The sequence below is a fragment of the Vanellus vanellus genome (assembly GCF_965231255.1).
Source record: "Vanellus vanellus genome assembly, chromosome: 6".
NCBI lineage: Eukaryota > Metazoa > Chordata > Aves > Charadriiformes > Charadriidae > Vanellus > Vanellus vanellus.
This window is the reverse complement of record NC_138911.1, coordinates 68,674,948-68,747,036: the sequence shown is the minus strand read 5'-3', so window position 1 is coordinate 68,747,036 and position 72,089 is coordinate 68,674,948. Positions and strand designations below refer to the sequence as shown.

The 72,089-nt window shown below is 40.5% G+C and overlaps 2 protein-coding genes across 2 annotated transcripts in view; one reads left to right on the top strand and one right to left on the bottom strand.

The window, feature by feature from the left end:
• Positions 1-33,984: 33,984 nt before the first annotated feature.
• CDKN3 (cyclin dependent kinase inhibitor 3) lies at positions 33,985-66,721 on the top strand (the record flags this gene model as incomplete). The annotated part of the gene is made up of 9 exons (XM_082485794.1): positions 33,985-34,176; positions 59,557-59,739; positions 59,840-59,922; positions 60,450-60,505; positions 62,040-62,084; positions 63,112-63,334; positions 64,240-64,271; positions 65,175-65,278; positions 66,635-66,721. The coding sequence occupies 9 exons, from the start codon at positions 33,985-33,987 to the stop codon at positions 66,719-66,721; spliced, it is 1,005 nt and encodes a 334-aa protein (XP_082341920.1).
• A 4,382-nt stretch (positions 66,722-71,103) lies between these two features.
• The window catches only part of CNIH1 (cornichon family member 1), a 7,769-nt gene continuing 6,783 nt past the window's right edge, over positions 71,104-72,089 (bottom strand). The window contains exon 5 of the mRNA XM_082485607.1: positions 71,104-72,011. Coding sequence (XP_082341733.1) covers positions 71,984-72,011 — 28 coding nt within the window. The 3' untranslated portion in view covers positions 71,104-71,983. The remainder of the gene's footprint in view (positions 72,012-72,089) is intronic.

The window sequence follows — 72,089 nt, the reverse complement described above, 5'->3', positions numbered from 1 at the left end:
TGCAGACACACAATAGAAATCAACAGCAGTGATAAACATGGGAAACTGTCAAATTTGCCCTTCTATACTTTTAACCTGTGTTCTTGGTACCTCCTACTAGCACCAAATTAGGTCTGTCAGAACTATGAAGCCAAAGGGTTCAGAACTCTGTTCTTCCATATAATTCCCACTGCTAAATGCAGTTTCACCTGTAGGTACATTGGCCTATATGGCAATTAATTTTTGGTTCTGAGACAGCAAGAAATGAAGAACTTAATGCCAAGGCTGGCTTGGCATTAAGAGCTATTTGGTTTCTGCCTGGAATATATTAGCTACAATTTTGCCTCCTGAGCAAGGCCAGTCACTCCAGTCACTCCAAACCTATCCCCGTTGAAACGTTTACACTGTCCTAACACTGTCTGCGCTGCCTACACGTAATGCTAACTGGTTCTAAATCCAGGGAGGAGAAAGGAAGTAACCTTGAAGGAAACTCAGGGTCCCAGTCTTTTAAAGTTGACTACTGAAACAATTGCTTGCTTGTGTCTTGTACTTTGCTAACCTATTTCCATTACTTCTGTTGTTTCTGTGATACCTCAGAGGCAACAAAATCACTACACAGACCAAAAAAAAAAAAAAAAGATGGAAAACTCCTCATTCATAATAAAACTTAGACTCAGATTCTAAAATGAGCTCCACAGGAGCAGCCTCCAGGCTCTCCTGACTCCACTAAAGTCACTGGGGAGCATATGGACTTGCCCACAGAAGGATCATGGCAGATTTGAGCATATGAGCTGAGGGGGCTGATCCTGCTAACACTTCATACCAGGCATAGAGCCAGGTGCACAGAGATATTCAAACTAAATCCTAATTAAGTGTCTGAATTCCCAGTGAAATCCATGGGTAGTTAGATGCCTAAATATCAATGTGGATATTGATCCAGCTGCTTATCACTGTGAGTACACCACTGATTTCTAGAGCCAATGATGGCACTTGCCATTTTTTTCTATCTGTTTTTCTTGAATGTGAGAGAAGTAAACTCTGAGGATGACTACACTATCATTAACTGTACATACACTAGCATTTTCTCAAAGGAAAAGAATGACTCATACCTAAATATGAACCTGAGCTTGGGCAACACGGGGCAACACATCACTAGAAAGCACAAGGCTTGAAAGTTTTGGAGGTTATTTATATACTATAAAGCCTTATAAAGCAGCTAGAAGATCTAAAAGAGATTTATATACTCTGAAACATAATTACCTATATGCTTTTTGCCACGTTACCATTGAAATTAACTGATAAAAATATTTAGTGAATAAACCAAAATAAAAACATTCTGATCTCACACAAAAGGTATGCTCAGCTTCTAACAGGAAATAAGTATCCTGCACCTATTAGATCATATCTTTGCTACCCACTCAGAGCAAATGATTGATATAACAGACATGTTGAATCAAGATGCTAGTTCATTCTTTTCCTTTTCTACACAGTCACTTTCAGCCAACAGTTTTTTTTCCCCCAGAATATCTGCGATTCCTTAGATTCTTTGAGGCTATTCCCTTAATAATTGGAGGAGCTGCCTGAGCAAAAAGCTGCGGCACAATGCTTTCTCTCTGCTGTAAGAGCTCTCTGGGTCAGAGGCATACACAATCTGTCTGTGCTGCTGCAATCAAACCAGCCCAGCTTGAGAAAGTATAAACACTGTGGTGGGCAGAATAGCCAAAAGTAGGGGGCCAGGAGGGAAAACAGTCATGTTGCTGTTATTTCTTTAACAGATTAGGGCCTGATCCAGGTCCCACTGAAGTCAGCGACACAGTTCCTATCAAGTTCAACAGAAGTGATCTTTAAAAGCATGTTTTCTTGCCAAGTATCTGAATAATACAGCTGGGCCCTATAGATTTCCATGACAAAGAAAGTAATCCTTCCCCACCTCCACAGTTCTTCAGAGAAGCAGACCTCCTTTAAAAGAGCAGCATCTCCAGGAGGTGGGATCCCATTAGCATAAATATTCCTCCTGTCCCCAGTCACCTTCCTCCTCTTTGCATATTAGGACTTAAGCAGAGATTTTCAGGTTTTTTCAGATGTGGGACACACCATTAAAGAAAGTAGCTATTCTTCTCCCCTTTGTATTTACATGAGCTTTTGCTCGTCCTACTCATACCTGGAGAAAAGTAAAGGGAATCTGCAGCGTAATGACTAGAAAGTTATGTAGACGCTCACAAGCCACAGGTTTTTTAACCTTTGGTTAGCAAATCCTCTAACTTCTGGGATTCTGGCTCTCTCCCACACTGTGCACAAACACCGGGAGGCAGTTCCAAGCTCTTTGCACTTGACTGTAATAGTGCACGTGTGCCAGCCGAAGATGGGTGGGAAATGATTTAGAACATAGCTCAGAACACATAGATGTTTGAGTTTTGAGCTCACATCGGTAGCACAGCTGTTAAATGGACATTTTATACCAAGAAACTTGTCAACTGTCCAGGTGAAACCTTATTTACTATTTTATTAAATTACATACAACAATATGGAGTTCCAAGGCTTTCAAAATACAGAACTGTTTCTTGTTGCTTGTGTTCCTTTGAAACAAAGAATAAATGGGATTTCATTGAATAGTAAGTGTAATGGGAATGCCACATTTGAGGAAAAAGAACCCACATCATTAGTATCAGGAATTACATTAAGAACATAGGAATAAATTTCTTAATAGTGTAAAAGAGAGGGTTTATTAGTTTGGATTATCCCAAGGGGTGTTTGTTTCTCACAAGACTCTAGCAAATTCTTTTCCTCTTTCAACTCCCAAATCAGCATACCTTTGGGAAACACCTACTTTTCCCCCAGTTACGTTCTCCTACCCCTAATATATCCTTACCCCAAGACTGAGGAGGTTGTTCTTCCCATAAAAGGAAATACTCTGGAGGGATTTCTTTATAATAGATCCTATATTTGTTAGGACTTAGTATGGATGAAAATGAATGAAAGAAATAGAACAGCAGAAACAAAGGCAGCGCTGTTTTCTATTGCATACATGCTGGCTGCATATTCAGCATTTATTATCAATAACATTTATTCTTGACAGATTCCTGAAGTCAGTCCATGTACTGCCTTCGTATTGCACCTTACTGCACCAGGTGTTAAACAAATGTCAATCACCTGAGTGTATGCTTGAATTTATGATTTATACTGGATTTGTGTGGATAAAGAGATGGATGGATACATGAATTGTGGGCAAAGCTGTGAGAATTCACTGTGGTTTTGAAAAAATGGATGGGGAAGATAATCAGTTTTTTCAGTTAGAAAAATAATATTTGATCCACAGACTATTTTTGTACACAGACTCATGTTCTAACTAAAAATACTTTGCTCCAAGGATGCTGTTTGTTTTCTACCATTGTCAGTGTGAAAAGCCTAGATCTACAGAATCTGGGCAGATCTTACAACCAAACTATTCTGAGAAAACAAAACTTAAAACCAATATATGCAATACAGCTGTTTAGTAGTTCCCCAGGGCTTACTGGTGCTTACTGCCAGCTCTCAGCTCTTTTTGCTTTAAGCAGGGATGGCTAATTTCTTTAGATTACCTTATAGAGTATGTACATCTCTCTCCTCTCTGTGCTGTCACCCTAGATGGCTCTAACAAGTCTCCCGCTGCCACATTCTTGTTCTCAGGAAGATCTGTTAACATTTTTTACTTCTTTTGATCTCTGGACCCTTCTCCTGACACTTTTCACAGCCTCCTGAAAATGGGATTCTTGAAGTCAATAATTTGCTTATTGTCTCTCTAGTGTAAACTTAAATGTTTTTCATCTTGGAAGCTTTTTCCTTATTTGTTCTTTTCACATTTCCTACTGGATTCAAGAGATCTGGGATTTAATAATCATTCTACCAGATGAAATGAACACTAGCACCTGCCTACTGCTCAGTAACTAAGTTGCCTATCAGCAGTCTGGCATTTATATCTGATAGCTCCTTTCCTTTATACTGTATGGAGGTGCTATAACTGACAGTGGGTTTTACATGTGAAGCCATACTTAAGGATGTGACAGTAGATGAGACCTCTTCTATTCACAGGGAGTCCCACCGCGGCTGTAAGGGCCCATGCCTTCAGACCCTGTTGCAGGATGGAAGCCTAAACAAACCATCTAGCACAGTAAGGAAATACTTCTTAGCCTATTATATTCTCCCCAGCACCACCACCCCTCCAATTGGTTAAAATAGCATAGTATTCTGTACCACAAAAGACTGTAATTTGTAAGGAATGCCAAGCACTTGGAAAGTACAAGGGGACACTGAGAGTGGGGAGGTCCTACCCCATAGACACTCTGTCCCTTTCAAACCATGGGAATACAGGCTGCCTCCCTGGACGTGAAATGAAGCCTTAAGAGATGAATGCTGTTCTTAGCCTGAACAAAAATTAAAAAGATGTTTCCAAAACTGCACAGCTCTCCCTTAGCCCAGAATCTTTCTTTTAAAACAATGAAGTCTTTTATAGGTTGCATACAAAGGAGGAACATAGAAGATAAGTTTACCCTTGCTCCACAAATGAAATCTGATTATATACCAATGTTCAGCCACATGGAACAGAGACTGTCTCAACTCTAGGGACATTAGACCACAAAGTGGTACCTACCGCCACCTCCAATCCTTCGTGGCATTGAAGGAAGACTAAAGAAATAAGATGGACTGAGTCTCGACTTGATAAGAACAGGAACGATCAACACAAGGACCTCTGGACATTCAGGCATTGCCCTCACCAACTACTTGCAGGAGAACCACCATGCATGTTCGTTCAGTTTTCTGATGGTTTCCACTTGTCTCACACTATTTAGACGGTTGAACTGGTTTTAAAACAAGCAAAACCAAGTTTATTCAAGAAAAAATTCTGGTTCAGAAGACAGGTACTGTGTTTGTTTTCTGTTCTTCTGGCTATGGTAACACTACACATAGACAGCACTTTCCACAGTTCTGCTGTAGATTTTCTGTGCCTTTGCTGATTTTTTTGCTGAAACCCTCCTGCATCCTCACTGTTTCACATCAGTTGTTTCCCCCACTCATACTGTCTTCTTCCTCTACTGGACTGCCAATGGCGATAGCCACATCAGCTATGCTGCTGCTTCTGCTGTGGAGCCCTGACTGCAGCTGAGTGTTTGGGTGGACAGTGGGGAATTGGCAGTGGCTGAAGGCTAAACGCTGTAAGGACCACAAGTCAGAAGACAGATGCCTAAGACAGCTGCAAGCAATGATCAGGAGTTAAAACTTGGATATAGATTTTACATAGGTGGCACAACCATAGCAGAATTGTATCTTCCTGCTTCCACCATTCACTCTTCTTGCTGGCCTACAAGAATATCTACTGCTGAAATATTTTTTCTCAAAAATCTCCAGCTCAAAGACTTTCAAAAATTAAATGATGATTAGACAAGCAAAAATACCAAAAGAATTAATGATGTCTGCTATTACTCATTGTACCTCTCCCTCATAAGGAAAGAAAAATGGTAGTTACCACAGACACAGGTGAAATCAGTTAGTCATAGTACCTTTGAGAAATTCCATCAGATTTCATGAGCTATGCGGGTCAGGTGGGATCAGGTCACTGTTTTAGGCAGCAACCTCTGAAGAACACCTAAACTGCTGCATGTGATGCTGTTAAGCCAGTAGCTGCACACTGCTTTCTAAATCACTGCAGAGTAGATGACCCCAAATGGTATTAAAGGCAGTTGCTGACAGAGATGGTAACTTTCACATGACGTGTAAAATTCAGGTACTTAACACTTTTGGTCATTAAAATCAGAACACAACTTTTGCAGGAAAAAGAATACTAGTTGCAGTATTTCAGCCAAATTCCAACCCTTTCAGGTTATGCTATCCTGGGAGCAGGGAGGCAAGTGGCTCTCACACAGCTCTGGGAGCTTCACCTTCAGTTGTTTGGAGGCGCATGGAAAAACACCACTGCCAGAAGAACTCCAGAGAAGCTGGATGTCCACACTTCTTCCCTTTCCAAATCTAAATTCAGGAATAACATGAGGTGAGACTTCGCAGGCTGTGGAATATTGTGCTATGATCCTTGACCTTTTGGGAAATGTGAAGTCAGACAATCTGGGGTGAGCTCCGCTGGAAGGAAAGAATCCTTCACGTCATGGTATTCTTTATGTGTTCCCTGGCACTCCCCTGAACCCTGATGCAATTCACTCAACCTGCAGGAAAGTTTTTGCTCCACCTGACCAAAGAAAAAAGGGAATTTTCTTCCCAATTAGTGAGTTGGTTTAGCTTTTACTATGCAGTCAGGCAAGCATGAGAGCTGCTGCAACAGAGGAAATCGATCCACAACGTTGGGAAGAGGGGCAAGGAAGAGAAGTGAGACTGCCCCTTTTGCCTGAAGCCAGCTGTTGGACCGGTTCAGTCTTATCATGCAACTTCCCTGTTGGTCTCTCTAAAGACAGAGAAGATGGCTCAGTGCATAGATGACCTGAAGTACCACCTAGAGGGACCTCTCTTCCTCAGAGAAGAGAGTAAGCCTAGTACAATGTTCCTGACAGAATCCCTGATAGAATTAAAGCATCTCCATTAGATGAGGTAAATATGGGCCATGGTATCTATGCCTTAATTCATTCTTGCCAAAAGGTCAGTTTAGATGGACCCAGAGGGAGGACTGCATTATACATCTCCTTCGAAACAAAAATCCTACTTTTCCCTTGAATGCATGCTTTTTGCTCTTCTGACCAGGCACACCTGTTTTCTCTACTAACTCAAATTCTTGCAGCCACGTATGCCCAGGGGAAGGGGGGGAGTGTAATAAATAGCAGAAGCAAATAATTTACCCAGTAAAGAGCATTCCATGCTTTCTGTATGCAAATTCTGCACAAAAATTCTACATATATGGTGCAGAACTGCTCTGAACTGAACTCTAAAAATGTTTAATGCAAACACAGCTGTTATCAAGTGTTGCTCTTTCCAAGAGTCCATTCAGTTTGATAGTTATCACTATGCCAACGGCATTCCCAGTACAAATCTCTCTTTCTGAGACTTTAACAACTGCTTTACACATAAGAGAAGTTCGCCTCACCCTGAAACTTGGTGCTCTGGATCTCTACCAAATGTGTGTTTCTCCCTTCTAACATTATCAAGTGAGCCCGAGTCAGGTCTAACAGATACTGACTAAAGACATTTAGCTAATTTAGGTTTTTAAGAATTACAAATATTTAATTTAAAGACACATTTTATAACAACCCCGTTCAGTAAAATATTGTAGTGTCTTTGAGTACATGCTCAAATCTCACTGGTGTCAGAAGAGATATGATATGTGTGCTTAAACCACAATACCTGGTAAAATTTGCTAAAGTGTTTTGAATTGTAACAACAACTTATTCAAATATCAGCTTTTGAGGGCTGAGGTATATCAGAGAATTCCGACAAAATGTTAGTGTAGGATTTTAGTTGACTAGTTAGATTGTTATTTATATTAGCTTTTAGAAAGGGGGTATTTTTTCATATTATTCATAGGGGTATATTAATGCTCCTACAGAGGAGTTTTTTAAGAATAAAAAGTCTTTTAAATTCATTATTCTACAAAACTAAAAGGGACAGGACTACATTTATACTTCCTTCAGGGGGCTGATCATAGGATCTAGCTGGGCATTGTGCTCTTGAGAAAACATCTAAACTCAGCAGCTGGCATTTTCAAATGGCATAGGGACAGTAAGGTCAGGTCCCCAGCTGAGGTCTATTTAACTCAAATCAGGACCTGAACTGTTGGCTATAGAATATGGTTTAATATTTTATGCATGTATGTGACTTAAAAAATCTGAGCTGGAACATTCTTATTCTTTTCACTGAATGCCTACAAGGGAGATGGGAGCTTATTGCTCATTTGCATCCCTGTGTATTCCTCCATCCTCATCAAATCGATTCCCATGTAGGAAGCAGAGATGGCAGCCTTACCAGGGCTGCCATCTCTGGGATGGCAGGGATGCTGTTCTTCATCCCTTTCAGATGGGGGGATGATCTTTCAGGATCATCCTTCCCAGCACACCAACCAGCACTGCAGAGCTAATGAGGTGGGGCAGGTCATCTGCACACAAAAAAAAAACAGAATGGGGACAGACCTCCTTCTGCTCTGAAGCAAAGAGAAGCATGTGCTGCAATGTGTATTAGTCCAATGTAGCATTAGTAAAATATCTAATATCAAGTCACAAAAGAAGGTAATTCACAGAGTGTCCTAAGAGCACATATCAGAATTAGTGTTGTAAACCCCAACCTTACAGTTCAAACTCCATTTTTAGTGTGAAGTAAATGCTCCCCTACACAACTTCAAACCACGCAGGATAGCTTCTTCCTACAGCTTGTCCTCTCTGCCTCATTAGCTCACCAAGCAGCAGCATCAGAGGCAAGTGGGGGGTTACTGATGCATTGTAATTACCAACTGTCCATCAGTGGGAAAAGCAGAAGTCTCTAATTAATGTGGGCCAGTTACTTTCCTCTCTTAACGCTGCCTTTGCTGAAGCACAAGGTGGAGCTATGGTAAGGAAGTCCAATAAAAAGCCTGATGGCTATTTGCATCTCTCTGACTGGCAGTAATTTATACAGGTTTGACTCCATCTGGGCACAAATACAGCTTTGAGAAAAGGAGGAAACAAAGGCATATGGCCCTGTCCACTAGAAACCAAGTTATCAACCCCTGACTTCTAATGGTGAACAGTGATACGTGCAAAGAGTTACAGTTTAGGAGTCCTGGTCTGACCTGGAAGTGGGTTGAGTTCCTTGATGCCCTGCCCTCAGTATCACGTATGGAGACTGTGTAAAGCCCACCGCCAGGGTCTTTGGGGGTTGTGTGATTGCTTTTAGGATTCTTGAGTAGTTTGCATCAGGAACAAGGATGTGCTATAGGTTCTGACTTTGATTTCCTAAGCTTATTTGTAATCCTTTGCAAGGGGATTGTGCTGAGGGAATACAAACTGGGAAAAGCAAGTGGCTGGCAAGTGGAATTTCTGAGAATATTCCCAGGTTGAGCTTGAGGCTTATGAAGTACAAGGTAATAGTTCAGGTGGAGGAGAAAGTTTGTGGCTGAGAGGAACATCTTTCCTCAATAGACAGGTCCAAATCACTCCACAGGGACTCCCACACACTCTCTCAGAGGAATCATGGAAAAAGCATAGATAAGGAAACAAAAGATGACTGAAAACATGTCACAGCAAGGAGGAAGCCCGAAATCTTTACCCCTGGGTGTATTTAATTGTACCTAACATTGTAGATATATGAAGAGACTGCCTTGCAAGAATAAGCTGGAGGAACCAGCGAGAATTGCCACTCGCGCAAACCAGACAGACTTCAGAGGTCAAAGACACAACTCTCAACTCACCAAAGTCGATAGTCCTGTCTGAGAACTCCATGAAGGAAACTGATTAAGACAATCTGCAAGAGACAAAAGACAGACAATAGAAAAGCTAGTAGTTTTGCAGGAATGAAAGCAAATATTATTACAATGAACATGGAAGATTCCAAGTTCAGGAAGGACTTCTTTTGTTACAATCCACATTGACATCCATGACATTATAGAATGCATCATCCCAGAGGTCTTGACAGATCACACAAAAGGGTTTTTAAATGATCTTCTCAGAAAACTTTCCAAGCAAGGAAAGGAAGAATAAGTGAAAGTTTAGCTCATTAAGTAAGCAGTGAAGGAGGGGAAATATGGTTTTGTTGAGCAGTAGAATGACTTTTACAGAGAACAGGGTTTTAGTCTCACATAGAGGGTTAACAGCCTCCTGGAAGTTAGACTGAGAATCTCTTATCAAACTGTGTAAATGGAGGTTGAAAATGGGATAATCATGCTAGAAATGCCTCAATGCGTATGTAATTGGACAAGGGTTCAATCAGCAAATAGCACTGTGATTCAAGGCATTATCTAGCCTAACAATATGTCACCGCTCCTTTGCTGCAGGTTACAAAACCACTGCTCATCCAGCAAGAGATCAGCCGTTTCGTAATGCAGACATCAGCCTGAACCAGTGAGATTAGCGGTTCAGACAAGCAATTTCAGGACATGGTCAAATGGCAACTCTAAGCCAATCTAACAGTAAACTGTCACTAAAAAGGCTGGTTCACCCTTGTGCCTTGTATCTCTTGTGCCACATCTGGTGCTCATCTACCTGTATGGTGAGCTGGTTTGGAGTGCGGTTACACAAGGCAGCTATTTAGCTGCTGAAAAAGGGTGGCAGGACTGTATGGAGGGAAGTAGGGAGGACCAGAACTGCCTCTTTCAACAAAAGAAAATTTTAGATCAGCTCAACTGTATCATACAACTTTATCCTCAGATTTCCTAAAAAGAGAGGAGAAAAATCAGAATTTAGGTGGTCTGAATTAACTCTCTAGAGATTTCTCCCTAAATTATCAAAGGAACCTGATGCGATTGCATTTTAACCCTAAGAAAAAGTGAGTAATTATCAACATTTTTGCCTTCTCCAAGCTACCTCACAGCACAGTCTGATGACTACTAAAGTTTGTGAGAAGAGGGGTGGGAAAAGCAGAGGTGAGTGTAATGCTGAGGCAGTTGTGGTTTAGAGAGACTAAAACTGTTGCGAACACACTCTGATTTAATCTGGCTGATTTTTTAAGAGCTGGGGAAGAAGGAATCTTTACATTCTAGTGGTGATGAATAGCTGAGGATCATAATATCTTAAACTGGCACAACTAGACCTAGAAGACAATGTCTAAAGGCACTTTAAGGCACTGTGGTTTGAGAGAGACTAAGCTTAAAACCCTCTGTGTTGTAATAGCAGCAGAAGTAGTAAAACAGAGGTGTTAGAGACCTCCTTTTCTTTCCTTCTCTTCCTGAAGAAGAAATAATTATACGGTTGAAACTTTGGGATAAGTCACTTAACCTGAACATTAAAATCAGCAGTTACATCTCCTTCTGTACAGAAAGAAGAAAACAGAAAGCACGTGACTTTTTGCAAAGACACTTACCTGTTAGGTTGTCAGAGATCTTACAGAAGCACACGAGCCTGAATACTTCCAAACGTCTAAGTGAGCAGTAACATATGTTTGCCTACTTAGTTGTCATCAGGGTGTGACATAGCTTGCTTTCAAACCTCTGTCTGTAACGGATAGAAAGAAAAACCGTATTATCATGGATGGATCACTTGGCCATCTTAATACATATTGAAACATAACACGTAGGTTTTGCCAGAAAGATGGGAGATTGACTCGGAAAGCAGTAAGGATTCAAGAAGCAATGGACAGACACAAACACACAAACCTCTCAGATGCTGTGGCCAAAAAATAGTTCACTTGATTGTAAGATGTCTATGAAGTAGAAGCAGAGATGCAACACTGCCTCTGTACGCAGATGAGACATTGATCAGAGTAGCTGGTTAGTTCAAATGCTAATGCTTTGAAGGAGGTCAGAATATTCAAAGAAGGGCTACAAAAATATTCAGATATTGAAAAGGAAAGCTTATAGTATAAGGCTTAAGGAGTTCACTCTCTGGAGCTTAATACATGGAGAAACCTGACAACCAAGAACTTCTTGACCTAACAAAAGTATAGCAAAATCCTGTGGCTGGACGGAGTGGAGACAGGTGAACTCAATTCTAATATAAAAAGTAATTTCCTTGTAATAAGCATTATTAAATATTGGAAGATCTTAGTACAGGATTTGGCTAACTTTGTTTTTCTTACCCTTTAAGCAAGACCAGATACAGTTCTAATTTAATGCTTTAATCCAGCTTCCAGAAAACACTGTATAGCCTACAGAAAGAGGGGGCTGGAAATAGATGATCGGTGGGGTGGTCCCTTCTGCCCTGAGAGCCTATGTACAGGTAGCAGGTACTTTAAGAAAATAAACAAAGACCCGCTTTAAAAGCCAGAGTGTAAACTGATCTGACTGATGTGGTCTGATGCAACCGACTTAGCTTTATTGGATCAACTAGCAAACTTTATCGGCTTCCCAAGAGCCCCATGAAAACATTCTAGTGCTCACCCTTTCAAGACTGTTGCTTAAAAAGGACTTGAATATAAGTAAATGCAAAAAGGTAGATCAAGAGACAAGAGTTATTAGTCTTTGTGCACAACAGTGAAAATACATGGTTTATGGATGTACATTCACATATATAAAGCCAATATGATCTGTTTATAAAACCCTGCTGCTCCTGTGTAAAAGAACAAAGCTTTGAGTAACTAAGCAGCAGGGACCAGCTGCTCTTAAGTAAAACTTGACTTTGCTACAATAACCAATCGTTTACATCACTGACTTTCAACCTGTGATCAACAGACAATTTTTAAGGAGTCAGCAGAAAAACAATAAAAGACAACCTATTTGCCATGGTCTTAAACTCACTGTGCAAGAGCCTACACCTCCTCTGGGAGACTTTTCAGAGTCTGCGAGCCAAAATGTTTGGAAACCTCTAGCTTCAATTTTCAGAAGCCAACAAATGCATTTGGATGCCTTAATTTTTAACAGCATTCTTGTGATCTTTTTTTCTTTCAGGAGACAGAGCAGTAGAAATATTCAAAGTTTCCTGAAAACTACACTCCTCTGAAGAATCTTAAACACAAAAATTAAAAAAATAAAAAAAAATAAATCAGTTACTCTCTGTGTCCCAGCTAATTAATTGTCTTTGTTTGGTTTTCTTTTCTTCCTTTGTTTTTTCTAACACCTGTGAATAAATCAGAAAAGCTGTCATATCGTATCTGACAAACAAGTTACCAAAGAATGAAGGCATATGACCCCAAAAAGCAAGGTGCAAAATCTCTAACAACTGGCTCTTCTTCGGGCTGGTACATCTGCATTGTCAGCTATTCTCCAAAGAGGCAGGTTTGAAGATTTCTGCATGCACAACACACCATGTGGGCTCCTAACCTACAGTACAGCTCCTGAAAGTAGATTTTGATGGGTCAAAGCCATTTTATTGAATTAGCCCTTTATTGTTTACATTAAATCCAAGTGAGCTCACAAATACTGACTTAGCCTTCTGAAAGGCTGGATTATACCACGTGGCTCGGATGCAAAAAAAGATTAGGGTTTTTTTACTAATTACTTCCAGCATGAGGAGTGCATGGACCAGAAGAGCACTGACTTTGGAGACATTCTGCTGGGCGTTTCAGTGCAGAAATGTTTGCCATCTTTTCCTGACACAAGTAAAATGACTGCTGTTCCTTAACATAATTTGGAGAGCCACACTGTCATTAAACCCTGCATATGAGAATTGCCATGTCTGGGTCAGAGGGTAGTAACAGCCCTTTCCACTTGTTTCTGGTTGTTTTGTCCTCTCTCCCACTGTCACTGTTACTGTGAAGTACATTGCAGCATCACTTCCTCCTACTTTACATCACTCTTTCAGAAAGTAAGAGAACAGAGAAAGCTTATCTCATTATTACTAAGTGAGTTTTCATTCATTTATACTTAATCAGCTAAGTAATCCATCAATACACAAAAGTTTCCCAGACTACAAAACCCAAGGTATTTTCAGCAGTTTGAAAAATCAGAGTTGAATATAGATGTGAATATGTCGGAAACATGATATGCCAGATCACCGTCATTAATGTAAATCACAAGCGCTGCAGTAAGACAAGATGGACAAACACACAACATGCATAAGACTCTTTCACGTGTCTAAACAAACCCTCATGTTTCTCACAATCAAACAGGCACCTGCCTATGTAGAACAGACATCCAGCTTCTGGGCAGCTTTTGTGGCCAACCATGGAAATCTTTCATAGGAAAATCAAAACTATCAGGGAGTATAATATTTTGTACGGGCAAAACAGATGTACCAGAAGTGCACACAGCTTTCACTGCATAACTTTGCACACAGTGACATCACATCTTCTCACTACACAAATTACTACTTGGGGCCTGGGGTCTGTTGGTATTTGTTTCAGTGATGATACTCTGTGTAGCCTGTGAAACAGAAGAAACAGAAGGCTTAAAAGTGCCTAAAGGTTTGTGAACCGCTGATCCTACAAAAAGGACACCGTTTATTGTTTTTACATCCAGCAGCATCCAATACAACATGTTGCTTTTATGATTGTTCTTATATATTAAGCAAAATGCTTGTGCTCAAACTGTAAGTTACAGAAGGGAAGCATACGGATCTTTACACTCACACAAGCGGTGATGTGGAAGGTAAGGCTCACAAAAGGGTCTTGTTTTAAATCTTGCATTCAATAAACTGCTAGAAGAACAAAATGAAAACAAGCTATTGTGTTAATCTCCAGATTAGCCCTCATAGTCTGTCAATTTAATACTGATTAGTAAACAATGTCCATAATTAAGCTGTTGTTGGAGACACAAATGCCCCACGAGCCCGAACTAATGCGTAGTATTCAATCCTTTCACAAAGGATGGCAGATACAATTCCAGGAATGTTAATGCTGTCAAGTATCCATGATGTACATAACAAAAGAGAAGGCAGAGAGTTGAGGTAATTAAGCTCACACTAGACCTTCTCTCCAACCTGTACGTGTTTATTGACTAACTGTTATTAGGCATAGTAAATAAAATGCCACTGAGTCGGGGGAGTTGGGACCAAAAATGGTATGAAGTTTATGGGGCCGTCAAACTCTGGGTTCCCCTGGCATCAAAGCACACACATACCCTTTGCTAAGGCTAGTGACATTAATGTGCATGACAGGGGTCCATGGGGCCGTGGTCCCCTAATTGTTTAGGAGACCTTTTAGTCTGGTTGCAGACTGCATGTCTTGGTATTTGTGGAGCTAATTGCACTAAAATCCGCCAGCACAGTGTTTGCAGTGATGGGTTAACTCATTTATCCTCAGGATAATACTCAGCTCTTTGTCAACCTGGTCTCCCGCATTCACTCCTAGACTGTCACCCCAGATGCAGGAGGAGGAAGCAGGCTTCCGACAGTGCTGCGGTGGAAACTCACTGACTGCACATGTGCAAGAACATAAACATTTAAATATGAAACAATACCACTTTTCTCAGTGTTTTCATTACTGGTAACCTTTCCTTCTTTTCTCATGTGGGTCACAGAGCTAAGTCTGGAGTTTAGTCGCTGATAAACTCCGACAATTGGGACCAGCAGAGGTGCTTGGCCTGGAGTCCTCTTAGCAGTTTATTTTTCTATACTGAATCTCATGGACCTTCAGTTTTGAACTAGCCCTGCACAACAGACTCCAGACAGGGTAATGCTCTGGGTTCCCTGTAACATCCTTTTTTTCCTCCTCACTTAAGAGAAGAATAGGTAAAGTTGCACATAATTATAAGCACCTTTTATTTTGATATTAATATTTTTACATGGGGACAGCAGTGGCACTAGTCATAGTCTGAAAAGTGACATAATGCAGAAAAATATCTTTTCTTAATGTGGACTCCAAGATTTCGAAACTTCAGAGTGAGGGGAATTAAATATTCTTTTTGACATTTTTCCAGCGTTCTTGAATTATGGTATTTTCTCAGACGTCTTGTCCCATGTTTACAAACACACAAGTAACTAACAAAATCATAATTATAACAATTCAGTTAGGTGGAGCACTTCCTGTCCAAGGATCTCAAATGTTTTGGCCCACACAGAGTGAGTGTGCAAGTTTTCTGTGGGATCAATTGTATTGATAGCCCCATAGTACAGTTTGGACGTTGGCAAATTAAATCTTTTTGCCGAAGGTCAGAAAGAGTGTAAATTTGTGGTAGAACGAGGAAAAATACTCAACAGTATCTTCCCACTCTCCATCCTAGGCTACCCTGTAAATGCAGAACAGCACTGAGTGGCTTCCTATTTGGACATGTGGATTTGATTAAGGCAGGTCACAAGTTCCCAGAATTTTTGGCCAGGTGGTAACTTAGCTTCTTGGGTGTTACAGAAACACGGCACCTCTGCCATTCCTTCCTGCCACACTACAAAACCACTGCGTGCAGGGAGCAGCCCTGCCTCATCCACAGCTACAGTCTTGCTAGAGCCAGCACAGAAAGGAGAAGGGAGGACATGGGAGTGGGAATGTGCAAGTAGAGGTTAGGGGTAGCACTAGACCACAGCACACCAATTTATTTTGGCTTTAACTGCTATGGAATCACAGGCTCAGTGGAAAATGCTCCTTCTAGAAATAGTGCCAACCGGCCAGTATCCCCATCCCTTGAACAGACTCATAACTAACGTTACTGAGACGCAGCGTTTTATCCCAGGTATCAAACTCCCCTCCAACACCCAAAAGGCTTTGTTCTGTCTTTGCAAAGCCTACAAAAAAAAAAGCTACAGGTTTCTGCAGCAGTTTGTTTGGGGTGGATGCAATGGATCACGCTGGAGGCAGAAAGCGAGCCTGTTGGACAGACAAACGGGATAGCTGTAGTGCTCTCAGCGTACCTTCAGAGCGCCTGACAGTCACTCAGCCCCTGGGGAAATATGGCCTTGCCAAGGGGCTCAGCAGTCACTGTGCTACTGCTGAGCAGCACTGCACCTTTCCGAAGTTTGAGCCTTTCCAGAAAGCTGCCTGTCTGCCTCCTTTGCCCATTTCGAGCTGTCAAAACGGGACCAGGTGAGACAACAAAGCACAAATATGCAGCTCAAAGCTCACTGGATCACACAATGGTACATCAAAGGGAACAAAGACAGCAGCTGACACAGAAGGAAATTTGGGGTTGGTACTGAAGTACAGAAGTGAGACCTAGAAGGTATAATTTTTTTCCCATTTGATGCAGGAGAGTCACACCAGAGTCTGCCAGAGCTTTTACTGAGACATGCAGGAGATTAGTAGAGGAATAACCTCCTTCCCCACTTACCATCCTGCTTAGATGGGGAAAGGTTGTTTAGATGAAGACTCCAGTTCTGCTGAAGAAATCATAGTTGCCAAATAAACCCCATTTTGAGCACATTAGCAGAAAAACAGGAGTATGGATAAACTGTTGTTCCACTTCACATTTCAACCGCATCAGAATAAAACAGGAACTTCTCATTGCTCAGCAGGAAAGGAATACATGCTTATCTCTGGATTCATAAAAGAAATACAAGCTGATCTCCTATTTCACCTTATTCTTTTAATTGTCTCATCGTGCAACGTACAACCAATTTGATTACAATCTGCAGAGAACTTGGAGGTACTTATATGAGAGATGCAACAGAAGCACTCACACAGTATATTTTAGAAAAATGTTACCCCCTTTCTGTATAAGAATATGTATAGGCATATGAAAATTGCTGTCTCTTTTTCCTACTGGCCACAGCCAATAGCTAATGATTCATATGTAAAAGCAAAAATGTCATAATGCACTTAACCAGATGTGAGAAGCTGAAAATGGAGGTGTCAGTGGATAGCTGTCCTTAGCTCCTTACTGTTGCAGTAATCTCTTTCCTTAAGACCTGCAATGGAAGAGTTTGAAACTTCTCCATACCAAACAAAGACAGCCCCTTTTGGTAAGAGAATCAGTACTTTTCAAAAATAAATTGTTAGCTGGAATAGTCTCTAGACTAGCTGTAAGCTGTTTGAAAACCTGCTCTTTAACATTCACATAGAACAGAGGTGCTTTCGTACTGTCAAGTGCATCAAGAGGCAAATAATTACCTGAAGCACCCTTCACCAATACATACCACTGAGTTCCTCAAGCAAAGTCTCAGCATAAGAGCAAATTCTGCTAACAGCAGTTTTTTCTTGAGTCTTCAACCACAGAGAGCTGAAGGGAGGCTCAGGCCGAATGGAAATGTGCAAAGTTACTTACTCTACAAACATCCTCGCCTGGATCCAGCAATACCTGTGGAAAATGTGACAGCCTTCAGCCCTGTCAGTTTCCTAGGAAAATTGTTCATGGAAGTACTGTATCGCTCACAAAATTAGCAAAGGCCTGCTATTTAGATCACTTAAACTATCCCTGAAACAGGACTCAGATGAGCACCCTTGTTGGTACAGCTGGAGTGGCTGTGGCAGGCAGCAGGGCAGCGAGGACCAGCTGTAGCAGGCAGGTTGGCACTAACCTCCTTCCCCAGCTCAGCCTGCTGTGCAGTGCAGTAGCTGTCTCCATCCAGAGGAAGGCAGTCTGTTGACCAGAGTGCACCCGCGTGTAGGGAAGTCAAGCTGTGATGCTCTGCTACACAATTTCAGCGCAACCTTGGGCAAACTGCTTGGATCCAGGTCCTTCAGGGGACTGTTTTTACAGAGACTTAAGTTACTACTAGGAATTATACACTTAAATAGGTTTATGATCTTGATGAAAATTTCTCTGTGTTCCAGTTGTTCAAGTGAAAAATAAGACAGCAACCCTTCCTTGCTTCCCAGGAATGTTGCAGGTATAATGACAAGTCTCTGAGGTGCTAGTGTAAGTATCTACAGAAAGAGCCACTTAAGAAAGTTAACAAAGCTTGTATGAAAATGTCATTTGAAAAACAGAGGGTTTAGCTCAGTTTTCTGAGTTTTCATACAGTGTATGTTTGTCTGTCCCTTCCACAAACATCCTCACTTGCCAATTTCAGACATATGTGATTGGACTGAAAGAGGCTTCAGAGAAATTAGACTTCTATGTTTTCAAAAGCAGGTACCTCCCCCCATTATAGGAGAGAGAGCTTAGCACTGTGTCCCACCACTGGAAAACCCTGCACAACAAGCTCAGCCAGCCCTCACCAGGCATCAGGAACTCACAGAGCAAAGAGCCTTTATCTCTGCCCCCAAACACAGAAAAGCTTAAATCAGAAAATCCAGCTATGAGACACATCAATACAGAGACAATGATTAGTTGTTCCACTCTTTGCTGAACTTCTTGTTTAAAAATCCTTTTCACTGCTTCAGACTTTATCACTGCCTGGTGCTTGCCTCTCTTTTGTGAGCATCTACCATTTCATCTACATTTCATACAGGTTTACCAGACTGCAGAGGTAAATCTCCCCTTTTTCTTGATTCATCAGTTCAGCAGTAACAAGGAGGCTGAACTACTTGGTGTCTATGGTCTCATGTTTGCTGTGCGCTTGTCCCTGACTCCTTGCCCGGTACCACCCATATCGGAAATCCCCAGAGCGCTCTCCCACCCTGACTGACAGAGGCTCCTACGCTGTGGTCTTTAATCTGCAAAATGTCTCTACAGCCCTTCCTGGTGGGCTGTAGAGGCCATCTGCCTACGCAATGCTGCTGAGGCTTCTTTCTCCAGCTGGACTGGAACAATCCTGCTGGACTGTTGCTTAAAAAAATTGAAGTGCATTTGGCACCTTCTAGTATTGCTTCATTTGATGAGGCAAGGACACAGGTGCTACAGTTACTATTTCAATAATCTGTTGCAAAACAGAGATGAAATGGTTTCTGTGACTGTCCAACAGAGAGGATATGGTCTATGTGACTATGAATGGAAGAGTGTTTTTACACACGTGCTTCCAAAAACTGAAACATCAGGATGGCCGTTAAGATTAAGGATAAGCAGCTCCGCATGTAAGCACACAAGAGCGAGCAGAGAAACTGCCCACTATGTCAGACCTAAAATCTACGAAGTTCAGCCTTGTCCCTGGGAGGGGAAGAGTGAGAGAGTAGCAGATATTGAAGGACGAATAAAAGACACAGGCCAAATACAGTACAATTCTTCCAGCTGAACTCCAGCAGCTTCCAGCTTTTCAGCACATGAAGTTTCTGAGCAAGGGTTGCACCAATCAATCTCATGTAAAAGCCATCAAAGAACTCTGTGAGACTCTCTAATCTCTTCTTCAACTACATTTTCACTTTTTGCCTTCTTAAATTGTTGGAAGGTCTGCTGTGATAAAATATTCTGGAGCAATTCACAATTATGTTATTTGCTGAAGTTACTTAGAAAAAGGTAACTTGCCTTATTTCATATCATCCAGTAGTTTCCAAACAGCAAGTTATCTACGTACTGATCAGCTGCATTGAATCATTGGTTTTCACACTGTTAAGCCAAACCCATTTGAATAATTTTTGAATAATTTAGTTCTCCCTTTGCAAGTTAAGATCCAGCCTAACTACACCTCGCGATCTATAAACCTCTAAGAACCAACAGTTGTGGTTTGCTGTAGGTCTGCTCCCCTGATAAATCAGCTACCCATTTCTCCTACAATTGTAGAGGCAGAATTCCCAGTCTGCTCAGAAGAGTCTACTATATTGCCTACTTATCCTTCAAATCTGACTGTTCCTTATTCCCCAAATACAGGTACATGGGAGATGCCCTGAAGGAGAAAGAAGGAGGAAACACATTACCTGTAACTTTAAGCAGTTTAGTTAGAATTAGGAAATTGTAGGATATTTTTCTGTAAGCAGGTGCCCAGTCAGTTTCCTTTATGCCAATGAGAGTTTTTCTAACAATTTCAAGGGACTTTGGATCACATCACAAATGAAATGAGCTGATGCTTTTGCGTCAGTTCTCATTTGCCAGGCAACAATCATAACAGAGGCAGCAGTTACACCCTGGAAGGGTGGAGGATAGGGGTTAGAAAGCAGAGGATTCACATCACCCATCACCTCTGCTGGCAGTTCCAACTATCAGGAACTGCCATGGAAAATCATACTGCATTTGCTCCTAAAGGCAGTCCCTAAGGCAGACAGAAAGTAGGTTATAATTTGCTGCAAGAAAATTGGGCATTACTCCATCAAGAGAGAAAAAAAAAGTGATATCTTAAAGAAGATTATGAAATCAGATGCCATCTTGTGGTCAAAACCCGTGAAATTACTATGGTAGATACAATACAATACACAAAACACACAATAAATACACAGACAAAAGAGAAGAAATAAGGGCTGAAAGGATTGATGACATACTATGGACACTTTTAATCTCCAAGGCTGTAATTCTCCGTTTAGTGTGTTTCTGTCCACTGGTGTAGAATCAACTCCTCCACACTTCTGACAGTTAAACTCCATGAAAAGATACCTGTAATTATTGACATCTTCCCCAACATAAGTTTTCTGTGCAAAAAATCGCTATATGTCCTCTACAAGTTTGCCCAAGTTCTGACTGAACTGAAGCAGGAGGAAATGTAGGAGACCCTAAACAAAGAGGCCATTGAGTGCTGTCACTGCCTGATATAAAAGAGGTGCTTTTCCCATAAGACAAATGCTCCAATTAGGACATACCTGTGGACTCTAGGACCTAAATGCTTATTTGTTCGTAAACACGAGAGCTGTGAAAATGGCTGCAGAAAGGGAAACAAGGATAGTGATGATAGCAAAAGATCCAAAGGAGAATGAGAAGGCATATGTAGAGAGACTACCTAAAAATATGCTGCATGGGTTATGGAGGGAACAGAAAACACTCTGCCAGTCATAGATGGGAAGCAGGAGTTTCTTCAGGGTCCCTCTTACTTGTGTCACACTATCAAAGGCACGGAGTCGGTAGTACTGCCTTAGCACTTCTCCTATTGAGCAACCTTTTTTCAGACTCAGTCTCCATGTTTTCTTTCTCCTTTCCCAGCTGCCAACCTGCCCAAATCTCTGGTTGAAGATCATTCACTCTCACAGCAGCAAGAGCTTTACAATCTGCTATCTCACACCTTACACAACAAGCAATGTGAGATTTATGCCATTGCTAGGGAACAAGACAAAAAATTGATGATAGCTCCTCCGGAACTTGAAAATGATCATCTATCTATGCATACAAAAGCTACTTTTGGCCTTTTAGATGATTTTGGATCACCTTCCATGTCCCATATGGCGGGCTGTAACTAAATTAACCTGTTTGGTCTATTCAGAATATAAACCCACCATATGCTCTTGCCTTTACGGGCACACATTTTGAATGACTCTCATTCCTGTTTCACGGTTTTGCTAACCAGAAGTCATGTGGCCTTCCCATTGCACTGTGGGAGGATCCCGAATCCTGACTGTGCTCATCACAAATATAGAAATAAGTTTCAAACGTAAACATAGGCATCTAGTGACACTGAAAATACCTTACAGTATCAGAGACATCTGCACAGCACTGGCAGATACAACAGAGGACCTACAGGAGACCCACGCCTTCTCCAGAGTGACGGCTGCAGACCAGGTGGGATACGCTACAACATGTAAAATGGTGCTAGATGCCTAAGTTTAGGCAAATGAACTGTTCCGACCCCATGAAAACATACAGGACTATACATCTGAACATATAAAGAAACGCATTTGAGCTAGTAACAGCAGCAGTTGTGAGTAAGGGGTTAACTAGCAGCCATTATTACATTGAGGAAATTGCCCCAACAGAAGTATAATCCACATGGTAGAAGACAAGTGTTATTCACAAGTTATTAATAAAAGAGACCAAAAAGAAGGCAATGCTATACTGTTCTGTTAATCTCATAAGCCCAGATGTTCATGAAATGAAAAACAGCCCAAGTACATGACCTTTCATACTGATGTAAAGGAATGTTTAAGATATGATGGGATGTTATATATCACAGGATGTTAAAAACATCATAGAAAAGATTCAACATGGATAGCAAAAATTTAAAGAATCAAATACTTACAAAAATATATCTCTGATAAGATGCAAAAATATTAAATAAATTATACTTTTCCATAATCATAATTTCACACACTTTTATAGACACCAGCGCTTATACAATGCCAAAGTACAATAATGGCAGGAATTACTATCGCATAGGATTGTTACAGTTTCTTTCACTTTCTCTTAGTGTGAAAGAAAGTGTTCATTCATGGGAAGACGTGATGTTCTGTTCTTATGCATAATAAAATGTTACGCAAAAAGCACCCTATGTGCAAAAAGAAAAATGTCTATGGACTTTATTGCAGCCTGCTCGTGGAGTTAATTCCTGAGGTAACCAATTCATTTGGAAGCAAACTAATTTGGGGAAGTGCAATTCTGAAATAAAATTTTATCTGAATGCTGGTCGCCCTTTTCTGTTCTAGCACTGGTGCATGAGTATAAATGGAGAACGGCAGGTATTGTGGGGAGATTAGGAGGAGAAGTCTGTGTGAGCAGACAGCAAAGAATTCAGACATAATCTCTTGGTCTTCTCCCTTGTTTCTTTTCCTTTCAGATGCTTCAGTGTAAAACATGTGGTTTACACTCATCTTTGTGTAAACTTCTCTGAAGTGAGTTTCAGACAGAGGGCAGTCCCTCTGTAAGCAAAATGGACAAAGCTGAGACTCAGAACGTGTGGCAACATGTGTCTATCGTAGCTTTTTATTAATAACACCACCTGGTTGACGTGGATTCTGCAACTGCAGACCAGCACAGGCCTACTGGAAGCAATGGAATAAAGGAAAAGAAACTAACTCACCGAAAGCTAAAATTTTGTCCCCCACTCTCCACTCCCTGCATCCCCACCCTTGCTGACATTGAAAGAATCTGGCCTAGATGAGGGGAGCATGGGGCAAGTTTGGGAGGTCAGTTTACACACGGGTCAGCTTATATGTGAGTGTATACAGTATCGGGGTCTGTTTTCTATTTGCTTGTCAAATACCAACACCATAAAGAAAGGAATAGTACTAAATCCACCATTTTAACCTTACACATACCCACAATTACAGCTGAAATAACTCAGCAATTTTTGAGTTATATGAGTGCAAAGAAAGCATCTGTAACCAATCACCTATTTTTTGTTGGGTTGGGTTTTTTTGTTGGCAATTCTATATCTTAAAAATTGTGAATGCAGTTCTATATTTTAAAAAAAAAAAAACTTGTTAAAAAAAACGACACATGTGCTCTCAGGCTGAAAACACACATGCCAAATTCAGCCTGGAGAGAATTTTTACGGCTGAGTTATAAAACCCTGAAAATAGGGATTTATAATGGAAATGCTGACAGACCATTAACTACAATAATAACATAAACGGAGCAATAGAATTTCCAAGTTATCTCCTTTTTGTTTGTGTCAGCATTCCTGCACCAAGAGTCTGCACAACGCACACACAGCATTAGCAGCACATCACTTAAGAGTTCTCTCCTGCGGTGTTCACAGAACACAGAGGAGGACACAGTGGAGGAAGCAGCGAGGCATAATGCATGCAATGTATGTCTCTGGGTGCACCACATCCCTTCAACCAGCTCTAGTCATGGCCTTTTAGGATATATGTTTTGTGAGGAACCCTGCCACAAAGCAAAGGCAAGTAGCAGGATAGCAGTTCACCTGTTTTGCTCTGTGCCCTATCAACAGAAGAGCAAGCCACTGCTTGCTGATCCCACACAAAACCTTTCCCTGCCCAACATAAGCTTTCTGCATGAGTCAGAAAAGAGGGAGATGATAACTACTTATGCTGGTGCGCAAAAACAGGGCACACAAGGACTATTATAGATTATAATTGCACATTGTATGCTCTTCCTTTAAAAGCTCAAGCTATGTCTTCTCTGGAAAGATGAATATACTGAAAATATGTAAACTGTCGCGCTGCTCAAGATAATTTGTTCCCTATTACAGACAGAGACAAGTTGTTTAGAAATAAAATAAGTGATGGCTAATGCTACAGAATCTGTACATTCTTTGCCCTTACAAGAAAAAAGCTCTTAGTGGTGAAGATTTGTTTAGCCAATTGCTAGCATTTTGCTAGTTTATAACAGAGCACAAATTCCTAATGAAAACAGAATTTCAAATTATTCTGCATGGGGTTGACACTGGGAATGAAAGAGGTTGACAGATCCTCATCCAATTAGGATTTTCTCAGATTCGGGGTTTTGAAAAATACTCCAATACAATCAGCTTCTCACTTGTTCTCTGGATCGTTTGCCCTATACATCCTGAAACACCTGACATAACATAGCCAGTGTCATTATTCCCATTTTACAGATGGTTAAAGAAAGGCACAGCGGTGAAATAAATTCCTAAATATTACATATCAGATTTCTTCCAAAACCCAGGAAAAGAACCAAGTTTTCTCCTTGTTTTAGTAACGTCTGCTGCACAAAACACAGATTTCAAACTTTTTCATTTTAAGGGTAAAAAGGCTAAACATGACCCATGAGTTGACATAACTCATCTGCTTCAGAAAAACCCTGGTTCTCTCCAGAAGTGGATAGCAAGTTCCAACATCACAATTTATTTTTTTTTTCCCCACAAAAATCCTGAGTTTTATACAAAAGGAACAAGTTTAAATAAAAGAATAGCATAAAGCAGCAAACCAGTCTTTTTCTGCTAACATCATCAATTACTCCTGAGAGTCCCCTGCTACCAGCCTCTTCTGACGTTCACCAGCTCCCTCAAAGGGGAACCATTCTCTTAAAAAAACTTATTCTCTTTACTTATCTGCATCAAAGGAAAGAAAACTACTAGTGGCCGAAATGACTCAAGCTGCTTTACTAAGTACTTCTGCCACTATTGCTCTGCTTTTGTCCAACACACGTGTCTAAGCCTTGTCTTTGTTAGAAATATTTGGCATGCTGACCATCCTTTGTCCCCCTAGCATGCCTAACACACTACAAAAATGCTCCCAACGGTGCACAGGCGCTCAACGCCACTGTTTGGATTAGAGTGGTTGTAGATGACACATAGCTTTGTCTGTTGTTTACAACCCAGGATAATACAACAGACATTCAGTTGTCCCAGTGTCTCGCCAAGATTAGCACGTGGAAGAGCAGGAGCTGGCTGAAGCTAAGACTCAGCAGGACAGAGGTTAGGCTTGTGGGCAGAGGGAAATGCTCCAAGGAGCACTGCGGTTCCCTCCGAGCGAGGACACATGTTCATAGATTATCAAGAGAATCCATGTTCTGGAAGCTTTCTTGACTCCTTATTGATACTGTGTTCTCATACAACAACATCTGTGAGAAATGCTTTCTACGATCTCTGACAAGCCAGAAGTCTGTGTTACATCTATGTGATGACCTGGCCTCAGGGATAAATGCCTTCCTCACTCCCCATCTGGCTATGGCACTGCAGTCCATTGGGACTCTGAGTGTCGACATCAAGAAACCTCCAGCCGGTACCAAAGGCTGCGTGCAGCACACCTTCCTACCCACAGTAACGGAAGGCAGATTGTTTCCTTGCTATTACACTGGCTAACCATAAAATAGTCTCTTAAATTCTCACCCTTATTCTCAAGAGACCAAGTGGCCCAAAGAGAAATGGTCTAAAAGACCACTACCCCCAGCAGAGTTCCCTCCTCAAGGATCCTGCAATGGCTGACATTAAAACAAACATTATTGCTCTGGAAATAGAGCTGCCAGGCGGTAGAACATTTTCTTCTGTAGCCAAGACTGCCACAAGCATTTCCACCCTTCTGTCCAAGCCCATCCTAAATCTTTCTTTCCATAGGAAAAATGCACAGCACAACCCACCTAATAAACAACAAACCACAGGGAAGTGTCCCTCCATCAACTCCTCTCCCCTCGTTTACACAATCAGTGCACTACTGTGCTTTAAAATTGGAAAGAAGTGTTGTTATATTCTTGGCAGATAAGCACCAGAAGTGATGCAGTTAAGTGGACAACAGAGTGCTAACTTGGCAAGCTGACTGCACCAGGCAATGGCAATAGGGTGGCTATTCCCAGAGGGAAAACTTACCTCAGCAGTCTCCAGCCATGCTGGCACTGCATGGAAAAGGTTGGCATCTTGAAGCTTGACAATATGGTATTAATCACGTTCTTGTCTTATATACTCATCATCAAAATCAAACTGCAAAAACTAGAGAAACAGGAAATGCTGAATTAAGGTAACACTTCCCCCACACAAACCACCACACAGTCCTAATTCTGTCCCTGCAGCAATGCCAACCTTTGTAAATTAGACGACTTCTCAAGCTGTTTGAAGTCCTGAGCAGCCAGCTCCAAAGTAAGGAGTAAGTACATGGCTTCAAGCCACGTTTGCAATACCTCCCTGCCAATTTCTGGCTTGTACTTCATACTCCCCAGATGCAGGTTCATGAGCCATGACAAAATTTGGGGGCAAAGTGGAACAGATGCACAGAATCGTTTCTCCTGGTTTGAGGTTTCAACAGGAATGCTCCAGACAGCTTTGGTCAGGGCTGAAGAGAACAGGCAGTGCTAGGTGGTGATCAGAGCTCAGCACCTGCCCTCACCCCGCTATGCACTCTGTGGTTTCACTGCGTCATGTTGAGAAGAACAAACAGTCACTATACGCAGGCCTGGCTTTTAAAGTTACAGCACTTTCTAAGTGATTTGTAAGGTGCTATTATAAAGTTGTTTGAATTTCTGAAAAACAGGGGGGCTAGATTTTTTTTTTTAATTTAGTGCTTAATTTGGTTTGGTTATTTGTTTCATCACAAGAGATCAAAAATAATCCTGGTATTCAAAATGAGCAGTAAAGGCCATTCAAATATGTTGGAATAACCTTAAAAGCAGGTGGCTACCTTATTAAGTGTTAAATATTCAGAGTTGAAATATGAGTCTCTTTCCACCTAGGGTATGCTGTAAATGACTTCCACACTTCCACATATCCATAATAACCCATTAGCACAATAAAAAAAAAAAATTAGTTATCCCATTGAAATTAGAACAAACATGTAATAAATGCAAGAATTTCAAAGGATCAGTTTTTGTTTATGAGCCATTGTTCCAGCTGGATATCCACGGTTCCCCTAATCTAAACAAATACAGCAAAATAGAAATTATTCTTTTGAATTATTTTAACCACAGTACAGTATTTGTGGCTGGGGAGCTGGTGGGACAGAGAGTATTGGACTCACCAGGTACATGACAGAGAACCTTCAAATTTTCATTTCCTAAAGAGTTCAGAGATTCCACGGGCAGAAAAGCAGCTTTCCAGGACAGGGTACTTGCTCGAGTCTGCAACATCAATACAATTCACCTCTGAAACCCAGTTTAGTGAAGCAAACTAAGATTGCTCTTAACATTTTGATGGCATAATAGCAGGCCTCACCTCTGCATGAGCAACCCACTGCAAAATTAATTTGTTGAACTTTAACTGATTCTTCTGGAGTGAAGCATTCATTGGCCGGTGGGCTCTAAAGGGCCAAGTAGTGAAGCTTAATAACCATGCAGTCTATCAGCTTGTGTGTGTTTTAATAACCATAACAATTTTGTAGGTATTAAAAAAAAAACCAAAATAATTTTATTTTTATAACAACCTGTGGCAAGTCAAATAGGGAATAGGGCAGCCTAACGCTAAAGTAAATGTCCGTAAACTTTCACCCATACATGCAAAAAATAAAATTGTAACAATAAAAGCCATTTAGTGGTCCCCATGCATACATTTCAGCTGAAGGTAACAGTTTCTGTCACGTGTGCTTTTTCTCTAGAGTTATGTTTGGTATTTTACACTAAATTCTGGCACTATTCTTCACTTTTTAGTTGGAAACCACAATCACTTCTTCAGTGTTTTTTTTCTGCTTTCTATATTTGTGATTTGCACAAATCACAAATCTTTAATGGTGGAGAAAAAACATCTATAAAGTTAAGGCATATAATCCTGTTTGGAAAGCCCAATGCCTGTCCTGACAAGACAAATGGCTTAGATGATACCATATCTGTCCCAGCTCTCCCCAAAGCTGACCTTCCAGAAAGTGAGTCCTGGCTGCCATACATAGCAAACGGGTAGTTACTAGAAAGACAAAACCCAATTCTACAACCTGCATGAGAACAAGACTCCAGTGATGACAACAACATTGTGTCTATTCACACCAGGGTAGCATTTGGCGGTCAGATTTATCAAAATGTGTGCATTTTGTACTCAAAGGGAAAAATTTTAGAAATAGATGCAAGTCCTCTACATGACAGGTCAACATCAAGTTTCTGTTTAATGCGATACTACTCCCAGCCTTGCCACATAATATAACACCTGCTGTATAATCCAAAACTTTACTGACAAGATTGTTATCATGAACATTGTTAAAACCAACATTAGTTACAATGACTGCCGGACTGTGGGATCTCTTTCATACACATACATATACACACACACATGCAGGGGTGTGTGTGCGTATATATTCTATGTGTATTGCAGTTATCCCCATGTCTCAGCTATGAACCTCGAATTTGTAATATCACCTCTACACACTTGTAACATTTATCACTGGGGAGGAGACTGAGTCACCAATGCTTTACCAAACTGTGTCTGACTGCTTCAACCACTCCAGTAAGTATCTCCTCAAAAGTTTCCATGAACAAATCTAATTTTCATTCTGTATCTCTGGTAAACGTACAGCCCGTTCCAGGACCACCTCCTCCACCATTCAAGTGCACACAAAGATCACAAAAAGTCCTTAAACAGGACAGCTTCCTACGTACCCTCAGAGAATGTGCCCAGCTTTAGTTTTAGCTTTACCTTTTTTGTTTACCAGGAACCACACCCTGCCAGTTACTCCAACAGCATGCGGGGACATCTAGCGACCAAAGAAGATATTGCAAATAAATATATCGTTTGATCTACTCACTACACCATTTTGTTAAAATCAAAGGAGCAAAATTAAATGCTTGAAAATTAAGGAAAACCACGTTCTCTTTTTTTGTGTTGTTGAGATTTTTTCTACCCAGTAAAACAGCCAAGGCCATGTCCATTCATCCACTATCTTCACTTGGCTTAACCCTTATCAGGGATATAATGAAGGCAAATTATTTGTTCTTTAATTTCACTCTAGAAAAAGATTTTATTTTCCCAGAAGTAAGATCTCAACAGAAAAATGTTGCCTACGAAAAAGAGTTTTCTTCTTCGCACTGAACAAGCAGAATTCTGAACTCATTAAGAGCACATTCACAAGTTTTGTTTCATTACACATTTCTTATGCTTCAAATAAGACAAAAAGCAACATTCTACACCACTATCATCTTTCTTTTTCCTCCACATCTATAAATACTCTCATGGAAATGGCACTGGTAAGTAAACCCATATTTCTGACCTGCTGCATGTCTAACATTTCTTCTTTAATAACTCCATGAGCATGGCAGGCTCTTCCTATTAACTACATTACATCATCATTATCAAAGACGAAAGGAAATTAATTTTGTTTTCCAAAGACTTGGCAATAAGTCGGTCCTTTACTTCATCAGACATCTGCTGTTTTTCTACGTATGTCATTTGTGAAGCAGAGTTTTCCTTATGACTTTATTCTCCTAACAGTTTATCATGCAACGCTGTTTACCAGTGAAATAAAAGTGGAGCAGGATTTCTCATTTGCCCTGTAAAAGTGTAAAGCTAACTTAAAGCCAATATTATAAACTTATTTCAGTTTCAAATACTTTTTCTGGTTTAAAATAAAGCTCAGCAAAGACTGTCATGCAAAAATAACCTCTCATGGTCTTTGCCTGAAATTTATTACTAGTGCTGCAGTACTTTGTTTTAACAGATGGGACTTTATCAGCAAATTATATGGGCAGGCCACCAACTTCCCTCAGGAATGGAGGAGTGCTAGTATTTACTTGGGCTCTTATCTATGCACTTAAAGCCATATTCTAACCACAAAATTCTATTTTCATTTATTGATATAAAAGACAAAACACAGAGAATCTTCTGTTCTAAAGCACGCTGCGTTCCTAACCTTTGTCTTCCTCAAGTGTGTGATAGGTGGCTGCTGTCAGATATTTCACACGAGCAAATTTTTTTCTCTTTTCCCTTTTAAAGCTGAATGGACTTTGTAATTTGTTTTCTTGTTTACCATATAACCACATTAATGCCGCGCAAAAGGGGACAATTTAGATCACTTTTCAAAATATTTATTTTGCTAAATAATTTGTTGTGGTTTTGTTTGGATTTTTCCCTACATAAGTACACTGTAATTTACCCTGTAAATAGTATTCTAAAATTCTAATTTTGCTCATGGCAAGTACTTCTAAACTACAGCCACCAGTGCATCAGGAACTGGAATGTACCCAGAGAGGAGTGGCCCCCATTCCATCCCTTATGCTAGCCCCTTTGTGCTATTCCAGCGGCACAGAAGGGCTCAAAAAAACCCGTCTATTCTGAGCAGACACGGGAGAGTGCACCACAGCTCTAAATACACCACTTGCCGGGCAGTCAGAAGGGAGGGAATACAAGCGTGATGCAAAGCTGTTCACCCCACCGCCAGCCTGGCTTGCACCAGTTCCTCAGTGTAACTTCTGTGGTACACCGTGAGCTCCCGCTGATGGTCTTGCATAAGAAGCAGGTGAGGGAGAAAAACTAAATAAATAATAACTCTAGGGAAAGAACAAAATAGTAATAAGCACTGAGTGTCACACTAGCTGCCAGCTGCTCTGTCCCATTACAGAATCTGATATTTATGCTTACTTCTAATCAAGATTTAAATATATCAGAATTTCTTTCCAAAGTGCACACATCATCCTAAAATAAACTCTTTTTGAAGGAATTTTGAACATGTGCATCCTTTATCGAACACGACTCCATTCAGCAGTATACTCTGAAAGAGATGGTATTCTGAAAAATATGGCCCAAAGCTTATTTTAAGACTTTCCTAATGAAACACTGCCTAACAACAGTTTGCATTAACAAGAAGGATGCTAGGTAATTTATTTCAAATGGGAAAGAAAATTTTAATAGAAAACCATGTAAAAACTTGCAAAAAACCTACTGACATGTTTTAAGTGTTTTGTTCCAAATTATTGAAAATATCATTAAAACTAAACTATGCTTTCCTGTTCAATGTAATTCTTTCAATAGAGTTTTATTTGTATACATCTGTTACAGAGTCTATACTGCAGGACCTGATCCTGTAATGACTCCCATGTAAGTAACTGTTGTTTATTACTTAAGATGGTGTTGTACATTCCATCCACTTCTGGCATTTTATTTTGCTTATTATTTATACAGAGATGCTTTTACTGCCTTTTTTTTAAGCTATAAACAAAATAAACTGTATATGTACCTTTTAATAACAGTAATAAAACGAGTCTGAAAATACATTGGAGTATTGGTCTATATCGGACTACTGGATTTTTTTCATGAAACCCACCTATGGATATTAGAGCAATGCATTTAAGATTCATCATTCAGCCAGATGAGGCTTTTTGTTAGTAGAAAGATTCTAAGTTGACAACAACTATAAAATTCAGAATCCAGCACAGAAACAATATCTACATCATTCTGAGATACAGTTAAACAAACCATTTAACTGCAGTTAAAAGCAATTTGTCTTAGTTCTTACTCCTGATGACTTGATAGTCCTATTCTTCAATCACATACAAAGCGCTGCTAAGCAATGAGAGACCTTCCTGTAGTCAGTCAGTATTGGGTCAGATCTTGATGGCCAAGGTCTGCTTCTTTTATCCCCAGAATTAATAGCTCCTATTCCACGGGGAACTCTCCACAAAACATGGTGTTACTTACTGCAAGAAAACGTATCAGAAACTGGACCTCAAAAAAGAACTTAATAATACACTCCCAGCAGAGAAAGTTTGAAAATACACTCACTACAAAAGGAAGAGGATTTGTAAAGCAACATTGTGGAAATCTGGTAATGGTTCTGGCCCAACAATCCATATCTCAATTTCAAACAGTCCAGAGTTTGCAGATAGAGATAGAAACTAAACGGTGTGGTATGTACCACCATAAGGATAAGGGTTATTTACTAAACAATAGCTAATATCATGCTTAGAGGCAATAAATAATTGCTAGAGCTGTAATTTCTGTGAAAACAGTTAAGGTAAATTCCAAGGTATTTTAGCTGAATACTGCATTCAAATTCTGACATAGAAGGATAGGAACTCATGTGAAATGTGGACCTGGATTTAAATTTTAAACTTCTTGCCATTAAAGTTCAGGGTATATTTGGGTCACACAGCTCAATGCGGGTTTAGATCTCTACAGAATATCAAGTTTTTAAAGATACTTTTCATTTTCAGATGTGACAGTTAAAAAATCCTGGGTACAATAAACCATTTGACTTGGGGAAAAAAGTTGAGCTATAAACTGAAACCAAAGTAGCTCAACTTGGGAGTGTCCCAGCTGCAGAAAACTCTTAATTTTAAAACACTTTGATTGATCCCCAATCTCTTCGAATTACACTGCAGTAAGGACTGTGCGCCCTTCTGAAACCAGGCTATGCTTCAATTACTTCATCTGCGTATAAATTTCATTGTTATTTGAAACATATGCAAAATGCAGATACCAGTATACCCTAAAATTGATTAAATATCTACCTCATTAAAGTACAAAACCTACAGTATAAGAGGCCCTACTATGAGGGTTCACTTTGCATTAAGAATGCTAAACCTTGCCAGTGAAATACCATTCTGGATCAATCCAGTTTAGCTATACAACATCTGTATTTTAGCAGCTGGACACTTATACCACTAACACCCTCACTAAGGTTTTCACCAAGTTTCTGCTGACAGAGTAAATACAAACTGACTCCTGCAGCAAAAGTCTGCTCACCTGATTCGCTCCAGCTAGCCAAATGAGAAAGGCAAACGGCAGCCGGCCTCAGGTAAAAACTTGGAGTAAAAAGCTTCATCCCATGAGACAACATTTTTCAGAACCAAATTGGGATCAGAGTATTTCAGAACATTTTATGAATTCAAAAGTGACTTAAGGAAACATGAAAACTGACAGGCTATTAGTCCATTTTGGAGGACTATTACCTTCCAGACAATTACTTTCAACATATAATTTGAAGGTTTGGAAAACCCTTGTGCCACTTCCCATGAGGATTCACAGTCTGTTGGCAAAATATGTCTCTGCATTGTGATACTTACAACATACACAGTAATGTTTGCTGCCCTTGACAAAATACACCAGCAAGCATTCACAGACAGGAAAATTTCATACCTTTGTTCTGAGAGAGTATTAAAATAAAGCAATAATTATTTAAGTGACAGAAAAAGCATATAAACACCAAACTGGAAAGGAAAAATAGAGGTATAGTTAGTCCCATCTTGGCAAGGAAGCAAACTAGGTGAGTAGGACTCAGACATTCTGGCTGGCTGGACCATTTTTTTCTTGTCCTTTCCCTACAAGATCAGGGGTGCCCAAATAACAGGAAAGGTACTTCCTGGGGTCTCTCAGTTTTCCATGCATACTCATGCACACAGGAAAGCCTCTAAGCATCCCAGTTTACCCTTGGAAAGAAAACCGAAGTCATGGATGTGCTGCTTGATCGGTTTGAACAGCCTGTTCCCAGTTACCACCTTCTTTGCAGAGGGAGAATCAGGAGGATACAGACTGCAAGCCAGATCAACTGTTCCAGAGGTGGTAGTCTACACCTCGCTGATATTCTTCACGGGAGTTCCCTTCTGGCACCATGTACCTCATGGAATGCAAGTCCAGGAACCCCACAAAGAACACAGGAGTCATGATCATAGTTTCCACCACCCAACTGCAGAAGCCAACAGTCCATGCATTATTTGCTCCTGAGTTGCTACCTGAAAAGAAGGAGCAGGCTGCAAACTGGTTTAATTCTTTGAGTGAGCAATATGCAGCCTATGGATCACAGGTTGAGCATCCTTTTAATCAAGAACCTCTCCAGGTGTCTTTCAGCCCTAATTTGCTACTACGATTCTGTGAGAAGCAGTACAGCTCCACATTGCTGCTGCTCAAAGCCATGTCTAGAAGGTGCAAACCAGCCCTTTAGTTAAGCAAGGGGTTTGAATGTGTATTTGGTCAACAGGATGAGTTACAGTTGTATCAGGTTTAAATCAATCCCTTTTCAACAGAGCACTTGAGTATGTGATTACCTTTAAAGATGTATGTTCCTCATTAAGTTGGTGCGGTTAAGTATGCCCTTAATGATATAAGAACGAACGATAAGAATATGCTTAACTATTTTACAGATGGCAAGCTTCCCTGAACCAGGACCCTCATTAGTGTTCCCACTGAACTGACAAGAGGACTGGTCATTTTTACTACAAAGGAAATGGGATGTGGTCTTCCATAATATTTCAAGCATTAAATGCAAACACAATCTCCAGAAGGAAAGCCACTCTAATCCACATGGACGTCCAAGCTACGTTATTGTACATCTTACTTCCTGAGCTCTGCAGGCAAATGTCTTCTGAGTGTGCAAGAGGCTGTCCACATTGCTGCAGGGGCAAGATGCAAAACGTGCATTTTTGGAAGATCATTTGTAAACTTGGCATGAGGTTTGTTTTCTAAAATGCTGCTGTGAACAATTTGTCACTGACTCTAAGTCTGACAAACAAGCCCCTTCTGGCTCATTCGGATAAAGATTAGGAATGCTTCACTGCAGCTAAGGATGAAGTACAGGCTTTGAAGGCATCACTTTTACTTATGACATCCAAAAACTATGTTAAAATAACATCGCCAGTGCAATGCCAGGAATTCAAAAGCTAGGAAATGCCGAAATTAAGGTTGCCTGTTCAGACTTTGGTCAGATCTTTCCTGAGTGCACTTCTTGATACAGGTTTTCATTACGTGATCATGCACAATTTTTTTCCACCAAATCACTGCCTTATTCATTGTGAGGCAAGGGACAGCTTGAGGAAGAATTAGGGTTGTCAAGGAGATAGCTATCTGCAGAAACACTCACTCATTCAGAAAACAAGCAGTTATTCAATACTTCTTTCTATTCTTCCATTCAACATGTAGCCCCAGGCTTTATCCTATATACGGCCTTTAAACTCTGCATTTAATACAAAATTATTCATTTCCTCATAGGCATCCCTATGGTCCTATTGGCATAGCGTCCAAGTGCTTCACATAGGGTAAAAATTTTACCTTCACAACAGATATGTGAGAACAGAATTAGTAGCCTCCACTCAGATAATTTTCTTTTTCATGCTACCTCTACTTTCTTCTTCCCCCTTATTTTCTCCACTGAAGTTCTCATCAGGTGTTTCTTCCTTTTATTTGTCCTGCGTATATAGTTCAGAGACAGCACGAGCAGCAAAGAAAAGGAATTATGAGAAAACTGAGTTTATTCAGTTCAGATGAAAACTTCAGAGAATTTAGCTGCCAAACACTAACAAGCGTCTACTAAACATCTGCGAACTAAAATCTTTTGAGAACCATACAGCTTGGCCAGATTTGGGAAAATTTTTACAGGGATGCCAAGCGATCTCCCTCTGATATCAGAACAACATCCACGTCAGATTTCAAGTGTTTGTCCAAAGCATAATTTAAAAAATATTTTCAATTTTAGCAACAGCAAAAATTTATCTTTCTCTAATCTCATAAACAGTGCAGCTGGGTTTAGCTATTCCTTCCAAATAGCTGAAGACCAACAATGATTAAACCAACTGGTAACATGGTGCTATAATGTAAAGCTCCAGATAACACCACAGAGAGTGTCACTTACTTTGCATGTAATTAATGTAATGTAATGCTAGAATCACTGACAAGTACAACATAGATATCTTCCAGGTATTTTTAACAATACCAGAATTAAAAGATGAGAAGAATTGTTTGCCTACTGATACAGAGTAACTGATAACAGAGAGAAATACTGTTACTACTAACAGCAAAGCTCAGTACAGCGCATACTGGCAGCATTTCTGTACCACTGCACAAAAGATGAGCTTCATGGAGAGCCCGTAACGTGCCACGTGCTGCATCTCGGGCATCAGGTTAAATTGTAGAGAACACGCTACTGCGCTGCTTTGTGGATGAGGAATGTGTTTTACTTCTAGGAGAGTCTCTTTCAGCACAGCACCCTGTATGACCCTAGGGCCAAGTCCTACAGCTTCCCGAACCACACAATGGGAAACACCACCAGCTAGGCATGCCTTCTTACTTTAAACAGTAACACTGCATTCATACACTAAAAGAGCAGTGGGTGCTTTCTGATGTTAATGGAGTTACATCGGTACAAAATTAATATATTGGAAAAGACAAGCAAGACCTTCAGTCTTCCTCATTTGGAGCACAATCCTGAAAATCATACCATGCTATGTGTCTTTGGGCAGACCCTCGGCTGAGATCAATTGGAATAATTCCACAGAATGCATGTCAGATTATACTCGGTAAGGTTATGAGCACAGCATGCCTGAGCTAAGTTTTCCACAAAATAAATAGGGAGGCACCCACCAGACTATTCTTTATGGGTGTCCTCAGCATTTCAATTCATTTCCCTGCACTTTGGCTGGCCAGAATCTGAATCTGTTAGCCTCCCATGCATCCTATTAAGTTCATCTTTTCCTAGTCTGTTGAGAAGAGACTGGCCTGCCTGGGCTGATGATGAGAATGGACAAACCTTTGGTTTGGTGGTGGATTGGGGGGGGAGTTGTTCATTTGTTTGATTTAAACACTAACTTTTTTCATTAATGCATTTCTATTAGAGTGAATAGAGTGCTACTAATTAAAAACAGTTAAAAATGGAACAGATATCAGTGCCATATGTACTTAAAGCATTTGGGTTCTTCTGGGGATATCAATTCAGATTTAAACCAATAAAAATTTAGGAGCAAGGTTTCTTGAATTTAAGGGTAAATAATAAGGACAAGTAAGCTAAGGTACATTAGACCTTGCAGTGACTCCTGGAGCCCTGTGATACCAACAGTCTGTTTCCTCTGTTTTTCACAGAGAAAACTGAGGAAATTCACTGATGGTTTTCACCTTCAGCCTTTTGTCTCTGCAGAACTTTTATTAAAAAAATAAAGAAGGCAAAATAGTCTAATCACAGGGTGATGATTCCAAGACCTCAGTGGTCTTTGTTTCCTTTCACGTTTCATTTGTTTGGCCCATATAAATTTCCTTTCCCATTATAGCACCCTAAATTCATCAAAACATTACTGGGTCATTCTCAAGCATTACACACTTGAGAAATGGATATCAATCAAATAAAAGGACACAAATATGAGATGGTTTGGATTGATGGGACAATGTTTGTTTTAACTTAAAATTATAGTAGATAGTTAGCAAAAACTGGGCACCATTGTCTCCTAAAAGGTTAAGTCCCTAAGGGTGGCTAGCTGACCTGAAAAAATGAGGGGAATATAAGTGTAAAACACTGTCACCCATAACACATGGGTGCTGTTAACAGGCTGGCATGATGATCGATGACCGCATTAACTGCAGGCAGTGCCCATAAAGGAGGCAGGGAAGGTACTCGGTACGTTTCTTTGGGCACCTTCCAGGTGTAAGATTTCTGTGGAGCACCGATGAGATCTGACAACCACTTCCTGGCAGCTGGGATTCAACTCCATTTAGCTCGGAAGCTTCACAAAGGAAAATGCACCACAGTGCTATTTTTTTTTTCTCCTCTTCCAGCTCTTTTTGAGTGCCTACTTTTTCCCTCCCACCCCAAATTTCTGGGTCACGATGAAAATATAAAACCCAAAGAGTATTGAATAAGCCAAGAAAATATTAGAAACTTATTAAAGCTACTGGCAAAATGGTTAGTGCATTTCCCCTTCCTGAAAATGTCAAGGAAAGACAGTAATTTCTGAAAAATTTACAGGAGAAAATAATGACTTTCAATCAATACCCCCCCAATGATATAAAAAATAGATTTTCAGCATAAAGTATGTCTTTGAGGATTTAGTAAAAAATTAAAGTACATATTTTCTACATATAAAACAAAAAAGTCTACATCTTTTATCAAAAAAGAGTCAGCAGCAAATTTATGGCCAATGGCTACTGTTTGAGGCTTCCTTTTATTTTAACAGCTCAGTTTCATTATTGTCATTTTTCTGAGTAAATCCTCGTGGGCCACAGAGAACAGCAACTTTGTGACTCCTTTCACAGCAATGCAGAGAGCGATTCTGGGGGGCAGCCAGCAGGCCAGGAGGATATATGAAGGTTGTTATAATTCCTTAAGGCTCTGTGGCTTTATTAGTGGGGATTTCTGTCCACTGGCCCCCAAAGGCTATTCTTGAGTATGACTCCTCCACCCCAGGATGTGTGCCATGTGAAGGCTTAATCTTTTAGGGTAGATGCATGCAAAGGAAAATAGGAAGACTATTCTAAATGCAAAAGAAGGCGAAGCAGATAAAGCAGTGATTTTAAGTACGCTTCTCATTAGCTTAACAATTCCTTTTAAAATAAATATATTTATTTCTTATGCTTTCTTAGAAATAAGCATTTATGGGGAGGACTACAGCTGAGAGACACACTGATAGTGAAGGCAGATGCTGCTACCCAAACATATCAATCACTGCGTGACAAAGTAACCTACCCCCCCCTTAAAATTGACTATGCAATCCAATTAGTTTGATTTTAGTTTATAAATCAGCCCAAGTAAGCACAAGATTCCTGCCTTTTTCCATGTTCCATGTTTCCATGTTCTATGTTTAGCCAGGAATCAGGTCCTGCACCCAAGGCCACACATGGGGCAGGGATTTACATCGCAAGGCCCCAGCACTAAACTGTGGAAAATAGGCTTTCAGCAGCAGGAACAGCATCTGGCTTCTTGGCTTGCTCCACACACAGTTGTGCTGACAGATCTGGAGTTGCCTTTTACAGTGTCATATGGTCAGGCTGCTAATGCAATGTCCCTCCCCACTTGTCCTCCTCCATGTCGTTTTTCTTCTTTGACTCATATTTAGCTCTAAGGTAGCAGTATGCATTCATCCCTAGAGACTGATGGGCCCATATCCCCTCTATGCTTTACAGCAAACTCAGCCAAACATCCATACTGAGGCAGCTTTCTAGGCATCCCTATACTGGATTTCCTTAAGAGGGTTTTGGTACTCATCGAAAACCCAACCCAACAAAGCAATGGGCTTTCCCCAACACCTTCATATCAGAGGACCTTAATTCCAGTCCAGCGTCACTGCCACCTCATTAAGCAGACAACAGAAGTGCCAAGAAAGTGGTGTCCCAGCCCAGAACTCCAGTTTGTCACCACCTCAACGTGAGTCAGTGCCATTTTGTATTATTTCCACAGATCTCTTGTGTGTGAATCTGGGATATGGGCTGTAAACATAATTCACAAAGCAAGCTGAAGCTGTACTGATAAAGCATTTTACTTGCTCGTTTAAACATTCAGCACACCAAATACATAAAATATCTTGTATATGAACCTCTTCTTGTGTGGACAGAGCCACTCTGGAGAATAAGCCCATTTTCTTTATGTCACATGAATGAAAATTAACACTGGATGACAATCTACTGTGGACCCATTTATAGTGATTTATTGAAGCATAGGACACTAATTTCAAAACTTATTTGGTGTAATCCACCTGAGAGCCTGATCATCTGGTTAAAGATGATTTTTAAATATGATTTTTCTAACAGATTTCAGAATGTTGCTCGATGTGGCCTAATGATAAATACCTCAGCAAAAAGAAGAAAAGTCCAATTACAAAAGGGCATAAAGAATTCCTGATCAAAACTTTGGAGTGTATCCTCTACTGCTGCAAATTGGCATGAAGCAACTTACCTGGGGCAAGAATCTGGTGAGCTATTTAGAAATGATTGACCATAATTCTACAGCATCTGAAATTATTTTTCTAGAAGAACGCAAGTGTTCAGAGTTCCGCAGACTGAAATGAGTATCTCACAGGCATGATGCTGCAAGATAAAAAGTATGCTGGCTGTTTTCCAACAAGGAACTTGAGCATGTGCTTATCTTTAAGCTTACGAGCAGTTACACTGAAGTCCCATGCTTCATGCCTGAAATTAAACATTAACTCAAGTATTTGGCTGGATCAGGGCCAATGCAATTTCAAAAGCGTCAACTCCAAAAGCAGGGATTGTTTTGGGAACAGTTACTCAGGTGCACCTAGTATGAGCTCAGTTGCAGGAAGGGATGAAAACACTGTTACCTTTCTGCTTTCCAGTAATCTCAGGGCCTGATAGTCTCTCAATTAATCCGTGGTATAAATTAGAGCAGATTGAGGACTATGTGATCTTATGCTGGTTAAAATTCCAGCTGGTCTGACACTCACTGTTATGAACAATCACAGCTGATTGCCTCCATCCCACACATGCCTGAATTGTAGAGAATTGTAGAGAATCTTCAACCACAGAGATTTTTTGCAGAGCAGGACAGAGTTCTTAGTCTTGATGAGTAGACACCAAAAACTAGTCAGTCGCTAGATATCCTGGATCCATAGAGGAGCCTTGATGTCCATGACGCTAATTACCAATCAGAAAATTTTGAGAACCCCAGCTTCCTACAAATCAGGGAAAAGGAGCTTAAAGTATTATTATTTTGGTTATTTTCAAGTGTTTTACTTCGTGTTCTAGTAAAGGGAATGTTTTCAAGTTACAAAATGCCTATTAAGATTTATAAGAGAATTTTAAATGAGCCTTGTACAATGCCTTGCAAAATGTATCATTATCTCAGTCATCCAAAGTAAAAATAGAGAAAGTTCTAAAAATCTGGCACAAAGGTTTAAATTGTTTTGTCAATAACAGAGTATTTTGCAGCATTAACCTGCAACTTCAGTTATTAAAGTAAATCAAAAAGACAGGAAGTAGAGATGGAAATCAGAAAGAAGAATAAGAACTGCAAAATTAAACTGTTCTTTCACATGTGAAATTCAGTATAAAATACTTCCCTATAAATAGTTGTCAATAAACACAACTGCTGCAAATGTATTTGGTAAACGTTGAGGTCAAAGGCCTCAACTGTTTATTGCCTTGTAAACTCAAAGGCAAGTAAATTTATTGCCTGAACGAGTTTCAGAGTATTGGCCATCATAAAAACTCTGCATCCAAGGTACAAAATAGCCCATCAGCTAGCACTGCAGCTATTCCACACGTAACTCAGGGGCCACCACATGTATCGTAATTCAAAGTATCAAAGTATATTGTTGCCATGTTGAATGTATGCTACCACAGGTTAGTGCTGAACTGTCTGTCGCTACTACTAGAACTATCACTTGGCGAAATTATAAATCGTTGTGCTTTTAAAATCAACTTGCTTACTGCACTACTGTAGCAGAATGTAGCAGTACGTTTGCCTGGCACCCTTATGCAGCATTACATTTTCAGAAGTCCCTAATTGAAACTGGAGCTGCAGTGTACTAAGCACTGCACAAACACAGTAAGCAGCAGCATTTACCCCAAATGTTTGCAATCGAAGTGAAAGCTTACAGACAGATGATGGGAGAAAGGAAATATTTTCCTCTGCATGTTACAGCTGGAAGAATGGATCTCAGAATTTATGTGATTTAGGTCTTGCAGACAGAAGAATATTACTTTAACGTACCTTTTTTTCCCTAATTTTAAAAAGGTCGAATTGGTTCTATAGCATTCTATAAAATCATTAGAACCATGGTTAGTGTTTAGTGCCAAATCCTATCCTCAGATCCATTATTCATGGACTATACATCCAAGATTAATGTGTTGAGAATCTTATTCTCTTCTAGCTCCAAAACTTAAAAGGGCCAGCTCAGGAAACAAAGCGTATATATATGTTTTCTTGAACAGGGTCCTATTTAGCAAATGTTATGTTTCTGTCCTCCAGAGTTAGAGCTCAAGAATTAAACATGTTCAGTGTCCTTCCTCATGTGTTCCTTTCTCAAGTACTGTGTGACTATTAATTAATGTCAATTAACAGAGAACAGGTATCAATCTGTACAAATTGGATCAAGAGAAAATACCGAGCACAAGCTAATATGGCACATAGTATAAAATATTACACAATCTGATTTTGTAATCTAGACTATAAACATCTGAGAGCAAGAACTGATGTTTTTCTCTCTCTATCATGGACCATGCAGCCAGTGCTGGTAACTTTGGGGGTAATTCAAATTTTTTATCCTCTTCAGTTGTGTGGTCAAAAGGGAGCTGTCCGGCTGCCCAAAATTGTGTTTGCCAATTTAAATGGAACTGCATCCTGCCTTTGCTCTTTGAGTCCATTCTTGAGTAGTTGATAGTATCCGCAGACAAAGTTTTGCAGATTCTTATTTGAGAATGAAACTGCTGTCAGAGAATGAAGCACTTGACTGCATCTGCCAGTCAGCAATCTAACTATCTACACACTTCAACTGAGAACATATACATGTAGATAGGCACATTATCAATACATGCACACATACAGTACCCCACACAGACAAGAAACCCATCAAACAATACAACACAAACAGCAGCCACACTTAAAAAAATTAATAAAATCTACTTCCACGTATCTGCAAGCTCAAGTAAATCAGAGATATAAATGCAAAATATTCAGCAACATGCATAAGTACATCTCATTTTCTAGAGAACTATGGCACCCATAAAGTAAATCATGTAGATTTTTTTTTTTTACTCCAGACAGATCTAACTGTTTTCCAATATTGTTCCCATCAAAGAAAACTGTGTCAACTTTCCTCCGGCCATTCCTCTGAAATGTTATACAATAAAAAACACTGCTCCATCTGAGAAATCTAGCCCAGTAAATTCCATTTGCTGCACAATCTAAATCAAAGGCATAAACACCTCGTCAAAGTCAACAAACCAACTTTTAAAATTAAAGGTACTGTGCAAGGTACTGTCATGCTGACCCTCCTTTTTCTGTTTGTATTTGTAGCTTTTATAAGTACACGATTAATCCAAAACACACATAGGATATGACAAACATAATACTGTGATATGATCATGTATGAGTGGGCAAATCAGAAGATTTAATACTTTTTTCTGTGTTCCCAGAACAGCTTTTTCTTGTGATGCTAATATACAGGAGGCCAAATGCAGAACATTTATGACTGAAGCCTTTATTGGAATAAATTAATTCCATCTCCAAGAAATTCAGTGGAAACTCTGTGCTTCTGTTGTCAAAAGGAAATGAAAATGGAAGAGACATCTCAAAGAGTTAACTAGCAGCATCTCATTGCCAGTCACTAAGGAAGGCAAAACACAAAGATGCACAGGTATAGCTTAGAGTCCTCCAGACTCAGTGCAGGAAAATCAAATGGACAGAGATAAATGTTTTTTCTACCACCTGCAGCTGAGCAGGTAGTTGGCCTCAATTCTAGCACAGAGACCCATCAGCTTATGTTTGTGTAGAAGTATACAATACAAATATCAGCATTGATTTAGAGAATCCATCACATATATAGGATATGATGTAAGCAGTTCCATAGGTTTGCTGATCTTGCTTGTAAAACAAGTGTCTGCTTTCCACACCAGGACCATCTAACACCCCCATTGCTGACAATTTGTCACTTATAGGCATTGACTTCTTGGGGGAAAGGCTAAGAAAGCAGTACCTCCCTCCTTAGGGTTACCTAACAGAGGTACTACCCAGCACAAAGCATCTTCTTTGGGTCACATGGTAAAGGCACAGCCACGGGGCAGCATATTGCCTCAGTCCACAACGCAGATGGATCCAGCCTGGAACTGTAACTCCTTATTAGACCCCACTGTCTCACTGCCTTCAGTTACAAGTGTATAACCCATCTCTCCGCCTTCACCTTCCCTCAAGAAGAGTAATAACTCCACACCCACACAGAACAGTCTTGTAGTTTGTTATGAAAATAGGTCTTTTAGAAAAGACATACTCATTTTTTTATCCAGGATGAAATTCCCTATTAATTTGTGCTGTGTTGTCGGGCAAATACCGAGCTATGCTACAAATGAATTTACCTCTTGCCTGTGCTTGGTATTTGATGACAAATGAAGAATTAGTGCCTCAGCATCAATCTCTTCATTCCAAATCATGAGCTGAGAACAGAAGATGATGGGAATAAAATCAGAACAAAGATAATAGTTATAGTAGTTCCACTAAGGTTAACGGGACTATGCAGAAGACTGGCTAAGGTGAAGGAGAAATAGAAGTTTTTTACCACAGGGAGAAAACAACCGAATAATACTAATGCACAAAAATTAAACACTTAATTTTCAGGTACTTCTGTCTTGTAAGTCTCTTTAGTAACAGTTAATGGAATAACAAACAAGTGATATTACATTACTCACCCAGCACACTTTCACTCAAGAAACAATGCAGCCATGAACTTTTCTCTGCATAACATGGGATATGAACGGGGTACTGTTGCTTAATCATTCTCCTAAATGTTTATAGGATGGAAATAAGATCTTAATATAACTAGAGGGGCCACAGGAGGGACACTTTAAAGACTGCACTACCATGTGTGTCAATACCAAGGGCTCAGCAACATCTGGTTTAATTCATTTTTTGAGCTGTTTACTAACTGGAGACTAGGCGTTATTTCCTCTTTGAGATGGGAAATGCCTTTAATTGATGCCCGTGCATCTCCCTCATGCCAAATGGGCACTCACGAGACACTATGAAAACCAGTTAAGCAGCTGTGGTAGAAACAGGGGCTAGAATTTGCCTATGGTGTCTCTTTAAATTGCAGGCCCTTAGAACAAAGGCTATCTCTTACTGCGCATGTCAGTATAGCATTTGGTCCTACAGAGCTTGAATTTGGGCAAGGCTTCTCAATGTTTCTGGAACAAAAATGTATAAAAGATGATTGCTATTTCCAAAATCTATACCCTCCTTTGAACACAGGAAAAGTATTACTTTAGCATCATATTTTCCAAAATATCTTCCAGGACAAGATATATCCTTCAAGGAACTCTACCACCAATCATTTTTAGAAAGGCAATTTTTAAAAACAATCACCTGTTAGCTATACTGTTTTGGGGAGACCTTTCGATCAGCTGGGCTCAGTTTGTCTTCCAAAAATTAGTTAAACATTAGCAAAGCTGCTCATGAGTAATTTTTCAGAAGAAACATTTTTTCACATTCATGTTTGGCTTTTTGATCACAGAAAGAGAAAGCAGAAACAATTTGAGGCTGTTAGAGAAAAAGCAAACTTTCCTCAGATCATCTGTATCAGCAAACAAGTTTAAAGCACAGCTGCAGATAGGCTCTGTAGGTAGGCTCTTTGTGAATTTGCACAAAACATCAAACCACATTAATAGCCATATGAACATGCCAGAAAAGGTCATTTGAAAATCATTAGGCATTCATTTCTAAGAGTAACACCTTGAGGCCCCCACTGCGAATGTGGCTGTACTGAAGCCATTTCCTTTCATGTCAGAAATGTTTTTTTGAAGTTTGGCATAAGAATCACACTAATATTTTTGTTCAGCAAAAATTCAGATTCCAAGCAGGTCCTTGAAAACAGCAGTGTAATGCAAGTCTTTGGATTTTTATCATTTGCAACCCAATTTCAATTTTGCCTTACATCACAATGAAATTGCTTTAAAGCTAATTTCAGTCTGGTCCCAAGAGAGCATTTGTCTGTATCATGAAAACCAGTATTTAATTTAACATGATTACATACACATGCTAGTGCAGTCGGATGCCTGACTGGAATAGCAAAGTTAAGACAGGTCAGGATGAAGGTGCGCTGGTGGGGCTTGGCAGGGAACCTTTTGGTGCTTTTGGCTCTAGTTGGGAACATCAGTTTCTTGTTGGTAAGTTCTGAAAACAAAGTGCTTTCCAAAGCAAAAAGAAAAGAAATGAAAGAAGCCCCTTCACAAATTCTACTTCGGGCACTTGTGTATCGGTGTCATAACTTAAAATCAACAAACCATACAAAGGAGGTGAATCAAAGTTAAACACATCTGTGGACATTCTTTGATTCTATTTCTTACACCTACTTTTGAAAACAGACTTCTGATGCATCAGACTCAGCTGGCAGAAGCATTTTATTCAAGTTCTCCCAGCCAGCGCTCCTCCACAGGTATTAACTCCCCCTGGGGAATGCAGGCACAGAGGTAATAAACATATTCGTTTCATTACAACATCTTAAAAAATGTAAAAATTCTAAAAAACCAACTGTAAGCTGACCTCCAGCCAAAGTACACATTAATTATACAGCTTAAGTCAGGCGGATGCTCAAGGAAAAGAGATATAATGTTACACCCAGCTGGATACTTTGTAGTTAGCACAAATGTAATATAAAGCGTACCAGAGTTTGTCAAGTGTCTGTCTGGATTTTCAGTTTTCATTAGTACTATAATTAAAACCACATTTTCAGCTATATTACCTATAACAAGAAAGGAATGAGAAATGAGGTTGTCAAGGTCAGTCTTTTTCTGCTCTCTATACTGAGTATCTGCAGGCCACAAGTTGTTGAATTTGGTGTAAACCAGAGTAATAGGATGGAATGTCACGTTACAACCAAACCTTTGTGGTTGAAAAGACAAACTTATGAGGTCACTTCCTTTTAATCACCAATGGAGCATATTTATCAACAGTCGTATAAGTCAGGAAGACAGGCAGGCAGATGACAGACAAACTGACAGATATATGGAAACACAAACACCCTAAACACAGATACGACAGAGCTGATGCACAGAAACATTCCTTTTCAGAACACTGCACTTGATCTTATGCTGTCATAGCCCTTCCCATTTATAAATGACACCACTGTAAAGGCTTTTTATGCCCTTTCTACTGCTTGTCACAGAGGACACAGCAAAGACTAGGAAAATATGAACAATGGACAACTTGGACAAGAACACGCTAAGAAGATCTAGACCCAGATTCATATTTTTAACACTTTCAGAAAGTTCACAATTTTGCTTAAGACCTATAAGGCAGATAGTAGACTTCCTAGCAGAGAGACATATTGTTCCAAACAGTATAGTGGATGCCTTAATTAGAGATTGGTGGTGAAACACGGCATAGCTTCATTGAACTCAGCAGAGGTCAACATCTTACTAAGGATCTGGCCCATAAATTTCAGTATTAAAGATGTATTTTTTCATATTCAAGTGCAAACAAGTATTTGAGGCAACCAAGGCACCAGTGAATGCAAATGGGATTCCCTAGATGAGTATGTGGTCTAGAAAGCAAATACAGTTTTAGCATTCAGGAGAACACGGGGCGGGGGGGGCGAGGGGGGGGGAGGAAGCAGCTGATCAGTCATGACAAATATAAATGACAGTTTATTTGTGATACTAAAAAAGGATTTTAGCTTCATTTAAAAAAAAAAAAACAACCTGCTATGAAGGAGATGAGTGAACTATTACGACACTGAAAGACTTAAAAACGATACCCCGAGAGATAACATTCTGAGAATAAAGTGAAAGAGCTCATATCAAATACAAAAGGTGTGTTGTAAAGAAGGATCAGAAGGGCAGACTTTGAGCTTCATTTAGTCATAAATCAAAAGCTTGTTCTCCATCATTCTTGTCTATGAGGTCAGCTTTGATTCCCAAGCTACAATTCCCAAAGGATGGAGGTATTTCTATTGGCAAGTACGTGTCTTTCTTCCCCCAGGCTGGCTCTGCCAGCCCTGCTGTCACCATGGACTGTCATTATCTCAATCTCTTTACTGCCCAGGATTGTTCCATCCTGGAGCCACAGGGAACTATCACAGGGCTGTGAGAGGAAAACCCAGTTGGAAGACTAAGGGCATTTGCAACAGATTAGCTGACAAAGAAGATTATCAAGACAGGCCATCTACAATAGTTCAGTCATTCTCCTTCATAGTGGCCAAATGCTTTAGCACACTAGTCTCCAGATGATATGTTAGGAATATAAATATTATAGAAAATAAAAATAAACATGTTAAAAAACACATTTTAAAAACTCTACCACCAAAAAAATATTCAGCAGTACAACTCTCTACCCCATCACATGCTTCATATTTTTTGGTGTCTGAGTAACTTAAGCATTAACCTTTTAGATTTTACTCATGCAGACTGTCCATACTCATAAGAATAGTCTGTGTAAACAGAACTGCCCACCTGAATACTAGAGGCTGGCTTAGCACCTCAATTTTCAGTCAGACATCTCCATGCATACAGAGAAAGGGCAGACACTTTCCGTACAGAAACTTTTATAAAATGCATTTAGAATGTTGTTTCCCTGATTTCCATGTAACATACTAAATAAAATAATAATTATCAGTTTTATCTACATTTCATGAATCAAAATGTTTCAATATGTTTTTATCATAAGCCCCAAAAAAGTTTTTCAGTAATTTCAGCAAACTTCTTGGGTATTACTCAGTTACAGCAGACACAGTGTTCTTGCACAGTGGATTCTATTATTTGCTCCATTAGTATTATAATGGTTTTACTTCAGTAATTCTCACTTAATATAGAGAAATGTTGCTGTGTGGCGAAAACTTGATAGTTACTGCAAGTATCTTTAACAGAGATAACATTTACAGAGAATAATACAGACATCTGATCCTATATGTATCTAGTGATAAAAACCTTCATTCTTTCGGCAACAATTTGTAAAGGAAAGCCATTGATAGGCGTAAAGTGTAAATTTTTAAGACATGATCGCCCTCTACTGCTTAGGGGAAAGTAAAACTAGGGAGGATCATCCTTACCTGTATGAAGGCTTCACATCGAGAAGTGAAGCTCCTAGCCCAGAGATGCTTTGCATACCTTGGTGGCTTCACAGCCTGGGAGTTGCTCCCCCCTTCCCAAGCATACTGCTGAGTGAACTCAGTGACTGCAGAGCAATAACTCCACGGCAAGATGCTGCCAAGAACGGGAGGAAAATTATTTACACACCCTCTCCTCTGAAATTGGTACACAACTCCCTGCAGTGCAGGGAAGTTGATGCAGGCTCATTTGGTATGCTTGCCCTTTGCTGCAGGTAGGCCTCATTTTTCCCGAGCTGGTTTTCAGTGCCTTCCAGATTCATATGAAAAGGTACAGATTACTCAATAGGATAATAACTTTCAATAAGTATTATCATACATCACAAAGCATCTTTAAGTGTTCTAAACTGGCTTACAACCAATAAGCCCATAAAACCAAAATCATACAGTGGAATGAGAAGACACAATGGGACTACACCAAAATCATTCTTGTAACCAACAGAGTTGCACCAAAATAGTGCAATTTACTGATTCTTTCCAAAAACTGTTAACAGATCTTTGAGGCCTGATTTCCCTCTATAAAAGCAGTGTTTATTCTTTGTCATTATAGCTCACTTACCCAACTGCCTATTACTTCTATTTTATTACAGCTTCAATCAATTTAATATGGCAGTCAGACACACTCTTGGATCCTTGTTAGTACTCTTCTAAAAACAGGCTTAGTGTTTGTCACCTGCCATCCCAGAGATCTCAATTCCATTTCAAGACAGAAAGTAGCAGCATATGAGAGTAGATTGGTGAAGTCATTCTCAGATGCCTTTGAAATTCTTGCATGAACACCTTCTGCTTCTAGCCATTTATTCTTCATTTTCATTTTGTTGTGGGGTGGTTTTTTTTTTTTTCAAACTCTTCTACTGACACTATAATTTGAGGCAGTTCCTCAAGAGACACCTTGAATAAAGAAAGACTCTAGACTTGGAAGATCCCTAAGCTACTCGACAAAGAACACTGATTCAAATAATTCATTTAGTCTTCCACTTCAACCTTATCTTCTTTAAGCATTCTTATTACACCACTGTCAATAGGCCATAAAAATTCCCTGGCAAGTTCCAATATGACTGGAAAAAGCATATTAGCAGTTTTATATCTCCAGTGAGTTTGCTCTTCAAAATCTTTTTAGCTGTGTCATTATAACCTTACATTTAACGGGTTTTATTCCCTTAATCTAAATATGACAGCATATTTGATGGATTAACTTCCAAGAGTGTTCTCTTTTCTTCTGTGTAAGTAATCCATCTTTTTTCTTTTGTGTTTTGGTTATTCAAATGTTTCCTATCACAGGCTCCATGAAAACTGCACCATGAGACCTGGAAGATGATACTTCCAGCTAAATTTTGCTGAGTTTCCCCACAATCTTTTCTATCTAACTGCTGATCAAACCTGAACCTACTTAAAAAATGTGAGTTAGACTGAAACCCCACTTAAGGTGGAGGGGAAGGACTAAATACATTCCAAGTGAATTACAAATTACTGTGTGCAGGATTTGGGTTTTAAAAAAAAAGAAGTAACTAGAAGATTGCAAAAACTGTCTTCCCAGAAGTTTACTATTGAGCTAATATCAATGCTTTTGTAAAGCATTGGACACAGTTGGAGATGGAACTTCAGACAGGCTGGACAAAGTGCTTGGGTGATGCATTTTGCTTACGGATATTATGATCACCACATTTTGAGCCAGGATGATTTTCTCTGAACTGAAATGAGTAGACACCCAGCAAAATAAATGACATACCTGCTGGCAGTGTGTAGGTATAATTCATCCAGTCATTTTCCTTCCATTGCACAAGCTTCTGGCATGTATGGCACTTTGATCTCCTTGCCACCACAACCCAACTTCAGCTCCTGATCACTGCCATCTTTCTGTCTATTTACAGTCTTCGACAATACTATGGAGAAGGCTCAGTGAAATTCATTAGCTTGTGTTATACAGGAGTTTTAATGAGATAATTTGATAACACTATCGTTCCTAGATTCCCAAATATAAAAGTAAGGTTTAGGAGCCAAAAATGACTTCCGACTTCTGATACATCTTACTAGGCCAGCTGGACAACCTAGCTTCTTTTTAATCAAACTCCAAGTTTCAATTAACTGAAGAAATTTCCCAAGCCATTTGGGGAACAATTCTGACTTTTTTTTTCACCAATTACTTAAGATGAGTGAATGGAAAAAAACAGATGTGTTTCAAAATCTTCAAATAAAATTCCTTTCTACTTTATTTTTCAAAAAAATTGCATTTTTATTTTTGGACCCACTCCAGTAACTTCTATTCACTAACATTCTCAAGGCAAACCCTTCTTTGCAATATACAGTTTAAGGGAACAAGCTAAGATGAATGACTACAGAGGTAAGAAAATAAAGAATCGTCTGCTTTGCATCCAGTGCTTTAACCTCCGTTTCTTACAGTCACCACATATATCAACAGAAACAAACAGCAAGAGACAGCAATGTATTTTACTCACTGACGATACAGATACTAATCCCTGGCAATGACTTCAACCACATCCCCCCCTACACTCATCTGCCCTCCCAGGGTGAGTGCCTTGACATCAGATTTTACAGTTTGTAGGAAGTAACTATTGTTAGTATCACACTTTTTAACTCCAAGATGCATTTTGATAGCTTAGAATACTTCCTTGGGCTGAAAAGACTGGACTATCAATGTTTGAGTACCGTGTAAGTCACCCCAATTGATGAGACTGTAGCTAACTTTCACAACAACCTTCTGAAAAAAATAGGAAAAATTGAGAAAGAAAACATGTAAATTTATTCAGTCCTGTGCTCCGATAATTTTTCCATTGACTAGCATGTTATAAAAAAAAAAAAAAAAAAAAGATTCACTATGCCAGAACCTTCAAAAACTTTCCTGGACTATAGCACTTTAAACATAATTTAAACATATGTCCATTTATTAAATATTTGGTTTGGTTCCTTTACCTTCATTACGGTTCATGAAAGTATTTCACAGGCACTCACTCAAAACTTCACCTCCTGCTGTTTTCACAATGACTGAAGTAATAATTCAGCTGTCTGTTTGGGACTTTATATCATCCCTACTGCAAGAACCTGTGCTGTCATAGACCAAATATTTAATATCATTGAAAAGACAATGTCTGGAAGAGCAAGCCAGAAACACCCAAAAGCCTCACTATAGCCTTCTTATGAGCAACTTGGCAAGCGTAATGAAAAAGAGCAAATTCATCCAAACATGGTATTTTCCATTTCATCTTTGTCATCATAAAGGAAGTATACATTTTAAAAGTCCAAATTTATATTAGCTGAATCAATATTAAGTAGGAATGAATTATCGATGAAGCTGATAAAAGAAAAGAAAAATAATATTTTTGGGGGGAAATATGATCTCCAGTTAGTGTAAACCAGGATAGCTACCAAATGTGGCAACCTTATCAGCTGAGGACTTAGCCTTCAAAGCTCTTTTTGCTCTTTCACACTTCCTTCTTTCCTGCTGTCACTGCCATGTCCTGTTTTGATCATTGCTTTGAAACTTCACATTCATCAAAACCCACAAATACAGCAAAGAAAAATTATAAGAATTCAAATCATTTTGCTTGCAAACAGCATCTCCACCCTCAAAAAAGTTTTATGATAATTATTGTTAGACAATAGGGGATATTGGAATGATAATAGAGAACAAGTACATCCCATGATGAAAAGAACAAGATCCACATGGCCACATGGAATAAAAAATACTCATATCTCATACGTCAAGCCAATGACCGAATTTTGATGCTCAGCTCCACAGGCAACATAGTTTTTGTTGTAAATATGACATTATTCCTCATAAATCAAGTAACTGCATAAGCAAGTACAAGACATAACTGTTGCAACAGTGCTGTATTGTTGCCATTAACTGTGATTATTGCTCCTATTCTGGTAGGCCTCAAGTTATAATCAAACCACAGTGTTAAAAACTGTTAAAAATATTTTTAACTTTTGCTCCATTTAACAGGCAATTTCTGTATGAAATACAAAAGGAATCATACAGTAGGGAAAAATCTTGCTTTTAAATAATAATTTCCAATAAAATAGATTGTTCAAGGTCATGAACAGACCACTGTAGAAAGAACAAGTCATGGAAACAAAACAAAACAAAAAGTACCATTACAGAGACTTTTTTTGCCATATTACGTATGAATTCTGTGTTTATGACATAAACATATATATACATATATAAAAGAGACAACTGTGATGAAAGAAAGGCAGACAAGAAACAGGCCATCTCATGTCAGCTGCAGAGGATGGCACAATTCTCAACTCCAAATAGCGCTAGACCTTCTTTGTATCTATAAAAGGCTTCACATTTCAATCCAGAGTAAACAGGCGTTTGTTGAAGACTGCAAGTCAAAATATCCTGATCCCAGTGACACTTATGTCACGAGGCTCAATAAAAGCAGGCTGCACCCTGCCTAGAAATGTAAAAATTCATCTCCAGTACCTATTATAAAACTACACGGAATACTATTTTGTTTACCTGTGTCCTCAGCAATTACTCTACAAGGCTGCTTTTCATCACCAGCCTTAGGGCCAAGTCTCAGTTCTGGTTTTAATTCAATAGACAAGTAGGATTTATAGAGCTAGACACAGCTTAAGCCTCTCTGTCTGTCTTTCAACTCGTAACTCCATGGCACTATCCTGGCAAAACAATCCATAAATCCACTTCTATGGCAGCAGTAGCAGCATATGACACCATATTCACAAGTAAGTCACCCCACAAGCCAAGAGCTGTTCTCAGCAGGCAGGGTGGTTTTGTTCAGAGCTACACAGAAATTACAGTTTTGAAACTTTATTGACACAAAAGACAGCCAATCCATGAGCTTTATATTTCCAGCCAGCTGCCTGCCACAAATGTATTTGGGTTGTGATAGAAAACAATGAAAAAACACATGCACTTGAAGAAAAAAAAGTTCCCTCAAAACATTTGGAGTAGGAGGGTAGTCTCTTGTTATTCTGAAATATCACATCTTGCAAATAATGTGCCTCCAGCAAACACTTTGGCTTGGAGCAGACAATCACCATTCACAAATATTTCCGTCAGTGTTTTGTTGACACAGTTTTAGAATAAAACCCTAACAAAAACATACTCGAGCATAGCTGAAGAACTAAGTAATGATGTGGAAAACATATAGAATGTCCCAAAACTGTGCTTGCAATTCTAAAATCTTCTTTTGTGTCTCAAGTTAGAACTGTTTCACCAAACATCATACAATTTTATCTCAAGCAACAAGAATTTTCCATTCATATCCTCATATCAGTTGTGAGGTGCAATGTAAAACTTATAATGTAGTGGTTCAGCGCTCTACAAACATACAATTTAAAGTCAGGGAAGAGAAAAAAAGATAAGATGCTTGAAAATTCTGAAACTCTGTTCCACCTATTATTTTTTCCCTCCAAAAACAACCATCTGAAAAATAGAAATTATGGCCCATGGGATCTTCTGGTAATATCACCAGTGGAGTGCTCCCAAAGACATTACAGTGCCTCTCTTGGAACACTACATATATTAATTAGTCTTACTAAAACACAACTTCAAGAAACTGAGATATGAAATGATAGGTGACTAATAAGTCTTTGGCATTACATATGGTTGTTTGGAATAATCAGTTGCCAATTATCTTAATTATTTTGATGGTTTGGAAATTTCAGATCTCATTTTGTCTCTTTGCAGGAAAAGAACATAGCTTGTTTGTTAAAGGTATATCTTTGAACAAGATACGTGCTAAGTCTGTAAACCATCAAGTCCATTCACTCCTTGTTTCACATTAGTCCCTGGCTGTCTCTACTGCACACCCACAAGTTCACCCCCAGGCTTTTACCTAAAGTAAATCAATTCTTTATTTTGTCCAGGAAACCTGACTGCAGAATAGCAGATAGAAGGTACTACACGTATAAGCCACTCCACTGTCCCCAGGGCTGCGGGCTCTTCCCCTGACCCAAGGACAGCAAAGCCAGGTTAGGTCTAACTGTATTTTTCTGGCAATTGGAATTTTAACACTTTACCGGTATGGCAAGCTATGAACTCAGCATATAAAGATCTTCACGTTGTCTTCGGTTTGGTGCACACAGACGTAAGAGCCAGATATAACCAGAGTAACATTTGGAAGCCAGCTGGCTATCAGGAGCTTGACTGTGTGCTGAGAAATGGCAAATAAAAATGACCTGAAACCCAGATAGGTTTGAATAGGATTGCTTTCACAGGAGCCATAATTTGGTCCATGAGAAAATTCTTGGCTAACCCATCAGACCTGTCTGGATTTTCATACACCGTTTTCTTACATTACAAATTTTGTATACAGATTTTGCTGCCAGACCACAAACCCATTTTACATACATGTATTTAAATCCTGGGACATAGAGCTCCTTGAAAAATCTTGCTGTTTGACCCACCTCACTGTAAATTATTTTTAACATCTCTGGGAGGGTATTTATTATTGCATTAGAGGCATGAGTGTCTTATGTCATGTAACATAAGTGTTATTGTCTCTCTCTCTCAAGAAAAAGAAGCCAGCTGAGAAAACATAACCCCAAGAGCCACCATGTAAGCACAAATTTACCTCTCAAACTCTTACTAATTCTTACCTTTGCTGTAAGCAATTATTTTCTTATATGAAATAGAGACTTCCCAAGTTCTAACTCTTGTCCGTTGTCTTTTCCCTTTCTGCTATGCACCTCTATGAAGAGTCTGGATCCATCTTTTTTAAACCCTCCCATTAGGTATTTGTAGACCACCACAGTTCCTGGCCCAACCATTTATCTAAAAGCCCAATTAAAATTCTGGTTAAATCATACTATCTTCATCACCCGCTCTCACCAATGAAGTAAATCTTCCAAACTATGTATTTCAGCCCATGCCCATGACTATTTTTCTTCACTTTGCACAGTCCTCCGATCTATAAACTGATAAAAATTTCCAGAAGTTAAAGCCTTGATGTTGATGCATTTCTTTTTATATGCCAAAAGAACACTTTCTCCAACTCCTGTTACTCTTTCTTATAAAATACACCACAAACAAGCTGATCTAGGTGCTTTAGCACATTACAATTTGATGTCCTGGGCAACAGCTCAATTTAAGAAATAAACAGACAACTCTAACATAATACTTGTCATCTAATGCTGCAAGATGCCTAGGGTAATAAGGAATCTCACAGGACCTCCTCAGGTTTGTGAGATGGTTTGGGTTTTTTTTTTCCCATCCTTTTTCCCACATTTACTTCAGGTTTCACACTTACATACTATACCTATCTATTTCTGCCACAACAGACCCCAAGCTCTAGCCTCACTCTTTGCAGACTCTTTGGCGTTACCAGCTGTTATTACCATTTCACATTCCATGCAATACCATACTGATTTCTACCATGTGAAGGCACCTGAACTCCAGAGAATTCCTTTGATCATTTTAAAGAACAACCAGGAGTGTTATCATCGTTGCTATTTTTTTTATATTTATCAGTCTCATGTCGCTGTTTCCATAAAGATACAATCCTCAGAGTTAAAGCCTGCAATACCTTTCACATGAATAGGCAAAATCAATCACCGGGAAAAAAATACAGCAAATTTCACATTTATGTCAATCAGTACAAGTGTTGCACATAATCTCTAGAGGGCCAGAGTTAAAAAGACACTGAACAGAAGCAATCAACATACCTGTTCCGTCCTGTAGTACCTGTAGGAGTTATTAAAAGGATGTTTGCAGCTACGGTGGCTGGCTGTCCGCCTGTTGCTTCAATTCTTAGGATGTATATCTTCCCATTTCTCATCTTAGTAAGTAACATCTGCATTGTTTTAATTTTGCATTACACTCAGTAATGTAAGTTTTGTACATCTGCTATCATATTATGGGGTTTAATAAACTGGTCTCCTCCTTGATCCTCTCATCATCTGTTTCTTCATTCCCTGAACCTACCCTAAATCCTGCAATACCAAGCAATTTGCTTCAACAATCCTTCTCAGGCAGGTTTCACCAAAACCCCCAGCTGTGGAACTAATGTTACTAATGTAGAACTACAATCTAAAATCTCTACAACTGGAGGCAGAATCATAGAAACATAGAATCATAGAATGGTTAGTGTTGGAAGGGACCTTCAAGATCACCCAGTTCCAACCCCCCTGCCCTGGGCAGGGACACCTCCCACCAGCCCAGGTTGCTCCAAGCCCCGTCCAACCTGGCCTTGAACACCTCCAGGGATGGGGCAGCCACAGCTTCTCTGGGCAGTCTGGGCCAGTGCCTCATCACCCTCACAGGAAAGAATTTCTTCCTCATATCTCATCTAAATCTCCCTTCTTCCAGTTTAAAACTGTTACTCCTTGTCCTATCGCTACATTCCTTGATAAAGAGCCCTCACCATCTTTCCTGTAGGCCCTTTAGGGACTGGAAGAGGCTATAAGATCTCCCTGGAACCTTCTCTTCTCCAGGCTGAACCACCCCAACTCTCTCAGCCCGTTCTCACAGCAGAGGTGCTCCAGACCTTGGATCATCTTTGTGGCCTCCTCTGGACCCACTCCAATGGGTCCATTTCTTTCATATGCTGAGGGCTCCAGAGCTGGACACAGTATTCCAGGTGGGGCCTCAGGTGGGATCTTGCACTGGCCCTACTGGAAATCCCACCAAACTCAAACCACTTAAGGAATGTGTACACAGCCATTCTTTTGACTTCAAACAACATCCTTGACAGTCTCCATGACCATACGTCATCCTCTGAATCAATGCCAAAAACCAGTTTATGCCTGGCTCGTTCTCAACATAGTTGTACACATGTCTAGGTACAGAATGTAGAAATGCCTTACTACAATTTTATAAACAAAATTCTGCACTATCAGTTGATGCATTTCTTCCTTTTAACTAATGGCCAGAGTTACTGGCACAATAAACCGGAAATGCTGCAAGAAGAGGTTCACTGAAATGCCCTAACCATGGGCAGCAGCCTAGCTCTTAAAAATCATACAGCCAGAATATTTGTTTTTCCCCTTGGAGCTATCTTTCGTGTTAGTCATGCTAAGATAAAAACTCCGTGCAGTATCCCTAAAACGTATTGCATGGAACATTAGAAAAAAGGGCTGTGACAAGAGCAGAATGTGGACACATCTCATTTCTTTAAATCTGAATTTTCCATGAGATCTCCCAAGATGGACATTATAGCCACCTTCAGCTTGCCTTCTGCATGGAGTTGTAAGTCAGCTACCTAAGCAGCAATACTAAGGGCATATCTGTGAGGTCTGGACAGTCCCAAGAGCTCGATATCCTACTGCTGCCAGAATACTTGACGTTAAATTCATGGTTTTAAAGAGCAGCCATTGCTCATTTTCTGCTTTTAGAAAGTCCCATTTTCTCTGCACCTAGAATGGACCACCTAGAACCGCTGCAGGGCACCTGGGAGCCCTTCAAAAACTCCCCTGCACCCATGAATCATAGAATTTTCTGGGTTGGAATGGAACTTCAAGATCATCGAGTCCAACCACCAGCCTAACACTGCTGAAAACCACCCTTAAACCATGTCCCTCAGCACCACATCCACCTGTCTTTTAAATACCTCCAGGGATGGTGATTCCACCACTTCCCTGGGCAGTCTGTTCCAATGCTTGACAACCCTTTCTGTGAACAATTTTTTCCTAATATCCATCCTAAACCTCCCCTCATGTAACTTGAGGCCATTTCCTCTTGTCCTATCACCTGTTACTTGGGAGAAGAGACCAACCCCCCACCTCGCTACATCCTTCTTTAAGGGACCTGTAGAGAGCGATAAGGTCTCCCCTGAGCCTCTTTTTCTCCAGGCTAAACAACCCCAGTACCCTCAGCCACTCCTCGTAAGACTTGTTCTCCAGACCCCTCACCAGTTTCATTGCCCTTCTCTGGACACGCTCCAACACCTCAATGTCTTTCTTGTAGTGAGAGGCCCAAAAGTGAACACAGTACTTGAGGTGGGGCCTCGCCAGTGCCAAGTACAGGGGAATGATCACTTCCCTAGTCTGGCTCACCACACTATTCCTGACAGAAGCCAGGATGCTATTGGCCTTCTTGGCCACAGCCACACACAAAAACCATGCTAATGCCAAAAAGAGCCACCAAACTGCACTCCAACCCACTAATCTCAAGCACATTCCTGCTCTCACATGGGCTATGAGTGAAGGCTTGCATCTGTCTCCATTACAGCCTGTGTGGACGTAGAGCCATGCGTTCTCTTTGACTTTTCCTTCCCACCCTATCTACACTGTGCACACCACAGCAGATATAAGACCACCAGAGGTGAATGGAAATAAAAGGACAGAGCTGCAGGAGCCTGGGAAGTATTCTGTGCTCATTGGGTGCTTTCCAGCACCGCATTTGTCCCAGGAACAGCACCCCTGACGAAAAGGGTTGGGGCAAGTCAGAAGCAACTCACAGTAAGGCAGCAAAAGCCTGCTTCCACCTTTTTTTCAGTCAGAAACGCGAAGCCGGCTTTAAAAAGGCACCAAGGGAAGGGGGTGCCGTCCGCGCAGCCGCCCGGTCCCTGACAGAGCCCTCACAGGGCCCTCACAGCACCCCAACCGCAACGGCCACCTGCGGCTCGAGACACAGCCCCTTCCCGCCATACCGCCTCAGCCAATCAGCGCAAAGATCGCCGCCGCCGGCTAGTGAGGTTTGTTGTTTGTTGGTGTTTTTTTATTTTTAAAAGCCCGCCTTTCCTTCGCTGCTCACCAATCAGAACGCTCCTCCCGTGAAGCCGGTGGAGGTTTTCCAGGCGCGACGGCTCCCCATTGGACGAAGGCAGGGAAAAAGCTCGGCCAATGAGGTGGTCCGGGTGGGCGGGGATAGTTCAAACCGGAGGCGGCTGGGGAGCGACGCCATGGTGAAGCCGGTGAGGGTCGGGGCCGGGGCCGGGGCCGCGGCCGGGGCCTCGGAGAAGGGTAGGCGGCCACTGGCCCCCAGGTGAGTTCCTCGCTCTCTTCCCGCCGCAGCCCTGCGCGATCCCAGCTGGCGGCTTTGACTCCTCTGACGAAGAGGCCGCTGAGGAGGACCTGAGGCCGCTCCCCATCTCCTGGTGAGACGCGCCTCGCGGCCTTTTCCCTCAGAAATCCCGCGGGAAGTTTGCATTAAGTCCCTCTCCTGTGAAACGGGAGGTTTTTTCCTGAGGGAAGCCCGTGCGGGCCTCTGGTGAGCTGCCAGAGCCGGGGCTGAGGTTGTGGTTGGACTGGCGGTGCTCCTCAAAAGGGATGAAGTTGGTGCTGGTGAGCTGTCAGTGCATGTGGGGCCAAGTCCGCTTTTGAAAGCGTTTACTAGTCGCTGTCAGTTGTGCTAGCCCAAATGTCTTGGTGCTGAGGTGGGGATTTGTTAACACTTTATTTCCTCCGCTTGGGCAGGGGAATGTGATGAAGTACAGTACCAAACGTGTGATTACCTTCTCTGATGTTGTAGAAATAACGCTGGAATACTTCTGTTTTATTCTTAAAATTGTGCTCCCACAGAAAAGGAACGTCTGCTAGTGAGTTCTCTCTTGATAGTGAGTTACCTCTAGTCAAACGATAAAAAAAATCTGGCTTTATTTATTTATTTTTTATTTCCCAAAAGGCTGTCTTTGTCTCCTGTCTACTCTTCTAAATTCCTGGGACTGTGTTCCCTTCCAGGTAAGAAGCATTCACTGAAACTTGCAGGCAGGTTTGAAGCTGAAGAGAGGTAATACCTTGTACCCCAAAATTTCGTGTTGCATCTACTTGGTGGGGTGACTTCTTTTGTAATCTACCACTGGAATAATTGTTTCAGAAATACCAAAGCTAATGTAGGCAATACCTTAATGCAAGATTATAGGATAAAAGAAGAGTGGCCATCTTCCACTGTCAGTTAAAATATTTGGGTTTTTAGCCTGGCTTACTAGTTATAACCAGCAACAACAGTCAAACAGGATTGCTTTGACAAATAATTCCTTTATAAGATATATTGGTCTTAAATTACACCCACTTGCTGTGCTGACAGTTCTGTACTACCCTCTCTTAGTGTTTGGGTTGTGCTACCATGGCCATAATATAAAAAGAAACGTATAGGCTTTCACTGTATTTTTAACTACCAAGACTGCAGCCATGGTGAATTTATTGTGGTCACAAAAGAAGTAGAACTGCTGGTGGTGACAATGTGAACTTCCCCTACTTCATTTAAAGCAGTTACTCGACTTTCATTGGCCAACTCTGAGAAATACAAGCTTGGGACTAATACCAGACTAAAGAACTAGAAAACCAGTGTGGAATAATGTACAGTATCTTGAAGTGAGTGATGGCCAGCGCCGATGAAAATCGCACTAACACTTGAATGCCAGTTAATATATATGCCAAAAAATAGCTGCATTATGTTTTTTAGCCACCTGAGTTGTTCATGTAACAGCTGTTTAATCTTCATATGCTAACCTCCAGTCATAGCTCTGCCGATACAGCTCTTGATCTGATCAGGGCAGGCATAAAGATTGTGTGCCTATGGGGCTGTAAGTGAAGGAGGGGAGGCAGAGGGAGGACACAGTGTGAATATTTTGAGCAATTACATCTCACAAACCAAACAATAGCTGTGAATATCCCAGTGCAGTATTTGGCAGGGGTTGCAAAAATGCTGTGGTAGCATGACCTGAGGAAAAAATGGAAGTGGCAATACACTGAAGATTGAATAGTAAGGAGGATTTTTCATGTGATTTGTGCTGAGTATTACAGAACAGGGGACTTACTTTCCTACCAGTCAACCAGACAACTCTTGAGTGATCTCTGTCCAGCCCTTTTATTTGTTGGGGGTTTTTGTTTTCTGTGTTTGGTTTTGTTGTTGGTGTGTGGTTTGTTTGTTTTGTTTTTTTTTTTTTTTGTTTGTTTGTTTTTTTTTTAAGCTGCACCTTGATTTATAATATCCAAAACTCTTCATCTGGAAAATTCACAGCAGCTTAAAAGCTTGCACAGGTCTGTTTTAATCCTATTACATTACAGTATTAAGCAGATAATGGTGTTTAAGATGTCTTCTGTGCTAGTGATCTATTTGCAAAAATAAGAACAGTGTTTTATTTGGGGTTTGGCTTTGTTGCTTGCTTTGGTTTTAGAGGGAGGTTGTCTGTGCTCTGTTCTTCAGCTGTAGCAGCCGTTTCACAGGTGTCACTTGTCTAGAATGGTAATTGTCATCCATAATTTGTTTTAGGTTGCAGGTTTAAGGATGTTAGAAGAAATCTTCAGAAAGATATAGGTGAGTCTTCTGGCCAGTGTATAAGTGCCCCTCACTTCCATGTAATGAGCAAGAAAAACGTGCAGGTAAACTGAAAGCATAAGTTACTGGGAAGCTAGAGGTTTACTTTGTCTGAGTCTGGAGACTGCTCGAGCAGTATAATCTGGGCATAAGGATCCAGACACCAGGTATCTAAAATACGGTTTGACTTTGAGAGGTGATGGTGTTTTATTCATACTTTTATAAGGGGTGCTATAGTTGTCTGTCTAACATGCCACAATGTTAGAATGCAGGGCAGTTCTTTACAAAGTCTTCTGGAGGTATGTCTGACAGCAATGTCTACCTGAGTTTTGGCAACACGGTGCTTGGGGATGCAGCAAATATCTTAGTACAGTCACCATTATGTGTACTAGATATCACTTTCAAGTGTGCAGCATCAGTTTCTCTGTGGCTTCTTCACCAAATATTGGATAAGTAGTTAGGGTATTTCTGGGCTGGAGCTATACAGGCATCTGCATATCTTTCATAGTAACCACGAGGTCTGCTAAGTCATGTGCAGAAGGCATCTTCAAAACAACTAGGACCAAGATGAATTGCGAACTTGTAGTCTCCTCTTCCCAGAGAAAAGTGAGATCAGGATAGAAAAGATGAAATCATGTAAATATTTGTGCCAAGTATTCATCTGTAAACACTAGAAGAGCAGAGACTAATAGCAAAAATCCACGGTGTTTGGACAGTCACAGCTGGAGATGGGACAGAATCATGTTTAACCTGGCAGCAGTTAACAGACTGTTCTGAGTGCTGACGTGCTTTCTATGAGGCTTGTCTCAAGGCTCACTCTGAACTGAGAAAATCCCTCTTGTGGGTTACCTGAAAGCAAATGTGGGAGAGACTCAGTCAAAGTAAACGCTGCTCAAAGCAAAATTGCTAACTCCTATTGTCTTAACCTCAAAGATTAAACAAGAGAATCGGTACCAAGTAGCTTATCTGTTTATCCTTAAGCTTGATAGGCTTTTGTTTATTTGCAAGTGTCTTGATCTGTTGGCAGAAGAACTGAAGAACTATGGGACCCAGGATATATTTGTGCTTTGTACCAGAGGGGAGCTCATAAAATACCGAGTACCAAACCTTATAGATACCTACCAACAGCATGGGATTTGTGTGCACCACTATCCTATTCCTGATGGGGACGCTCCTGACATTGCCAAGTGCTGCAAGATTCTGGAAGAGCTCAGAAGCTGCCTGGAAAGTAACCGGAAAACAATCATGCAGTAAGTTCTGGTTGCCTCCCTTTCACCCCACATTCCTGTAAAAGATACTAGCTTCTCTTCAGGTGCATGACCAGCCGAAACAGAATCCTGACAAATGACAATTGCATTCTTTAGGGTAGTTCAAGCTGTGAAAAGCTGCTTGTTTCTCCTCGTGCACCCTCCTTTTGGAGCTAACTTGTCCTTTGCAAGATTTGAATCTCCTATTTCCCCTTGCTCTGTCTAACAAGTGCTTCAAAGGGTGTATTGAATGGTACCATATGACTTCCAGCTCTAGCCTAGCTGGATATCACGTATACAATATATCTGTAAGCTAAAGCAGCTGTTGTCAGAGGATACCACACGCCTGAGCTGTTTATTGGGGATTCGGCGGGTTCCAACAGTGCAAAATTCACTCTTAAATTGCATGAAATGGGTTTAAAGTAATTTCTTTAGACGCTTGTAGCTGAGCTCAGGGCAGAGGGGAAGAGCTTTCTGAGTTCTGTGTTCCCTGAATGTTACTGCTGACAGCTCCCTGCATAGACATCCGCTGAGTCCTTGGGCTTCCTGCTGATGTGCTGCTGTCGTTAGCTCACAACTATCATCAAAGCCTGAGTCCGGAGTAGGATTTAAAGAAAATTGAGATTTTCCATCTTCATGCTGTTTTCTGGCCTCCTGTGCCTTCGGGACTACTACCACGAATGAAGGGGAACTTGAAAAGTGCAGTTTGTCTAGAAAGATGCTACTTAAAGAAGGTCTGAAGAATAAATGGGAGATAGCCTTGTAGGTATAATCTAATTGTCTTGTACCACTGCTCCTCTTGATTATATTAAGGCAAGAATTGTGTGCATGTATTTATGTGTTGAGGGTGCTCTGGGTGTTGCAGTATACTACAGCTTGTTACAACTAAATGTTTTCTTCTCTTTCAGCTGTTACGGTGGCCTCGGACGATCATGTCTTGGTAAGCAGCTTCCCCCTCTCAATGCCTAACTGACAAACGCATCTTACAAACCAATTCTCATGAGACAGCACTGTCTAAAGGAGTCAAATTCTGCTTGAAGCTTAACTATGGTTACAATGCAAACTGCCACTACAGGTAGCAGGCTAGTTAATATATTCGGGCCCATATCTTGGGAAGGGTGTTGTCAAATGGCGGGAACATTAGCTGGCTGTATAGAAACTGATGAGTGACATAAGTATGTCATGGTATAGACATGATTATATAAGCGAGAGGATGGAGGGTCAGGCAGGGTCAGTCTTTCAGTGAGGCTGATAGAAAGTTTTCTCTTACTTTCTGACTCTTTCTCCATTTCCACTGCCAATTTTAGTCTTGTCTAACTGATGGGATTGCACTTTTCCCTCTTCCCTGAACATCTCCTCAAGAACAGGAGCTGAACCTCTGCATCTTTCTTCAGCCCAATCTTTCCCCTAAAGCTATCAGGAGCATTAGTTATTGTGTGCCCTAGAAGGAAGGGGTGCTGATATTGATATTGCCAAAAAAAGGAAATGTCAGAAGACACAAAGGGGGGAATTAACTGGGTGTACTGAGTCTCATTCTTGAAAAGGCTAGAATTTGCCTCCCAAAAGCTGCTGAAAAGGCAGCAGGGAAGCAGTGGGAGTGTTTTCACTTGTTTCCAAAGCCTGCAGGCTTGGGCAGGAGCAGCAGGCAGATGGGGCCAGTGCCAAGAAATAGTATTCAGCAAAAGATCCAACAGACCTGTGACCCTGATAGGATGAGGTTGAGTTTTGCTAGAGTGGTTTTCATGGAACAAACCTATTACTTACTGCTTACTGTGCAAAAGCGGTACTGCGTACAGCAAGAGATGTTCAGTAGCATACATGCGTATATACCTTTCCCTTACAGTAGCTGCGTGTCTCCTGCTTCAGCTTTCGGACATGCTGGCACCTCAGCAAGCGATAGACAGCCTCAGAAACTTAAGAGGACCTGGGGCGATACAGACCATCAAGGTAATGAGGCTACAGCAGGTAATACACATGTCAAAACAGGAGTGGAGAGCTCACACAGTCCTCTCCTCCACTTCACAAAGGGATCCCTCTGTCTTTCTGAGATGCTCCACAGCCAGTGCCCCAACTGTGCTCTTGGGTTTGAGCTGCATCTAGCTTTCTGCTTTCATGCTGATGCTGTCCTGTCCTGCCTCTACTGAATTCAACAGCCGCTCTCCCTGTCTGCTCTTCACCGTCATTAGTAACTTGTTGCTTTGTCCTCCTTATCTTTGCTCATCAATCACTAAGCTATTCTTCCTTTTTCTGTTTCTCACGTTCTCCTCACAACTTGGACATCTGCTTGATTTTTTTTCTTTTTTTTTTTTTTTTTTTTTTTTCCTGCCTTGGTTTTGTTCCATCTTCCTAACCCAGCTAGCCACGTTCATCTTCTGTAGCTATCGCTTCAATACACTGGCAGTTGTCTTTTAAGAAGTATCCCTAGCACTAGTGTTAAAACCTCCATGGAGGGAGGCCTAAGTTGCCGAACATAACTGGGTTTTCTTGTTTTGGTGGGATTTCTAGCTATTCTGTGTACGTATTTCTGTTGACACAAGTCCTAGATGTTATGCTCTTAAAACTGTTCTATGTACAGGAAAGACGAGCTGACAATTAAAAAGTTTTCAAGATAGCAGTTACTGAGGAGAAAGTTTCCTAAATACTGTCTCTTTGCTAGCTCTAAGCCTCTCTGGAAGGCAAATCTTGTTTAAACTACTTGTTGAAAACTAATTTTCAACAAACCCAGAGGGCAGGTGAGGAGCAGCTTGCATCCCTGGTTGAAGAGATGGGGAAGGATATGGACAAATGTTATAATTGGAAGCCCTCAGAGCCACTTGGGGTGGCTGATTTGTCCTTTAGCCTCTGCTGAGCAACATTTTTATCTCATTTTGAACACTTGCATTTTAATGCTCTACATGATATATGAGTTGACCTAAGAACCCTTACTGTAAACTGTTGTACATCATCATACTAGCTAAAGGCTGTGTTCTGTATCATGGACTCATGGACAGACTAATTCCCTTGGTGACCCAAATAAAGCAGCTTTGAATTCTGACATGAAGTGCCCACCTACTGAGGACCATGTTTTGCGTTACCTTGAGCTCACAAGTGCCCTTTTCGAGGAACCACAGGAGCCAAGCCAGGATCCATGTAATCTGTGTCTGATGGTGAAAAAGTCCAGAGGATTTGGAGTAGGCACAAGAAGAACAAACAGACTAGAGGGTGCAGTTTTCATCCTGGGGGTATCAAACAGCTTTTTAAGATGGGTGGTGCCTTTTCTGAAAGCATAGAGCACTCATTACAAATCTGGTTGTGCTTTTTCAGCAATACAATTACCTCCATGACTTTCGAGAGAACCTAGCTGCACATCTGGCAACAAAGGATACACTATTAAGATCGGTATCACGATAACTAATACTGGCATGATGTATCTTTGTGGCTATGTGGCTGCGGCAGACAGCTGGACAAGATGCCTCACTCCTCACCTTTACTGTTTCTCATTGCTGCTGCCTGCGTGACACAGCTGCCCACTTCTGTAAATGCAGTCTTTAATACTCACTGCCTTAAAAATACATGAAAGTGTATTTGTGTTTGTTGCTGTTCTGCCGGTGGCCTGCATGCCTAACAAGCTTGTTTTCTATGCAATAACGAGTCTTAGGCAATGTCTACCTCACTTTTACCACCAGCATGCGTGTCTGCTGCCACTGACATGGTGTACTGACGTTCTCATGTTGACATCCTATGGGCTGCTTCAGTGAACTTACCCCCTGGAAGGGAGGCCAGGCTGTCAAAGCAGCGGCTGAATTTCATTTTGATTTCATCTCTGTTCTATGTAGCATGAGAATTGGGACAAGAATTGGCTGCGAAGGCAGGGTACGTGAGGAAACAGGATAGTCTGTAACTCCTCACAGTCAAGTGCAGACTTCCACTGCTGCTAGGCTGGCTTCTGCCTGGTGTGTAGGGGAAGAGATGAAAGATAACTCCTTATCTACTGCCTTCATAAGAGAGTCATGCTGGGATAAAGTAGCTAGGTAAAAATTAAATCACTGAAGCTCTTACAGAAAAACCTGCAGCTTTAGCTTTAAACCAAAGGAAAATCAAACATGAGAATTTTCCTGCTGGTGTGCTCATCCCTTATGAACTAATAAGAACTCATTCTAAAATGTCACAGTTCGGCTTAGTGCCTTCAGTGATACTTAGGGAGGAGACCCCTTGTTCCAACAAGAGCAAGTTTTATGTTGAAGAGCTGTGACAAACCAAGCGGGTGGGTTTTCATGAGTATGGTAGGAAGAGATGCTGTGCTGTAGCTGCGTGGGCGAGTTTCTGGCACAGCACTCCTGTGTGCTAACACTAGAGAAAGTAAATAAACAGTCAGTGGTGGGCTGGAGAGAATCTCACAGCAACACACCAGTAACAGTCCGCATCCCTCCTGTTTAACTATATCCACTCATAAAGACCAGAGAAGATTAACAGACTCTTGAAGAAAACATTTAAACTACTTCTGTCCTATTCTGAGGAGACTATGATCACCCACCTCAGTGCCCAGGTGTCCTCTGATGCCCTGTGAGATAAGTTTTGGATCTTTTGGGAAGACAGCTGGTGTCACCCATGCTGTGCCTTTCACTGTTAGACAAACCAATAGAGTCGAGGAACTCCTCTGGGCTGAAGTTGCTATGCAGTTGCTGGCAGCTGAACATCAGCATCCTGACTGTCCTCCTGCCTTGTCATCATCTGTTCTTTCCTTGTAGTTAATTCTGTAAGTGTTCCCCCCCCAAGTGCTTCAAGACATGATCTGGTTACCTGCCCAATACCAGCACCACCAAGGCAGCGCTGCTGTCCTGCTCTGGGGGTCACCTTCCTGCACCCCCAAAAAGCCACAGCCTACACTTCCCTATTGCCTGCAGTGACATGGATGTTTATGGTGTATTTTAATAAAGTTTCAGTAACTTCTCAGGTCATAAGTTGTGACATGAGACTCTACCACAGTACCAGTGGTTTTGAGTTGAACTCACTGCTTTGCTAACTTTAAAATTTATAGCCCTTTCTTAACATGTTTGAACCCAGACACTGTAGCACATGTTTAAAGGTGATTTCTGCTGATTATATTTAATTAGCTCTTACTGCCATTCCCTTCTCCCCTCCTAAGGCAGATAAGAGGAACTCTCCCAGTTTCCACAGCATGGAATCACTTAGAGAATACTTTGCTCAAAATGTGCCTTGTCTCTTCCCCAACACTCAAACAAAGTGTCTGCCCCTTCTTCATTGCTGAATCCTTACAACTGATGGTTTTCAGATAGCAAGTATACAGCAGATGGCATTTTGAGATGGCTTAGCAGGAAACTTGCAGACAGGGAGAGAAGCGTTCTTTATTTTCTCCATAATCTTTTGCCTCCTAGAACTCCAAAAATCAGTTAATAGCAGGTCCACAGTTTGAATGTGAGATGACTGGTACTCCAGCTATGTGTCACACATGCATCTCCACACACAGCTGTTGCCTTCACAAGGACCACTCAGGTAAAACTCAGAAGTGAAGCTCACATCCCTGAGTACAGACGACAACCTTCACACCACCTGGGTGCTGGCAGACACTAAGCTTTTTTAAAAATAAAAGTGCTGAACACAGTTTCTCAACAGCATTCTCTGGAGGACACTGTTGAGTGGTCATCACACATCAACACGCTGGGTTCTCATAGGACTTTTGAACTTCTAACTTGCACTTCTGACCCTTCTCTGCAATGTTTTGACAGTTTAAAGACCTTTGAAATAAGAATACTTAAATTCTTCTGTTGTCATGTATTTAACCACAGCAGGCAGGACAGACTCCAAATAAGCATTTTGCTCCTGGGGTTAGTGGTAAATGCAGTAGAACTGCACTGGCAAGGCACTGTGCTGTTTTCACCCCTGAATTCCTCTGTTCAGGAACATCCACGTACACTTTTATGTGAGACATGTAAAGCCTGTTATCGACAGGATGCTGCAAGTGTTGCAAATGCTCTGCTAACTATTCCTGGGTAAAGCCATTCCATGGCTGGAGGGGTTTTCAGAAACAGCTATCAGTTGGACTCGATCAATCCTGCACTGGTTATTCTGGTGTGTAACTCAGCTTAAATCAGCCCAAGCACCAAGGAAATGAGAGATTTGTTTGGAAAGCCAAGGAGAGCTGGGGGCTATGAGCCAGTAAGTCTCTACTAATAAATATACAAACATGAGAAAGGGTTAACTAGTTTTGCTTACACAGGCTGAAGTCATATCTTACAGCAGCCTCTGAAGGAGCTCAGCAGCAGGAAAAAAAAAATGATCCAACAGGAACAATATTCCCAAGTTTCCAAAAATTCTTCCGCTAAAAGCTCAAAAATTATGATTGCATAAGGAAGAAAAGGATTACAGAACAGGAGTAATGAGTTTTGGGTGAGGAGGGGCTCCTTGCAGAGCTCCAGAGTGCTGCAGGATGGAACCTGTGCCTTTGCACAGAAAAAAAGGGACATGAGAGATGATTGCAACTGCTGCAAATGTTTTGGGACACTCAGGGGGAAAAAAAAAAAAAAAAAACAAGAAAAAAAACAAAACCAAACAACCTTGTAGCCCTTAATTCTTGAGGAATAATGGCACAGGAAATTAAGTGTCAATAAATGCAAAGAAGGAACACATGTGAGAAAAACAATTTTATATACAGAGCAATAAGCTGTCAGGTATCTATTATTACTTAGGAGAGAGAATTCGAAGTTATCACAGCCTGAATTCTCATCCCCCCACTACATTATAAAAAGAGGAGAGGAATTCAGAAGCAGAGAACAAGCAACCGCCGCTCTAAATCCCCTGCGCACCCAAATCTTGCGTGATGACAACAGTTCTGGTCTCCCAGCTTAGAAAAGGAACATTTGCGGAGGAGAAAGGATAATCACAAAGCTACGGAAGGACTTCCAATCAAGAAGAGATTAAAGAGACCTCTGCTTTGACAGATGACATGATGAAGGCCTGTTCAATCATGCCCAGCATAAATAAGGTGGAAAAGGGGAAATTTTCAATATGTCTTAAAAATATAAGATCTTAGAGGCACCAAATGAAGTCCGGCAGAATTTTTAAACAAGTATTTTTTACATGCTGAGTAATTCCTCTCACTGTCTTAGCATATCTTCCAGACTAGTCTATAAAAGTGCTCAAAAAGCAACTGAGTTAATGGAAGAAAAGCTATTCAAGGGCTGTTTAAGATGCCAAACCTCTAGCTCCAGCCGTCTGTAACACATCTATATCCAAATACACTCTCCCACTATTCAGGCAGAGATATTCAATACCTGCCCCATTCATAATCTTCTTCCTCAGCTGTTGCCACTGCCCAACACACCAGCACTGGAGTATATGGATTTCTGTTCGAAGCCAGTGCAGCCATTCATACCATTTTTACTGCATCTAACACCCGAGAGACCCAAAGTGAACAAATACACAGTTTATATAAAAAGAAAAAAACATTTTACTAGAACTGGGAAGCTATTCATTATTCTCCAGCACAGGTAAATGAAAAAGATTCCTAATTATTACTCCGCAATTAAGCAGCTGTTGCAGTAACAATTTACAATGCAGTATTATCGGTTTAGCCGAGACATCTTCCCCTGCCCCATCTACTATTTATCTGCAGCCCAGTGATAAAAAGCAGGAAATTAGAGCTTCCCTTTTCTAAACATAACTTGATTCAGTGTTCTGTTTTTAAAAGGTAATGCAATTATCCACCACAAAACAGATGAATACAGCAAGTATCTCCAATTTAAAAACAAAACAAGGCACCAGGTAAAAATAAGTGTTTCCGAATTTGAGATTTTTTTTTTTATTATTTATTGCACTAAGGAACAGCAGGGCAGTTTCACAATCTCACTTTCTGCTTTGAAAAGGTCTGTAGTATTACTCTTAAACTCAAGAGTATTTTCATCATTGGACTTGATCAGTGTTGTAGGTTTGTCTGTTAATAAGACAGCACAGACATTAAAAAAAAAATAATTTAAATTCATTCCTTCGTGAACAATTCAACTTCTTCTATTACAATGACATATACTTAAAGCAAGGCTAATGTTTGGTGAAAATACAGAAGTCTCTGAATCATGCATATACAGGGAAAGACAAACCAGATGACAGAAAAAAATAAAATAAAACAAACCAAAATAGAACTCCTACATTTGCAATGGTGTCCATGAATTCATCTCTTTAAGACCAATGTCGCCTACAGGTAAAACACAGAGCACTTCCAGTCCTTCCCAAGCACTTGGCAGCTACAGCTGATGACTGAGAGTTAGAGTGGGATACGCAAGTCCGAATGAGCCACTAGGAAGCCCAGCCTAAAGAAAATCCCTACAGTACTAAGGCTAGCCAGTAACGAATACCTACTTGAAGATTATGGCTGTTCCTTATGGAGTGCAAAATCAAAACTTTTCAAGACCCAGTAATCTTTATATTAATTTACATGTAATTCTTGGATTTCAGTGTCCCAGTATAATATAAGAAAACAGTCTTTCCACAAGTATAAAATGTGGAAATATTTTAAAAATAGGGGAGTCATTGTTTTCTAATGCAAATCCGATCATCAGATTCCATATTTAATCTTGGCTAGAGGTTCTCGTTGTAAAGAATCCATGTTTTGTGGCTTTTGCATGCACTTAACTGGAACAAAGCTTGCAGAATGTCTTCTTAAGAGCTCACCAGAACATAAATCATGCTGGAAAATAAAATAAGAATATTAAGATGCACCATTTTGATTAGCATTACACATTTAATTATACAATCATATATTCTA